The 51071-nt window shown below is 37.2% G+C and overlaps 4 protein-coding genes across 5 annotated transcripts; 1 reads left to right on the plus strand and 3 right to left on the minus strand.

The window, feature by feature from the left end:
* Positions 1-6008: 6008 nt before the first annotated feature.
* LOC114351163 (uncharacterized) lies at positions 6009-16869 on the minus strand. Its single transcript, XM_028302247.1, has 18 exons — positions 16682-16869; positions 16337-16585; positions 15409-15564; positions 15065-15304; positions 14227-14448; positions 13784-13936; positions 13385-13694; positions 13032-13171; positions 12842-12924; positions 12562-12622; positions 11846-12064; positions 11213-11362; positions 10554-10686; positions 9651-9871; positions 9091-9231; positions 8090-8279; positions 7018-7206; positions 6009-6016 (listed from the first exon to the last, which is right to left on the minus strand). The coding sequence occupies exons 1-18, from the start codon at positions 16715-16717 to the stop codon at positions 6009-6011; spliced, it is 2901 nt and encodes a 966-aa protein (XP_028158048.1). The 5' UTR covers positions 16718-16869.
* A 7610-nt stretch (positions 16870-24479) lies between these two features.
* Srp9 (signal recognition particle 9) lies at positions 24480-25499 on the minus strand. The gene is made up of 3 exons (XM_028302229.1): positions 25349-25499; positions 24944-25092; positions 24480-24601 (listed from the first exon to the last, which is right to left on the minus strand). The coding sequence occupies exons 2-3, from the start codon at positions 25082-25084 to the stop codon at positions 24506-24508; spliced, it is 237 nt and encodes a 78-aa protein (XP_028158030.1). The 5' UTR covers positions 25085-25092; positions 25349-25499; the 3' UTR covers positions 24480-24505.
* Positions 25500-25850: 351 nt separating this feature from the next.
* mei-P26 (E3 ubiquitin-protein ligase meiotic P26) lies at positions 25851-40343 on the plus strand. Of its 2 annotated transcripts, none has more exons than XM_028302194.1 (9): positions 25851-26103; positions 30008-30179; positions 30267-30411; positions 30494-31883; positions 32030-32301; positions 32377-32565; positions 32670-32838; positions 33038-33270; positions 33970-40343. In XM_028302194.1, the coding sequence occupies exons 2-9, from the start codon at positions 30067-30069 to the stop codon at positions 34072-34074; spliced, it is 2616 nt and encodes an 871-aa protein (XP_028157995.1). In that variant the 5' UTR covers positions 25851-26103; positions 30008-30066; the 3' UTR covers positions 34075-40343. The 2 variants fall into 2 exon arrangements, with proteins under 2 accessions (XP_028157995.1, XP_028157996.1); XM_028302195.1 differs by lacking the exon at positions 25851-26103 and adding an exon at positions 26592-26747.
* A 2124-nt stretch (positions 40344-42467) lies between these two features.
* LOC114351182 (N-acetylglucosamine-6-phosphate deacetylase) lies at positions 42468-47039 on the minus strand. Its single transcript, XM_028302282.1, has 7 exons — positions 47002-47039; positions 46698-46911; positions 46063-46337; positions 44971-45189; positions 44589-44724; positions 43409-43585; positions 42468-42780 (listed from the first exon to the last, which is right to left on the minus strand). Exons 2-7 carry the CDS (start codon positions 46900-46902, stop codon positions 42587-42589), a joined length of 1206 nt encoding a protein of 401 aa, XP_028158083.1. The 5' UTR covers positions 46903-46911; positions 47002-47039; the 3' UTR covers positions 42468-42586.
* Positions 47040-51071: the final 4032 nt, after the last annotated feature.

Raw genomic sequence — 51071 nt, forward strand, 5'->3', positions numbered from 1 at the left:
AGATCCAGTTTATTCTGTAACCTATTATTAATACCGTTTGATGGAGCTCATGAAGCACTTTCAGGATCAGTAACTAGTTTTTTGATATCTTGTATAGTTTAGAAATAATCGAGTGAGATCACTTATCGTTTCCACCCTGTATATTCAGTTAATAATTTGTTACACTGTGTTAAGATATTTTCTGTTTCTCGTGATTTCTATATTTGGAGAATAATATAAGTAACATTTTAACGGATGCATGCGATACGTACAATGGAACCCCAATTAGCCTTTTCTGTAAAAGTTTTGGACATAAATAAGCTACACCGAAAACCACAAAACATGTCATTGACCCCACAAACCAAAATCCAAATATCCATCAACTATCCCTTACTTGTGATGCTTACAACGCTTTTTCTACATATGATACATATTTACAACTTATCTAAACAGATTCTCGAATCACTATGAAGACATTGTACTTTATTGATTCCAAGAAATATCGTCAGCTCTCAACAACCGATGTGTTTTTAATACTGATTTAGCAATAGCTTGCAGTCAGATTCTATAACGGGAGTTAGTCCAGAAGTCAAATTTAAGTACCAATTTATAAACGAATCACGTTATTTATATTAAATTCGGTCTTTGTGTAATTAAGAGCGCATGCGAAATTAAAATTTTCATAAACCATTAACAATTATATTTACAGACCACATTCCTAACAACAAATAAAAATCTTCACTAGTCATAATATATTGGTATCTCTCAACATCTTTAGTTCACTAAATACGTATAACACTTTAAATTTAGTCACAATTTCATGTCATGATGCGAATACCTCTAATGTCAGCTGAAGTAAAATTAATTTACATGTTGATATTTATAATTTGTGACGTTCAAATAAAATAAAAAAATACATGATTGTGAAACGTATACATAAACAATATAGTTCGTAACATTACATGATTAAAAACAAAACTAAGTTCATTGTAAGAAAATACATATCGTAATCTACTATCAATTTCGGTATTGACCAAAGAATATTTTGTAATCAATGATAAAAAAGTTCAACATACAACGTGGTAGTCTTTACGTGGTTAGTCCTGTAGTCGGTTACAGCGTATTAAATTGTCGTTGCTCCATATACGGTTACTGTAATTGTATTACGCCTACGATAATAATTTACCTATGGTTTATTTACATTATTTCACTAGAGCGGCAGTGAGCTACGGTCAGCGTTCACTATGAACTGTCCGTGTTAGATTTCCGCCTCACCTGGTGCGCGTTCAGCACCTGCGCCTGCGCCTGGGTGATGAATTGCGTCGTACCTGCAACGACAATTTTGTTAACTGTAGAATAATACGTAAAATAAAAAAAAAACGTAAACATACAACAGTTACGGCTTCCACAGACGAAACGCGGGGCAGTAGCAGCGCAGTTTGAATGCGGGCCCGCGCAAGTTGTAATACAAGAAACTATTTGAAGTGTGTCACACCAAATTTTAACTCGGGCCCGCGCTCCTACCGCGCCGCACTGCAACTGCCGAATGACAAACGAGGCGGCGCGGGTGCGGGACAGAAGCGGCGCGAACGCGGGCCCGCGCTGTTGTATTACTATGGCGGCCATATTAGCATGACACACCGGACGCAGGGCGGTAGCAGCGCGTTGAAAGCGGTTAACGAATATTGAATTTTTTGACAACCGCCCGCGTTGCAACTGCTTTGAAACTGCGCTGCTTTCAGTGTGCCTCAGCCGCGCTGCAACTGACCCGCACTGCTTCTGACCTGCGTTTGGTCTGTGGAAGCCTTTAATGACATTAACTCGAATGCTAGTGATGTGGTACATACCGTGACTCACGTTGTTGGCGACAGATCTGGTAACACCGGTGCTAGGCCATGGTCTATGGACTGCAGCCTAGCAACGATGTTAGCCATCTTGTTTTTGCTATATTCTGTTACCTGGCTTTATAAATGTGATCTAGAATATAGTAAATAAATAAATAATAAATATACACTGCGCCGCTAGCCCCAAACTAAGCAAAGCTTGTAGTAATGGGTACTAAACAACGGATATAAACATACTTACACTTTTTTTTTGTAAATATATACCTACATATTATACATAGAAAACACCCAGACCCGTCACAGAAACTAAAATTCATCATTTCAATTTCTGCCCGACCGGGAATCGAACCCGGGACCTCTCGGCATAGTAGTTCGTTCTGAACCACTACACCAAGCGGCCGACATAGTTTTATTTAAAGTCGTCGCATTTTCCATTTCTGTAGCTAACACACGTGCTAGTTTGCGCGAACCTAGAGTCGAAGTACTAGGGACACTGTTGTTACGTCCAAAACAGGACACAATAGTCGCAAGTGAACAACTTTTCGCACGCACGTAACTCACGCGTAACGCGTGATAATAACGCGTAGATAAGATTTAACGTTAAGTAGGTAGGTATTGGCGGGTTGTAGCGAGGCGAGCGCAAGCTAGTTGCGGGAACCTATAGTCGAATTACTAGGGACACCGTTATTGCGTCCGGTATGAGAAAAAGTTGTCGACATGATCAGTAGGCTTAGGATACGCATCACGATAAACTTTTATCGCGCCATTTTATCGATTTTACACGATAACCCTATACATTTGTCATCCAAAAACATCGATAAAATTTTATTTCGCATGCTAGCCTGGCTGGACCAGCTAATCTGTGGTAGTCTATGACAGTGTTCCGCAACGTGTGTACATCGGCACACTTGTGTACATTGGTCATTAGATGATGTCCCTCGGAAAAGTGAGATTATTTTATAAACGTATTTTTAGTAAGTGGAGGCCTTTGTCCAGCAGTGGACGTCTTTCGGTTGAAACGAACGAACGAACGAAGGGTAAGATTAATAAAGGTTACTTAAACACTGATTTCTGGTTTATGGTGTATCGCCAAAAAAAATTGTTCTCTTAGATCATTGGTTCCCAAATTGGGGGGCGCGCCCTCCAGGGGAGGCGTAAAGACCTTTAAAGGGGGGCGCGGGCCATCTGTGTACTTAAGTATAAATGCAAGAATGCATTCTAGACTGCTCGATACGACCAATAAATAATCTTGACTGGAAGAGGGGGGGCGCGGAATTTTGGAATTTTTTGTATGGTCGAAAGGGGGCGCGTCTCAAATATGTTTGGGAACCAATGTCCTAGATGTACCTTGAACTCAAAAAGTTTGCGGAACATTGGTCTATGGTACGTAAATACAAATGAGTAGGTCATCTTCATAGAAACGCACCGAGTGCGGTTTGTATGTGAACGCGCCAATACGTATGCGGCGCGCACGCACACACTGACAAAATTCGGCGCAACTCCCCGCTAATCCACGCTAAATTTTGTCAGTGTGTGCGTGCTAGAGATGAGACGTATTTACTAGAACAGATCCACACACTAGGTATTTTACAGTACTAGGCGGCACCTATTCCAATTTTTGAAATACTTGATCCACCTAGTATTTTATAAATTCCACGATTTCCGACCCTACCTTCAAAGTAATAGAGGTTATTATTGCGTAATCCGTAGTCGTGTATTACACGCACCTAGTATTTCTCGCTAAGCTTATGTGCGAACGTAGAGATTCACTCCGTCTCTGTCTGACCAAACTAATTTGAGCGCGACGAAGCAAATGCACACAAACGTAGTCAAACCATATTCATGTAAATAAGAAAAAATATGTAAATATTTTTATGAAATTGATACTTTTAAATACGCCAACTTTTAAGTTGACAGTCCTAAGCCCGTTGAAGTATGAAGGGAGGAATTATTATTCAATTTCAAATTGCATTATTCATACTACGGTTGTATCTTTTAAAAAAAAATGTATTTTAAAGTCATATTACGTGGATTAGTCCACACTAGTCGCGTCAAGTATGCTAAATTACTACGTACTAGGTGGAATAGGTATTTGGATCGAGTATTAATAAATACTAGGAATAGGTACACCTAGTATAAATAATTTGAATTTAGTATCAAATTTACCTAGTATAACCCATCTCTAGTGCGTGCGCGCCGCATACGTATTGGCGCGCTCACATACAAACCGCGCTCGGTGCGTTTCTACACAAAATATAACAGAAGGTAAACTCATGTATGTACCTCGCTTCGCATACCTCGTTCGCTCGCACGCTCGGCCGTCGCGCTAGGGTTGTCTTGTCATGTGTTGCGTTTATTTCGTTATGATAGAAAAATGTAACTCTTAATACTATGGAAGAAAGATAATAACAGATATCCACTTATAATTATGTAGTTATGTTTAGTACGTTATTATAGTAATAGTTTGCAAACAAATACATGAGAAGGTAGTAGTATGTGGTTGAGTGGTTGACACTATTATCCAATAATTCCTAAAACCTCATAAATAAAATTCGATTTGTCAACGTTAAACGAACTATTGAAATACAAATAAATATGTACCTTACTTACCTCCCGGAATCAACTGGTAGTTTAAAAAACGAAAATTTAGTTTTTAATGTTGAGTGTAAACAACCGTCTACTTAACAAATGTTATAATTTGAAAATTATAAATAACTTGAAAAATCGAACTGCCTAAGGCGGGAGTTAGTTAGTTTTCAAGTTATTTATAATTTTCAAATTAGTTTGAGATGCGACTCTTAACGCTAAAAAATTAAATAACTATGTAAATGTTATAATACCCCTTTTTTGTTGTTCACTCATTTTTGCACAAACAAAATAATTTTACAAACGCGTAAGCACCGTCACTCAAGCGAACGCAGTCGCGCCTCGCATTCGTCCAAGACAGTCTTGCTTGATAACGCGTTTATGTGTGCGTGGCTCGAGCGCGCTTAGTATGGAGTTTACCTTCTGTTATATTTTGTGGTTTCTATGAAGATGACCTACTCATTTGTATTTACTCTGATGGTACTTACCGGCGGGCTGCGCATGCGGCGCGTGGTGCGCGTGCGGCGCGGCGGGCTGCAGCGGCGCGAGCGCGTGCGGACGCGCGGCGGGCGCCACGCCCGCCAGCCGCGCCACCGGCCGTGGCGCGCGCGTGCCACGCACCACCTGCACGGACCCGCCGCGGACCGCGCCCTTGACGCCGCCCGACATCAGCTGGGCTGAAATGACAAGTGAACGTCAATCAAAAAGAACCGTGACTTTAAGGGTGACTTCAAACTCAACTTACTCTGTCTTCACAAAATAGTGCACTCATCTATTGATGCTCCAGACTTGCTGTCTTCACTAAATTTCAACATCAGGTTTAGATNTAGCGGGAACCTAGAGTCGAAGTACTAGGGACACTGTTGTTACGTCCAGAACGGGACATAATAGTCGCAAGTGAACAACTTTTCGCACGCACGTAATTCACGCGTATAACGCGTGATAAATAACGCGTAGATAAGATTTAACGTTAAGTAGGTAGGTATTGGCGGGTTGTAGCGACGCGAGCGCATGCTAATTGCGGGAACCTAGAGTCGAACTACTAGGGACACCGTTATTGCCTCCGGTACGAGAAAAAGTTGTCGACATGATCAGTAGGCTTAGGATACGCACCTCGATAAGCTTTCATCGCGCCATTTTATCGATTTTACGCGATAACCCTATACATTTGTCGTCTAAAAAAACATCTATAAGATTTTATCACGGCATACATCCTAGTTTGGCTGGACAAGCTAATCTGTGGTAGTCTTACGAAGGGTAAGATTAAACTCGACGCAGACCCGTGGCAGTAGGCGGGGTCATAAGTAATTTTTGAAACAGAGATGCACTTGCACACTCGCCAAAATTTTATTAATTATTACGTATTATGAACAACGCTATGCCTGCCTCTGTGTGACGTCACCCATAACCAGTGTGTGCAAGAGCAAACGTGATATGCACTGTTTTATTATGACATCGCCTGCCACGAGTCTTTGCGCCGAGTATATTAAAGCCAATAACTTAAAAACTGATTTCAATTTGTGGTGTACCTCCAAAAGAATTAGTTTTGACCACATTGAACACAAAAAGTTTGCGGAACACTGGTCTATCTTTGTCAGGTTACTCACCTGCCATGTAGCACGTAACGTAGCATGTAACGTAACCAACCTTCAAGTGAGTACGGTTCGTCCACGGTCATCGCGTATCTGGCTGTGCATCGACCGCCTTTGTGCTCGCAGTGATACCGCCACTCGGCGGGTCGCTGCGATCTCCCTGCGAACCACGCGCGAGCAGCTCGCAGCGGGCTCGTGCCTTAGTACTCACTTGATACAGTATCTGATACATTACATGCTACACGGCTAAATGAGTACCCTGTTTTACGTGAATAATGCCCGTTTTCACCATCAATCCTTAATTTTTAAGTGTCCCCTATGGTAACATATAACAGAATAATGGCAATGCCAGATTTTGTATGGAAGGTGGCGTCTTTTTTTTTGGCGCGGCCATCGACCAAACTTTGTTTTTTGATTACAAAATAGTGTAATAAACCAAACTTACTATGGCATGTATACCTTTAAACTCAGCCTGAACTGAGTTACGAGCATTAGAAGTTTGATGATTTTCATACTAGATTTGCTTTTTGCGCGCAAGTTTTGTAAGAAATTGCAACAAAATATTGCACTATTTTTTTATTGCGCTGATTCTGCTGCATACTGATGTCTGGAGCCTTTAATGGATGGTATTGTTTGTTTACACATACAATGTCTTATGTCACTATTTTGTTGCATTTTCTTACAAAACTTGCGCGCAAAAAGCAAATCTAGTATGAAAATCATCAAACTTCTAATGCTCGTAACTCAGTTCAGACTGAGTTTAGAGGTATACATGTCATAGTAAGTTTGGTTTATTACACTATTTTGTAATCAAAAAACAAGGTTTGGTCGATGGCCGCGCGAAAAAAAGAAGACGCCACTTTCCATACAAAATCTGGCATTGCCATTTACCTAGTATAACCCATCTCTAGTGCGTGCGCGCCGCATACGTATTGGCGCGCTCACATACAAACCGCGCTCGGTGCGTTTCTATGAAGATGACCTACTGAATTTGTATTTACTCTGATGGTACTTACCGGCGGGCTGCGCATGCGGCGCGTGGTGCGCGTGCGGCGCGGCTGGCTGTAGCGGCGCGAGCGCGTGCGGGCGCGCGGCCGGCGCCACGCCCGCCAGCCGCGCCACCGGCCGTGGCGCGCGCGTGCCACGCACCACCTGCACGGACCCGCCGCGGACCGCGCCCTTGACGCCGCCCGACATCAGCTGGGCTGAAATGACAAGTGAACGTCAATCAAAAAGAACCGTGACTTTAAGGGTGACTTCAAACTAAAGTCTGGTCGCCGAGCACGTCGATCGATCCTGGCTTCTTCGGCTTGTTAGGCCGGTGCGGGTCTCGAGCTTCACGCTCATTACCCGGGCTTCTTCTCGGGCAGATTCTTCCGTCCGGTGGCTGCGCGACTGTGCGACGGGCGGCAGCAGTGATTGTGCGAGCGCAACAGCAATATAATTACGCTCGAGCGATAAGGATGGGTAGCTTGGGGTCATTGGACAAAGTTCTACGTACTCGGAGACCGGGCTATAGTCGCAGCGCCACTGCCATGACAATGAAAACAGAGTGGCGCCACAGCAACGCTTCCTCTTGCGCCTCTAATTTGAAGGCTAACACCACCCAATATGAACTATGCTGTACACACGGCCACACTGTTAACTATCCATTTCCGTTTTTGCTCTCACTCTCATCAAATGGTGATTCTTTGCGATAGAACGAGACGACATGACAGGCAATGGATAGTTAACATTGTTGTTACAATGAATTACAAATGAATGTAAATCGTTTGATCGACCCAGCCCCTCTCGACATGATCTAATGTGAAATGAAATGAAATAATAATAAATTTCCGTCACACCGCCTGATATCGACTGAACTAACTGAATTACAAATCTATACGTATTTTTTCTGAACTGACTGAAATTGTAAGTTCTTTATACCTCATTGGAAGATAGCAGGCGAGACAAAGAAACAGATGTTCCATGAGACCAACGAAGGTTATTTCACAAAAATGAAGCTTATGTCAAATAATATCTACTCTTAGTACCATATGCCGTGGATGTATAAAATACTAATTATAGCTGTTATAAATTGAGTCTTACCGATAGGCAGCGACAGCACAGAAGGCTGGTTAGCCAGCACAACAGACGTGGTAGGCGGCACCGACACCAACAATCCACTGGGAGCGCCCGATACGTTTAGTGATAAAGATATAGGCGCCGAGAACCCGGGGATTTGAACTTGCACGTTCTGCAGACCTTGCAGCCCTTGTAGCGATGCTAAGCTTAAGCCCTGGAAATAAGGTGTAGTTTAGGTGAGGTTTTTTGATAGCGTCGCACTCTATTAATGCCTAAAGTATCGAATAACCGATAAGATCGATATCGTTTACAAGGAAAATAACATTTTTTAAAGTAAATTTGTCCAAAAGCTAGAAATGTGGAAGATATATATTAAAATGGCCTGTTTTAAGTTCAACTATAAAACCATCTAACACCAAATAAGGAGTCAAAAAAATTACAGATGCTGTTCTAATACCAAAGTCGAAACCTTGAGAGTTATGGACATAATAGTATGCACCACTATGTGCACTGTGATTCGCACACACCCTATTAATAATGTTACAATTAATTTTAAATCATTACGTCCTGTATTATTCAAATAAAAATCCTAAAAAAGACTTCAAAAGTTATATTCGTAGAACCGTAATAACTTTACATAGGCACACATAGCATGGAAAATCTTAATAATAACTTTACATTATAGGTAATACAATAGGGATGATGACTGGGTAATGAAATCGAAATTCTATTTAGTCCGTCAGACAGATAATGAAAAAATTTAAGACACATATTTTTAAATTTTTTTCATAATCATTATAGTATTATGTTGAGTTGAAATGTCTCGTGACGTCACTTTTGAGTAAAAAATCTACTGAAGCATGACGTAACGCGCCGTTTCAATTTGATGTAGCACTGTTATTATTTAATTATAAAAGAAAATAAAAAATATGAGTCTAATATTTTCTAATTATCTCTTTGACGGACAAATAATTGAAATTTTATCTAGCTTATTGCTAGGCTATTTTGAACTGTAATTAGTTTACCTGTAAGTGGCAAACAGGTTGTGGCTGCGAGCCAGACGGCTCGTTCCCTATGAGCCGTTCGAGCAACGCGCTCTCGCTAGACGACACGTTTGTCTGGTCGTTGTCGCGCGTGAACCCGCTCATTACTTGGACACCGACTCCCTGTAACACAGGTGGCTTTGTTTAGTCTTTATATCCATACATAATAAGTTTGTTAGGGTGTTGTAAAATGCTTGATAGCTAATCTATTGCGTGTAATCTTCATAATGTATGTAATTTGATTCATGTACACAAAAATATAATGACGTTAAGCTACTGTTAGCTTTCATTATTCCAGACGCTCGTAATCTATACTTTACGAGATAATAGGTCGGTAGGTTGGCATTGCAGCCATGCTGCCAACATAAGAATAACAGATGTCTATCTATGACAACAGCTAAGGTGTGATGGAAACTTTGAATGGCTACTATTAAGTGCCAGATAAAATCCAATATTTTCTATAAAATCACATAGAATATTGTTTTAAATCGCGCTGATTTATATGACGTCATAAGCCAGTGTACCTGGTATTTAAGTCTTACCTGCTGAGTATAAGTGGGTAGGGTATGCGAAGCCGTAGTTGCTGCTATAAGCCGGGCCCCAGCTATTGACACTCGGCCCAGCAACTTGTGGGCGTCGATAGTGTTGTCCGCCGATGACGTAGCATGTGTCATCGCCGCCGGCGCACTGTTCAGAAGGTTCAATATCGTGGCGTTGTTGCCGCCTGCTGTGGTTACTGATGTCTTTGCTGCGTTCGCGTTTGCTGTAAAATATTGGTTTTTAGAAGCACATCCGTAGAACAAGTTTTTGTTTGGCACTAGATGGCGCTAAATAGACAAATAAAAATGCGGTAATTATTGCGGTATTTGCGTAGAAGATAAGTGTCCTGAGAAAGACCTACATAAAAGGAATATTAATTTGAGATATTTTCATGCAAAGTATAATGGTGATAATATCACCAAAGAAAGATCCATATGGATCTTTGGTGCTTATATTCATAAGTACCTAATAATTACTGTAGTTGTAACAAGTGTGATTTATCTCATGTACCGTCAACCATACTGTAAATAGCTTCCTACTGAAAATCTGATAAGCATCCAACATGTATTGCTCTTGTTCGCGCAGTGCGCTTACAACCTTTTTTCACCCCGCGCCGGACGTCACTATCGCCAATGCCTCCAAACAGGAAGTAAAGGACATCACTAGCGCGTCGTCCGGCCATCTTTACCTTTGGATCGAATCCTCGAGCGAGTAGCTCGTATTTTTCTACATTTTACCATTGTAAACGCAGCACATATGAAGATTAAACTAATCCTTATGTAAAAAAGGACTCTTATTTGAAATCCTGAACAGCTCTATCAATAGAAAAAACTATGATATGGACCGAAGCTTCGCGAAGGTAGTGTTCTATATAATTGACATAGGGTATATTTTCCTACGCTTACCTTGCTGAAACTGTTGTGCTGAATTCATAAGGCTGGTGACGAGCGCGCTTATAGCGGGATTCGTCGTCCGTGGCTTTGTGATTGTCGCCTTTTGTTGGCCCGTTGTACTGCTTGTGTACTGGATATTTTGTACCTGCAATGTTCAAAAATATTACTCAACTTACCCATGTGATATGGCTTAGAATACATACATAATCTAAGCAATTGCTTTAGTTTTTATTAGGACTGGAATGTAAATAAAACTAATTGAGGCAGTATTCAATAAATTCACCAATAATTAAACATAATTACAACTTCAATTACGTTAAACTGTTCTGACTTAGTACAGATCTGTTGAAACTGACCTAGCGACTAATCCTAAATCTTCACTATCTTTTGAAATTAAATAAAGTTATTTTCTGTATTTATTCATGTATAAGTTAAGGCGTGTCCGAGGAAAATCCATGATTCTGTGCTTCAGAGGTCACGTTAAGCTGTCAGAGGCCATATAAGACCTTAAAGGCGACCCATAAAGTCCATATTACTTACTACTTACAAGATACAATACTATCGCACAGGCCGCTTCCAATCGATCAACATGGAAATCATTGGGGGAGGCCTATGTTCAGCAGTGGACGTCCTATGGCTGAAATGATGATGATGATGATACAATACTATACCTGTGAGGTGCCAGCGGTGGATATGAGTGGATGCTGAATATGTATGATAGCTGACTGCATCTTCTGTGGATTCAGCGGCTGCGGTGGGTTCGTTAACTGTTGCGCGAGCAGCTGGTTTGTCGACGCCTGCGACGAATGCATGTCGTGAACCTGGGAAGAAGTAAACCCTTTACAAAACCGGGACTATAGTTAGGATGTACAATTTGAGATTTATTGAAACCAAACTAACAAAGGATGAGTGATTGATTAGATATAGGTAATCATAATTTATAAAAGATAAAAAAATAGACCAATAATGTCACTGTTACTGCTGAAGAATGGTTATGAAGTTTTGAAAAACCTTAGCACATAATCCTACCAAAGCTATTTGCGGCTAAGCTATACTCCGGCCTACATTTATTGACATTTGTTGGTCGATAATAATGAATGTGTTAGCGGAGTTCTTCAACCTATCTTGTACATACTTCAAGGACTAGGCAGATAACCAATGATGAAATAACTAACGTTTTAGCTACACCCTACAATATGTAGGCAAGGGCAGTCTTTTGATAATGAAGTCAGTAGATTCCCTTGAAATAAAAGTAATACCCACCAGTGTAGTAGACATAATGCTAAGAGTCCCATTATAATTACCTGCGGCGACAAACGCGGCGTGCTCGGCGACGGTTGCTGCTTCAGTGCAGACTCGGCGGAAACGCTGCCAATGCTGCCCACGCTTCCCACGCTGCCCACACTGCCCACACTGCCAACGCTGGCCACGTTGGCCACGGTGCCCACAGCACCCACACTGCCCACTACATTCCCGACTGCAGTCACGGTGCCTATGCTGCCAACTTGCTGAAGTTGTGCCTGCTGGAATAAGCGATCGTTAGATTTATGATCTTACCGTGGTGGTGCTTACCACCGATTGTTTGAATACAGGGTGTCCTAAAAAGATTGTGACCGAAGAAAACTGTGCCAAACATAATGAGAAGATAGTGTAAGGAATGACCAAGTATGTAGAAAGTTGTTTTTGAAAAATAAAAAAACCAATCCAAATAACTCGAAAATTCGCGGTCCGCCCCGGGTGCTAAGCATCAGGGAGTGACACAAGTCGCGCAGATTAGTACTCACTGGCGCCCCGGGTGCCAACCCATGCTACGCCGCCGCTGGTGATAATGACGCTTTTTAGGGCACCAAATGTTTTTCAGAAAACAATTAGCCAGTTGATTAAGCATTTAGCTCGTTCAAAGAACGGGTATTTCGTTGCTACCATATGTTGAACTTTATTAAGATAAAATAAGGTTCAAATTCTTTAAAAATATGTTTTTGTTGTTAATCAGACAAAGAGAAATTGTTTGTATACTAACCAGGATAGGTAACTGACGCGCATTGGTATGAGTATTCGGAGTTGCCGCTATTGCCGATGTCCTGTGGACAAACATTTAATTTTATTGCTAACTTATTAAAGAAAATATTGTAGGTTATGTGATACTTAATCTAAGCACCGTGTTCATTTGTGTGTATGTTATGTGAGCATAGCCAAGTTATATTTTATTTCAGAAAGATTTAAATCAGGTAATAAATTTTTGTGACTTATGTATTACAATTTCCGTAGATTTGGTTTCTGGAAACAAATATTGTACTCACACGATCGGCACAGTTGTGGCGTGCGTTTGAACTGTCGCACTTGTGGCGGTTGAAGATCTTTGCTGCAGCAATAATTGCTGACCCTGTATATTACATTAGTTTTTAAACATCACCGTAATTCTACCGATCGCTAAATGCGACCTTAACACCCAGGAATACATCATATATTCTCTTGTAAATTGTTACTTACCAATTCTCTCATGCCACCAGTGAAAGAGACTCTTGGCAACTGTCCTGGCACAATATGCTTTATCCTAACTGACTTACGACCTTCTTCTGTAAATATCTCCGTGAACTGTTGTATGTACTTGTTTGCTTGAACTCTTGATCCTGTAAAGTTGATAAATAAAATGTTTCAACTGTCATCTCATATTTTTTATAGATGCAATAAAAAATATTATTTCATAGCGCACAAAACTGATAAATAGAAAGAAAGATAAAATCGAAGTGGTACATTTTAAGCGGTCTTATGGTTAGGAAGCGATCTCTTCCAGACAACTCAAGGAGAGGATAGTTATATGAACGCCCTAAATCTTTACAAACCTAAGGTAAACCGACACGCGGCGCCATTTCTTTCGCCCTCAACGTGATCTCTGTCCACATACAACTCTCCCAGGAACTCTTGATCGGACGGTCTCTGCAGTATTGAGAGCTTTATGTGGAAGAAGCCCGCGCCAGCGTGTGGTGACGTTTTCTCAGTTTCTAGAATGTACTCTTCAACTAATTGGGGCTGGCAGTCAGGAGTTGGTCGCGGGCGCTCATAGGCCCGCGCCAATCGTATTGGACCAGTGAGCTCGGAAGGCATAGCTAGCGATAGAGAATCCATTTTCGGTGGCTCTATTGGCTTGAATACCTGCGGAATTCGTAGTGTTTTAACACAGAAATAAACGTTAAATTATTTGAAATATTTATACTTTGTTCTAAAATGCAAAATATGTGTACCTCTGGTGGTTTCTTCGGGTATTTAGATGTGAGTCTAGTGTGAGGTACTGATTGCCGGCTATTTTTCGCTCTTTGCCTGTGAATTAGCTCGAGCAACTCTAATCCGTGATAGTGAGTGAATTGATCCAATTTTCTCTTCCTGTTCACAGCAACCTTGAAACAATATTTTTTTTAAACACTCCAGGCAACATAAATTTAACAACCATAAAAAGTTCCTAATGTTTATACAAAAAAAAATCTGATAAGACCCAATCGAGCTAACAGCGCACGAGCAACGCGTTTGCCCCGTCCGTACCATAGCGTCGATGTGACGTCACGGCTGTCAGGTGCGTAGTTAACTCGACCGGGTTATACTTATCATGCGTTACTTTACCTGTTACTTTTACTTGTTACAAAATAGCGCCTTCTTAACACCTGTGTTATCATCTCTATTTGAAACCAACCTGCGAGAATTTTTTCGCTTGCCGCCTTATTCTTGGCGTGTTGAATAGACGAGGGGCGGCGTGCAAGCGAGCCGCTAGAAGGCCTACTGCAGGCCTAGGATCGAGGCATAGCGGGGGCGCCGCAGCGTGAACCAACGCCGCTTCGACTGCCTCGAGGGCGCTGCGATCCTCGCCCGCCCAACCGCACCGCCCGCCGATACACATCGCGTCTGTTAATATACTCTGCGGCAGAATGACGTAAGTTAGACAAGGCTACGTGACGTGACGTCAGAATTTGCAGCGTGCGAAAATTCAGTGAAAGAGACCACATAATTTCTGTATTAATAAAGGCCAATGGCGTTTATACAGGGTGTTAGGTAAATGGGTATATGAGCAGACACTAGCCCATGTTAACATGGTCATATAAATGGTATGGTGAAGTCAGAAAATTGATATCTTCATTTTAATTATTTTAATTTTCATACAAATCGGATTTTATAAAATTTATTTTGTATGAAAATTAAAAAAATCAAAATGATGATATCAAATTTCTGACTTCACCATACCATTTATATGACCATGTTAACATCGTCTAGTGTCGGCTCATATACCCATTTACCTAACACCCTGTAGAAGACATATTCAGGCTAAGTAATTTTAAGGCCATGTCACAATGGTTACCTTCCTCTAAGATAGTATGATTGATGATTTCATTGACATGACTAGTTCAAATAATTGTCTACTCTAATTCTTTAATTTATGATAAAGAAGATAATAATTTGAATTGCTATGATTTAGATTTTACTATTATTATGTTACAAATGTGTATCAATTAGTCATATTCTGATTGCCTTTTTACCTGATTGGTGGGTCTTAACAAGACATGATGTGTATCACATAAGAAACTAGGGTAGGCTTGTCTATAGTCTCGCACTTGTGCTATTATGCACCCGGAGTAAAACAGGCAGGAGTGTTCAGACTCCAATAAGTCTAGCAACACCACTGGCAACTCTTCATTGTCAATGTAGCTCAATAGTTCTTCTTCTTCGTAAGGCCACCGAGGAGTTTCTATTAACGTTTCGTCCTGGCTTCCTGACGTCTGGAAAGATATTGTATATTATATTCAATTTTAACCAGTATTTTGGAACTAGTAAGTAGTTCGTTAAAAATAATGATAATATCTTTTTAAGTGATTATACTTACATTAGCATCAGGTGGGTGGAGATACTGTGTATTGCCATTCACTTTAAGTGACAGAGAATATCCTTTATTGCCAGGGTATAAATTAATTATCAGAGTATTGAGATTATAAGTGGCTAACAATTTTTCCAGTAGATTTGATGTAGTCTTTAACCCTTGCTGCAATAGTAAACAAGTCATATAACATCCAATGATCTTAGACAATACTTAACACTAATTACATCATTAATTTAATCAGAGGAATATAAAATAAAAATTTGATTTTTTTTTTACACATTATTATTAAATAATAATATACCTGTTCACAACCTGCTCAGTCAATTATAAATAGCAATTTTGTTTTAAATGTTACATTTGGACTTTCAATTTTAATTTTAATTTCACAAACAACTTGACAAGACAAAACTTGATGATTATTATTTGCAAAAAATACTTCAAGTTCTGTTCTGGGAGTGGTCTATCTTATCATCCTTGTAAGATAACATAAAATTATTCTTAGAAACAACAAATATTTTAAATTAAAAAGTTAATTACTTTACTATTACAAGTAGAACCTTGTGAGACCATATCTTATAACAAACATAAAATGGGCTGTATTACAAAATACATGCAACTGACTTTTTAAGAATTTATTTGGATGTGTATAAGCAAAAAGAGGATTATTTCATAGGAATATTTCTATTTCATCCTCATTTTCAGTTATTAAGATACTTATCATATTTTTTTACAATTCTATGTAAACTTTGAAATTATAATTTTATACATTCACTGAACTTTTATTTTTATATTACTATTACACTGCTGTGCAAAATAAATAAAAATATCAAGACCAAACAATATGGTTAAAATAAGGTTGAGGTTCTTATTCCAGTAATATACAAATTAAGAACTGATTGAAAAGCTAATAAATAGCATTAATTATTGCACTTACAAAGTTGGACAGAGACGTTTCATCTCTACTCAACTCGGTGTACAGTTCATGTAGTTTCTTAAACAAATCGAACTTTTCCACTTTAGAAGCACTGGAGCCAACAGAGTTTCTTTGAAATTTCATTCTAGATTCATCAACAGACTCAGCCAGATGCATCTTATCATGAGTCCAAGTCATTTTATGGTCTGGGACACCACTGTCAAATTGTGACGAGTTAGTATTCACATGTTTCGCTCGATTAAGTATTAACTGAAACAAAAGGTTTAATAACACAATTACATGCACTGATCAAATGTTTTCTACGCAAAATAAATGTAATTAAAAATTAAGAAAGTAGTGAAATACCTCTGCCTCCAATGCCGCGTGAATTAAACCATCCATAATGTCATTAATTAAAACAAATATTTAATGGATGGTTGTATTTTCAAATCTAATATTTCATATTATTCGTTTAGGCCTCAGTATTAAGTCATGATTTTTGTAAAAACTATTTAGCTTTATTTATGTTTCACACTGCATGACAGTAAAATAACATGTCCAATGTCCGTCAACATTTTTGACAACTGGATTTTATTTTTAGATTAAATTGTCTATACTCAGTAGCAAAGGAATCAATAATTATACAGTTAAAAAATGAAACATATTTTTTTGAAATGGATTAATAAATGCTAGTGCTTTTGTTCTTACTTTTACAAATCGGTTATTAAGCAGTTTCACCAATAGGCTATCATTCATTATATAAAATAAGGATTTGCCTTGTGCTGGTGGTACTGGGGATGAAAAATACTTAATTACCTTACCTCTAGAAAGCTAAGTACGACATTCAACTCTAGAAAATACACCAAATCCACAAGCTTCGAATTTTTATTCATTATTTCAACTACGGAGTGTATTAAAATTTTATAAACATAAAAACGCCAGAGCAAACATGCTTTGGAGAGCCCGGGCCCGGGCCCACAGAACACCGGGTCAGATAAGTCCACGCTTACCTTAAGATTTGCAATTTATTGTTTTCAGAACCATGTGGAGTGTCGTGTCGCTTCATGCACAGAGCACGTAATTATTACTTATTATATGTATTATACTCACATCGTTAAAAAACATATTAAAAAAAACCTGAATGTCTCCAACTTCCTCATTGGCCCTAGAGCAATTCCAAGTATACCATCAATAAAAGCCTAATTAGAGTCATCAAACCCATGAAGCTAAAGATAAAACTAAAGATAAAAATGGAGGGCAAACTTGGAACAAAAACTTGAGTCAAATACCTACTTATATCTATCTCGCTCTCTGTGGCCCTACCTCTCTTTTTAGTGTGAACTGTAGTATTGCTATCTCCTGATTTAAATCTCCTAGTAAATTCTTCGAAATAGCCAATTCACTAACCAAATCATAAGTTAAACAAATAAATAATTAAATATTTGAACTACGATTACCTAGTTGAATTAAAAATCACAAAATTGTCGGCCGTTTAGGTTTAATGTGTTGGCGAATCAGGGAATTACAATCCCAATTCCTGGGGAATTGGTACCATGTGGCAACATCGGCCCAATCCAGCCCATCATGGCGGTTGTTAACTATTTTGTTTATTATGCAGTTAATTTCGTTTGAGATTGTTTACAGGAAATAATCATTGTTTTATCACAAGAAATGATGCAAAATTTTGTAGTGCGTGGTTGCGGTAGTACGTGGTGTCCTGGAAGTGACATAAGATTCCACGCGTAAGTGTTTATTTCGTGATTTCCGACATTGGATTATTGTAAACATTTTTCACATTTTTTACAGTCTTAACGTTTTACCAGTATTTAAACTTATCATTTTTAATGATACCTATGTCAAGAAATAAAGATTTTCTATTGAGTTTCATTGAATTTAAGCAAATTTATATTTTTTGTTTATTTAGAAAGAGAGAGTCTGCCCACAGAGAGCGAGATAGTGATACATAGTTTGTGCTTCAAGTAGGTATTCGGAGTGTAGCTTCCATTTTTATCTGTAGCTTCATGATCAAACCTCTCAGTCATTAACGGGTTTCATTGCCTTGAGCCCTGTTTTTTAAAACGTGTCAAAACTGACCTTTTAGGCCACGTGACCTTGGTTAACCTCAGGTAAAGGAGGATAGTTGTGTTATGCCCGTTTTCACCATCAATCCCTAATTTTTAAGTGACCCCTATGGTAAAACATAACGCACCTTTCGGTAGAACAAGGGCACAATTTGTCAAAAATAGCAAAAATGAGTTATAGATGACCCACGCTGAACTGTCCCACCAAACTCAATGACAGGGGGGCGCTACCATCGTTCAACTTATGGTTTGGGTAAATNTATGTGGAGTGTCGTGTCGCTTCATGCACAGAGCACGTAATTATTACTTATTATATGTACTCACATCGTTAAAAAACATATTAAAAAAGACCTGTGGGTCTAGACAAAGTGCAATAATAATCGCAAACCAGTCGAAAAGTGGTCGAAAAGCCCCTTTTTTGTATGGAATTTGACGGATTCGATTTTCGATTCGATCAAAAAGTGCGTTTTGTCTAGGGGGGCTGAATGTCTCCAACTTCCTCATTGGCCCTAGAGCAATTCCAAGTATACCATCAATAAAAGCCTAATTAGAGTCATCAAACCTCTCAGTCATTCAATTAGAGCCATTAGAACTTCATAACTATGAGTTGTTTTCTGTGTGTAAGCTGAGGACACGTGTCCCCAGCTGATACATCTGTATCTTCGTAAATATTTATGCTACGATAATGTATTATACCTCAAAAATTACAGTCAAATCCAAATAGTAGGCTTTCCAATTTTCAAGACTTTAGCTCAAATACTGTTAAAACCACGATCAAAAAACCATGTGCTAGCTGGAGTACCGTGTCTCCAGCTTACACATCTGTATCTTCGTAAATATTTAAGCTACATCAAAGTTTTATATCTCATAAATTAAAGTCGAATAAAAAAACCCGACTTCAAATCTTTCAAAGCTTTATCTCGAACCGTTTTCGAACTACGAACCGATATGTATGTGTAAGCTGGTGACACGTAACACACGGTGGATTATTAAAACCGTATAAGTTAGAGTTGCGTTTTAAAGATCAAATAATTCGTTATAATTAAAGTACACACGAGACATAATTTCAAATCTCTAGGCCTCTTAGTTTCAGAATTAAAAGCCAAAAACTATTTTCCCGCCAAATAATTCAAATAATGTGGGTCGACTGCGACGTTGCCGTTCCGTGCGTCCACTAGAGCAGTCGAATTTGAACCTAAAAACTAGTGACGTTTGATTCATTTTTAACCGACTTCAAAAAAGGAGGACTAATAATATGTTCGACTGTATGTATTTTTTTATTTTTTTTCTATGTATGTTCACCGATTACTCCGTCAATTGTGGACCGATTTTCAAAATTCTTTTTTTGTTCGATAGGGTACACTTCTGAGGTGGTCCCATTGTCACCAAGTCAGGATCTGATGATGGGATCCTAGGGAAATCGAGGGCAACCCTCAAATTTTATAGGCACGTTTCAAACTTTTTCTTAAGTTATTCAAGTATTTGCTCCTGGAAATCATCATTTCATATTGATGAGCTGATGATAGAAGGTAAAACTCCTTAATGCTTAGGAGTTGGAGGATAATTCTTTTAATTTTATAGATAAGTATAGTTTCTAAAGTTATTCAAGTGTTTACATCAGATATTCATCATCTCATCATGATGAATTGGTCATGGTAGGTACAACTTCTTAATGCTTAGGAGTTGGAGGATAATACTTTAAATATTATAAGTACAAATAAAGGTCGCGGGAAGAGCCTGGATGCGGGCAGCGCAGGACCGTTCATTGTGGAAAACCTTGGGGGAGGCCTTTGTCCAGCAGTGGACGTCATTTGGCTGAAACGAACGAACGAACAAATAGACCAACAGTTGTATTCTTTCATGTTTTTAAGGTGGGCTGACGGTTTAAGGTCTTTTAGGTTTCCTATATGGTAACCTGTATTTTGTATGGAATATTATTTACACTAGACATGAAGAATATGGTGTCAATGTACTGCCTACCTTCAGTGGTAACATCAAGGTAATAATTAGTTAACTAAAAAGCAAGAAATAAGCAAAATTTTATAAAAAAAAATAAAACCGACTCCAAAAAACCTACACTACAAAGTAGAAAAATAATTACTAATTTCCTTTTGTTTTTATATAATACTAGCTGACCCGGCGAACTTCGTACCGCCTTAGCGTAGATTTTCTTTATATTTTTTTCCGTAAAAACCTTGTACAGAGTATTAGAAAACTACAAAAAAAAATCAGCCAAATCGGTCAAGCCGTTTTCATGTTATGTCGTGACAACGGAAAACGGGTTTCATTTTTATATACAGTGTGAGTCACGTTAAAGTGTACGTATATGAAAATAGACGAAAATAGACCTATTTTTATCGACAAAAAAGAGGTCAAAACATTTTTGAGATTTTTTTTAAATTTTTTATAGAATTTTTTTTCTTCCAATTACTTATTGTAAAGAAAACGTAATAACTTTTAAACTAAGCGGTATATCCTGATAAAATAAAAACAGTAATAATGCTAAATAACAGGCGATACAAAAAAAATACATAAAATACCCTCAAAATGCCAACAAATAATAAAAAAAGATACTTTTTGAAAAAAATCTGCTTAAAAATTCGTAATTTTTTGGTTATTTGATAAATTTCTCCAAAAAATGCCCCCATAACAGGTAGTTTTTATTACTTTTTATTATTCTCCATCGTATTACTTTTGTAAAACCAAAAATCGCATGTCTCTATCCCTATCACAACATTTGCTATGATCGTTTGAACAAAGCCTCTACGGGCGCGCCATTCAACGCTTTGTTAACAACGAAACTGAAAATGGCTCTAGATTTGTAATTTTGATAAAGACAAGTTAGATTTCAAATAAAAACAAAAGATTTCGAAGTAAAATAAGCATTTTAGTTAAAATTAAAATTGTCTCTACCTGTAGCGGAGAATAATGTTGTGGCAGGCCTTTGTTCAAACGATCATAGCAAATGTTGTGATAGGGATAGAGACATGCGATTTTTGGTTTTACNTGACGGTGGCGCCCCACTGTCAATGTCATGCGTAGGACAGTTCAGTATTTTGGAACTATAAGTAGATATCGCACCTTCGGTAGAACAAGGGCACAATTGCACTTTTTGCAATTTTACAGGAGAGCTATTTTAAGATTTTTATTGGATTTAATATATATAGCTAGCTAGCTAGCTCTGATAATATTGCTGTAAAGTGGTCCACCTTTGCATGACATAAACTATATACTATATACTTTTCACGCGCATTGCTTGCAAGAATAAAAAGCTTTTAGTTTTTTTTATATTAATTTTCTTTTCAAGGAAGGGGTTCATTTATGCCCTTGTTCCACCAATATCTAAATTATTTTGAAAGTATATTGTATAATAGTTTATGTCATGCAAAGGTGGACAACTTTACAGGAATATTATCAGAGGTAGACCTATTGATGTGCCGTTCCCGAGAACGCTCTCTCCACTGAGAATATTCTCGGGAGCGTTCCCGGGAGCGTTCCCGGGAGCGTTCTCCTAAGTGAGAAAGGTTGAGAATCATGTTTATCAAATGGAAATAAACAAACTTTCTTAAGTAAAATAGTATTAAATTAAGTCAACAGATAAGTGTATATTAAACAATACACTCTATTTGCAGTGAAAGGCTATATTCTCAGTGTTCCCGAGAATATTCTCGGGAACTTTCTCGGCAATATTCTTGGCAACTGCACCTTTATTATATTTTATTTTTTTCGTCGTGAAATGTCGTTTTAATGATATGTAAGATGACAGAAATTTCTATTTACACGTAATTAAATAATGTAACTGTCCAATTTTTCGTTTTTAACACGCTCTTATTAGGTCGTCGTGTATGTAACTAACTATGTAATGGAATCTTAGAATCTGAATTACACGCACTTCTAAGTATTGTATCATCATGAAACTTGGCAATTATATGTAGATTAGAAATGACAATACAATATTGTGGTACCAGCTGGTCTGATGATGGGACTGGAAGGTGGCCAAAAGAACTCCTAAACGAAACGGCGGAATCACATCGAGTTTGGGTTCATTGGATGTCTTTTCGAGATCTTTAAGTGCTAGATAATGTCCAGGGTCCTAATGATGGAGTCAGGAGGTAGCCATAGGAACTCCTAAACGAAACGGCGGAAACTCATCGAGTTTGGGTTCGTTGGATTTGTCTTTTCGAGCACTTTAATGCTAGATGATGTCCAGGGTCCTGATGATTTTTGGCTTTTTAGTGCTGTTAGTAATTAAAAGCGTGTTATTAGTTTTTTAAACTATTCTTATTTGACATTAAGGGCATATTTCACAATCGCTTAGTAAGGGCCTGTTTCGCCACTTCTGGATAAGTTGTGGATAGCCTGTCTGACGGATCATTTGACACATTTTTATAGAAAATAAGTGCTAGCTAGATTGATCCGACACTTAGAAGAATGGTAATACTCCTCTTCAAAAAAGGTGACAAAACCTTGTTGAAGAATTATAGACCCATTTCGCTTCTGAGCCATGTCTACAAGCTGTTTTCGATAGTCATTACGAATTGTCACGCTAGCAGGCTCGACAACTTTCAGCCCCCCGAACAAGCCAGTTTCCGAAAAGGCTTTAGTAACTACCATATACCATAATAATATACGCAACGGCAGATTATACGGAAGATCAAGGAGTATAATCAGCCACTTTGCGTTTGTGAACTATGAGAAAGCCTTCGATTCGTTTGAAACATGGGCAGTGCTTCAGTCTCTTCAACTGTGCCAAATTGACTATTGATACATTAAAGAGTTGAAAGGCTTGTACAAACACGCCACAGTGACAGTCCGTTTTAAGATCAGGACCCGAAACCTATCCAGTTGCAGCGAGGGGTGAGACAGGGAGACGTCATCACCACCGCCCTGGAAGATGTTTTCAAGCTTCTGGGCTGGAGCGGATTCAGCATAAATATCAACAGCGAGTACATCACCCAGACATCAGACGATATCATAGTCATGGCTGAGATCATGGAAGATCTAGGCACAATGCTCGATGGCCTCAACAGAGTGTTCATTTTGAAACCCACTTGTTGAGGGGTTTCAAAATGAACATGGACAAGATTTAAAAATCATGTCTAAAGACCGTGTTGCACCCACTCTTCTATAAGCTGGAGACTCTACACTCGAGGTTGTTGATAATAATGTATACCTGGGACAAACAGTCCAGTTAGGTAGGTCCAACTTCGAAAAAAAAGTCAATCATCGGATCCAGCTCAGCTGGGCAGCCTTTGGGAAGCTTTACGATATTTTCACGCGGCTTCTCCGTCGCGTCGCCACTCCGCATTAAATCCACTTTGAATCCGCTATGAATCCGCTTGCAATCCGCCAGGGTGGCAAGGGCCTTAAAACTCAGAGGCACACTGATGTTCAAATACCGTAGCCGAGTCCTAAAGCCGCGGTATGCGTTCGCCACGAAAAGAGTGAGCAAGACAGCAATATCTCACTCACACGTTTCATGCCTTGTTTATAACGACTAGTCTTAACGCCCAGTTAATAAAACATCGAAACATTACAGATAATATCACATATAAACAACAAAATTAAAATTAAAACTAAATGCATTCTGTCGAGAACACTGAGAATATTCCCGGGAGCGTTCTCGGTTCTCGAGAATATTCTCACTGGGAATATTGCCGGGAACGAGAACTTTCTCAGCGGCACATCTCTTGGTAGACCATATTAAATCCAATAAAAATCTTAAAATGATGATTCATCCGACCGATTTCGGCCATGGCGACCACTCCGACTCCTAGCTGTTACACAAAAATCTTAAAATAGCTCTCCTGTAAAATTGCAAAAAGTGCAATGAGGATNAATTGTGCCCTTGTTCTACCGAAGGTGCGAATTAACAGGACATGAATTTCGTTTTCATAGGGGTCCCTTAAAAATTAGGGATTGATGGTGAAAACGGGCATTAGCGTCCCACCAAGTTGCTTGCTATCATGACCTCATCACCCTGGCAGTATTGACTGGTAAAACTATGTTTACAGCTTATTGTCTCTCATTCAGTCAGAGATTGACACTTTTTTGGTAATATAGGGAGGAGAAATTAAAATGACTTTTACAATAAAATTATATGTATTTCTTAGTTATCATTAGATGCCATATGTCTTATTAAATTAGACACAAACTTGTCTATTTTACGCACATCTTGTTGTACCTCAGTTTTGAATTGAAGACACTGAAATAAAAAAAACAATTTTAGACATTATTAAAGTAAAATTATACTTTGCTTCATTTATTGTTCAAGGATTTAATATTTTATTCATTTTTTATTTGGGAATTAATTACTTTGGCAGTTCCTGTAAACACATTTTTAGATTTTACTGTTTACATTGAAATACATTTTTAATTTTCAAGTTGTATCTTCCTGCACATTTATGTACAATTTAATGCTGTTGAAACATTGTTAAACAAATAAAATAAAATACAGCCTACTGAGAGAGACAATTTGAGATTTCAGTCCTTTTGAGTCTTCTAGTCATACATAGGTGTTAGGTGCCCATAGAAGTATATTTCTTACCTTCTTATTATCAGTAATTTTAACTAAAAATACTCCTTTTGTATGACAATATTTTAAACTGTATCGAGTGTTCAATGGATCCCTCAAATACAACATTTCTGCCGACCTCTCAAACTCTTCCCAATTAGGTATGAAAGTCATAGTTTTATCTGAAATAGCAGCAATGGATTTTAGGTTGTTAATTTTGAAATTTGGTAATTTGTGTGGCAGGTCCTGAGTTTGGGGGATTATAATAGTTTTTAACTTAACAAAGTGATAAAATAAAAAGTTACTCATTCATTACAAATTTAACTTAAAGTTGGTTATCGAATGCTTTAATTTTGTCGTCGTGTAACATAAATATTGGTTGGAAAATTAATTAAAACCATGGTGTAAAAGATTTAACTGAACTAGCAATAAATATACCTATAGATTTATTTTACAGGCACTCTAATTAGATAACAAAATCGCACGCCACATTCAAATAATCCAATTTGTGAAATTTAGCCACAATTTGATCAACAAAAAGAAATTTCTTGTAAAATGTCAAATTTAACTTCACTAATTTCATGACTTTATTTTACCGACTGTCGTCTGTCACCTGAATTTTAAAAGTCAAGAGAGTAGGGTTATTGTATAATTTTAAATAAATATTATTTTTGAACAACGAGTGATATACACCTTTTCAGATAAAGTCACTTAAAAGATTTTTATAAAAGATTCAAGAGCAATCACGTCAAACAAGCGTCAAACAAGATGTACATATAAAAACAATAGAAACTTAATTTTCAATGTAATAAAATAATCCACATAAATGTGAAAATAATCAAGTTGTACTGTTTAGCTGTATGATCAACTGGCCATAAAAATGGGCCATAAAAGATTTAATTGGTAGGTTTATTAGTAGATTCTATCTTTTTTTTACTGGTAACTCTGAGTGTCGCAATAACGAACGCAGAAAATCAATACACCGTGAATGTATTCGTCTTTTTAAAATGAGAACGTGACAAAATATTAATTTAATTCATCGAAGAAACCATTTTTATTTAAAAAAAACTGTTGAGACTAGATGCTCATTTTTTATTTATTTACATAGTGATGAATATTGTCATAGTTACGGCGTGGTAGAACATTCTGCGCGAATAATTAGCTGCTTTTTCTGCATATTATAGCTGTTAAAGGTTAGTAAATCATTCTAATTGAAATAATCTTCTCTTAGCTTTAATTTTATGAATAAATATCACACATTTTACGATAAAAAAAAGAAAATGGACTATCGACCTTCGCCATTGTCTGCATGCTGCATTGCGTTTGTTGTACGTAAGTACCTATAATATATTATGTTAACTTTTTGTGTTTAAATTGGTGCCACTTTGATATATTGTTGCGGCAAAACATAAACTGTTATAGAAGCATCCTATTATATCGAATTATATGCATGATTTCTGAAGCTTGTAATGTCGGACGAGACACTTGGTACGTAAGAACAAGTAGGTACCTTACTTTGTATTTTAAACAAAAACCGGTGCGGATAACCTTGATACCATCAAATTCTTATATTTTTTAAAAGTATATTTATGTGTTGTGCGGGTACCGTGAGTGTCCATGGTACATTAAATACTTTTTTGCTGCAACTGAAACGCCGGTGGGTAGGTAAGGTACCTGATTAAAATCTGCTAGTGCATTCCAGTATAATAATCTTTATTAATTAATAGGTGCACCTTGGGAATTTATCCAATATTCCTCAATGTTGAGTTATGTAAATGTCAGACAAATTGTTATATAAAACAGCCCAGCCCTACCTACTGCTGTTTTTGGTTAATAGGTAAGTATGGTACACATAAATCCAATTTATATTTTCCCTAGAATCCAGTCAAACGTTATACCTACTCTTTTATTCCTGTCTAGCCATCCTTTTTTTATTCATTTATTCATTCACATACCTTAATCTTTTCGATCTGATAAGTTTTTCTTATAATGACAAAAAGATTTTGATAATACTTTAAATTTGAAATTTAATTATAGTTTAGCCCTTTTATAACGAATTTAACCATTTTACGTAAAACATGTCGCTCATAGAAACAATCAAATGTTATCCCGTGATATAGGTATGATGACATCAGTTACTTTAGTTTATTCTCAAAATTGAATTTCAATTAGGTACTCAAATAGTTTAGTTGTATGTACGCTGACTGTACCTACTATGAAGTTAAATAAATTAACAGTGCTGTATTTCCGTACAATTTCTAAGATGACACTTATGAAGTCATTTCATTTATTTACAATCTGTTTCACATCTAATAATAATTTGTGCCAATTAAATAACTACTAGCTTTCCGCCCGTGGCTTCCCCGTGTGGAATTTTGTCTGTCACAGAAAAACTATCGCGAGAGTCCCTGTTTCAAAAACCGTGATAAAAACTATCCTATGTAATTTTGAATTGGAAAATGGACTTGGCCATTTTGGGAATTAAACAATGATATTTCTGAACTTCAAAATACAGTCAGTATTGATATTTACTACAAAGGATTTTATTGTTTATCTATCTGTCTATTATTTATAAATAAAAATAAATTGATGTTCGTTAGTCTGATTAAAACTCGAGAACGGCTGAGCCGATTGAGCTGATTTTGGTTTTAAAATGTTTGTCGTAGTCCAGGCTAGGTCTAAACGGTGAGCAAATAAGTTTTTCTGTGACAGACAAAATTCCACGCGGGCGAAGCCGCGGGCGGAAAGCTAGTTATTAATACAATTGAATAACCTCAAGAGGATTTAAGACACTACTAAACAAAGATATTTGACTGTTATTAGTGAATAACAGTCAAATATCTTTGTTTAGTAGATGACTGTTATTAGTGAATAACAGTCAAATATCTTTGTTTAGTGATGTGATTCGTCGGCCGTTTGGTGTAGTGGTTCAGAACGAACTTCTATGCCGAGAGGTCCCGGGTTCGATTCCCGGCCGGGCAGAAATTGAAATGATGAATTTTAATTTCTGTGGGGGGTCTGGGGGGGACTATGTATAATAATTATTGTATTTAAAAAAAAAGTATATAAGTAGTATATCCGTTAAGCTAGCACCCATAACACAAGCATTAAGTTGCTTACTTTGGGGCTAGCTGGCGCTGTGTNTTCCATATTTTTCAAAAATGAGACTTATTTTTATGTATTTAGTCTTAACTTTTAATTGGCAGATTTTCATACATAATTATGGTTACCTACGCCCTTTGTCTTCAATCTCTGTCGTAAATCCGCCTGTTATGAAAGGCTTTAAGCTGTATGCTTTTTACTACGCCTTACAGTTTTTTTAATAAGAATATTTGTAATTTTGCAAATTAAATTTATAGTCCCTTTAACCCCTTGTGACATAGACACCTTGGGCCAGATACCTTTGTCTTAGGGCTCTTTCATTCAATTACAGAGATTCTGAGAAGGACGTCATTCGTCAAAAGGCGAAAGAGCCCTTATTGCGGCTATGGCAATTATGCTTGCATAAAATGGGCGCTGCAACGTTGGCCTCTAGATTTATCCCTTAAAATGAGAACATAGTAAACAAACAGTATCTTTTGAAGTCCCTTAGAATCGCCCAGTTACTCGTTTTTCCACGTAATTTTTTTTCGGTGTCCATTAATGTTTCCGATCGCAGGCTTTTTTTTACTTGGAGCGCGGCTGTCTCGCAGCTGCATTACCACTGCCCGACACTACAAACACAATGTGACATCTGCCATACCTACTATTACAGTGTAATCTCCATTCGCGCGTACTGAATCTAAATTATAAACGTTGTTGTTTGTCCAGTTTGGTTGATGGTTGATGATTTATTAAGAAAAACATTATCGAGCTATTTATTTTCGTCATTTAGCTAAAGTACCGTTGTTTAGCAACGCGGCTTAAGTGCCTAATTGATAAAGTAATAATAATGTCAATCTTTGATTTAAGACCTGGATGTGTTAACATATTGAACGCCCTTGTATAACTTGACCATAGAGTATTAGATAAAAGAGGAAAAGAACACCTTTTAGTGCAGTAAGAGGAAAACCTAATTTTCCCCAAACCTTGTTTAGTTAAATAATATCTAATAAAATAATGCTTTAATTGCCAACGTTACTTGTTACTTTTAGAATTGGTGTATTTACAGGGTTAAATAACTTTTATTACCTACATCTTTCTTTGTAGCAAAACCTCGCGGTGCTTATTCGTACTACCCTTTCATTCTGTCTCATAAAATGGACAAAAGTAACAAAACTGTTACTATAAAACTGTCGCACAACAAGAACAGCCAGGCGTGCACTAAGTGTACAATAAAAACTTGTTTATGAAGTTCTCTTTGTTGTTTATTTTTGCATCTGTGGGTAGGTAGGTACCTAGTACCGCTCACTCATGAGACTACTTGGCCCAACTTTAAATTATTAAACTTCTTGAGGATTCCCTTTTGCCTTTAGTACTTATTCTACCCCCTTGAAATATAAGTATCGCCAAACAGTGGCGGCGTAGCATGGACATAGACCGCAGATTTGCCATGCCGATTCGTCAGTGAGTACTAATCTGCACGACTTGTGTCACCCCCTGATGCTTGGCACCCGGGGCGGACCGCCCCCACCGCCCCCCCCCTTACGCCGCTACTGTCGCCAAATAAGAAATCGCAAACAAATCTGCGATTTTCCTATAGTTTTTTACGTAATTATTATATACGTAAGGGCGTGTATGATGTCGCGGCGCGACGGCGTAATACCTTAGCGTCGCTGTCGCGGTGATTTTGAATGCGCTTATAACATTCGTGGACTTGCCGGTAAACGGGTTTCTGTTTATTCATATGTACCTAATTTTAATACGCTAATATTTTTTTAGTCCTTTCGTCGTACTTAATTAAATCAACAAGTCTAAGAGTCCAGACAAGGTATCTCTTACAATATTATTAAAATTTTCTCGATTGAACTACTTGCTACGCTACAATCCCGCCTTACTGCACCGCTTCTATTAGCGTCCCAATTTGAAGGTGCCCTCGCCCTTACTAAGGTTTTAGTAAGGTTATAGGTCGTGACTTTGCATTGAACTCGGATTACGATCGATATTGTTTTGTTGCAGATTCTTGTTGAATAAGTTCAAGGAATATACATTATACACCAAAATAATTATAAGTCAAAATGGAAGAAATTAACGGGGAGCTTTATGGGGATGGTTTAGTAAGTCTAGGAGATGAAGGTTCCTTGGAGTCCACTGATAATGGCAATAAAGAGCAAAATTGCAAAATCTGCGAGTAAGTTAACTTTTTATTCAGCCATAGGTAAATAAAATAGCTCATTGAATGGAAATAGGAGTTCTCAATAATAAATGATGTTTTCAGTGACAAACTGTGCAGTCCTCGAGTGTTGTCTTGCCTTCATGTGTTCTGTGAAGCCTGCATTGACAAGTTGATGGTGAATGAGGCAGGAGATTCTCTCAAATATGATTTGGCTGTCGAGTGCCCTCTGTGCAAACAAGAAACTAAGGTATCTATGCAATATTATTTCACGCTACATTTATGTACACAATAATTTGACGTCAATATTAAAACAAATAATCGTTTTCTAGATCCCAGGTGGTGGAGCTGTATCTCTTCCTTCTGACTATCTTATCACCAACATCTTGGATGTATCTGCTATGGATCAGTCCGTTGTTTGCACTTGCTGTAAGAGCAAGGAACCTGCTGTTGCCAGATGCACTGATTGCTCTCATTTTCTTTGCTCTAACTGTAATTCGGCACATGAATTTATGAGGTGCTTTGAAAACCACCGAGTTGTTCCATTTGATGCCCTTAGATCATCCAAGGAGAAGACGGCTGTACACAAGCCTATATTTTGCACTCGTCACGTTGGAGAAAGCCTGAAATTCTACTGTTGCGAGTGTGAAGTCGGCGCTTGCACTGAATGTTTGACCGTCGATCACAAAGTGGGCGAGCACCGTTGTGAGCGGATCGTTGATGCCGAACCTAACCTGCGTGCCGAACTCCGCAACTTTATCGTTGAAGCCAACACCCGCGCGGCCGCCGCCGGCAGTGCTTCTGCCAGGCTCGATGATGCCCTTGGAGATTTACAGCGTCAGCGCGATGAAGCCGAGAGCGTTATCAACGAAGCTTTTCATGCTTACAAAGCCGCTTTGGAAAGACGCCGCGAGAAGGCTCTAGAAGAACTCGAGCGCTTGCATAAGGAGAGGGAGCTGAAAGTGATGGATTTGTTCGATCGCGTTGATAAAACTGTTCAGCGTATCGATTGCGCATGCCAATTCGCTGCGAGGCTTTTACGTCGCGGGGATGGCACCGAAATCGTCATGTTGAAGAAAACTGTCGCGTCACAGTTTGCGCGTCTACTCGAAGGAGCGCCCGAGTTCGATGTGGATTATTCTTTGGAGTTCGTCACTAAAGTGGAGAAATTTGATGCCATAACCGAGGAAACGTTCGGCACATTCCGTACTGAGGCAACTCGCGCCGAGGAGCGTAAGCGTGCGAGTGAATCTTCTGCTATTGTCTCTATAGCCTCGAATTCTCACTCGCCGGCTGTGTCCGTTACTAACGCGCCCGTATTCGACGATTTCCCGCTGGCTAACGTTCGCCGCGTCACCGGAGTGACTGGAGTTGGCACCATGGTTGGAGTTCCTGGTGTGGGCGGTGTGCCCGCTATTGGGGTAGCAGGAGTGGGAGCCGTGCCGGGAGTGGGAGCCGTTACTAACCCTAGCGTGATCCCAGGAGTTGTGAATGTCAATAACGTGGCAGGAGTCGGGGGCGTGACCGGCGTGCCCGCTTTGCCGTCTATGGTGGAATATAATCTGCAACAGCTGGCCAGTATCGCCGAAAAAGACGTGCCCCCTCCACCTCATGCGTCGCCTGCTCCGTCTTTCACCCTTGCTGAACTGCTGGCTGGAGATCTAAACTCGCCGCAGGCGTACAACAATCTGCAGGCACTCGCCAAGCTTGGACTTAACACAGGTAATTAGTGATGCTAAATAATATTTATTCAGGCTCGTTATCTATTATGGTAGCAATTAATTATTATATCTTAAGTAGTACTTATTTAATTACTCATTTGCGTACTCATTTAGTAACTTTTTGTACAAACGTGAATATTATTGCAGAAGTGAATGGCTTCGGAGGCGTAGGTGGTATTGGCGGCGTAGGGCCCCGCGGAGTGTCCCCTGGCAGGCCTTTGTTGACCGCCGCCGAAGAGGCTGCCCTTGTGGCCCCCCCAGCGCCCTTAGTCCGCGCCACTAAGGCTACTCCGATGCATATCCGATTCAAGTTCGGGCAACTTGGTGGCGGCAAAGGCCAATTCAACTCTCCCCATGGCTTCTGCTTGGGCAACGATGAGGACATAATCGTTGCTGATACCAACAATCATCGCATCACGGTATGACCTATTTAACGATAACAAATTATTTTGAAAATTCGTTGACAAATTACTTATTTATTTATGTTTTTACAGGTATTTGATAAGTCTGGAAACTACAAATTCAATTTCGGAGTGGCAGGAAAAGAAGAAGGGCAACTGTGGTATCCGCGCAAAGTGGCCGTAGTCCGCGCTACCGGCAAGTTTGTTGTGTGCGATCGCGGCAACGAGAGGTCTCGCATGCAAATATTCACCAAGAATGGGCATTTCCTGAAGAAGATTGCCGTACGTTTCGTTTTTTATTTTATTTTTCTTACTAGCCAGTGAGTCTTTTTTAATTATTTTTACTAGCCAGTGACAAGTCGTGATGTTCATTTATTTTTTTCCAGGTGCGCTTCATTGATATCGTCGCTGGCTTGGCCGTAACCGCCGAAGGTCTAATCGTAGCCGTGGACAGCGTGACTCCAACCGTTTTCATACTGTCCGAGGAAGGAGACCTCATGAGCTGGTTCGATTGTAGCGAGTGCATGAGGGAGCCGTCCGATATCGCTATCAGCGGTATGTTGAAATCGTTTTGTACTTAAACACAGTACTACAATTTCCTGTAGCGTGCTACTAGGAAACAGTTATTACATTGTTGCTGTATCAAATTTGTTATCAACTTAAGTTTGAAACTAATTTTCTTTGTACTGAACAGTGTTGGTTATTAATCGAAGAACAATACATGGAATTTTCCTAAATGAAACCTTTGTTGCAGGCAAGGAATTCTACGTTTGCGATTTCAAGGGACACTGCGTCGTTGTGTTCGACGACGAGGGTCGTTTCCTGCGCCGCATCGGTTGCGAGAACGTGACAAACTTCCCGAACGGTATCGATGTGTCGGACGCGGGCGACGTGCTTATCGGCGACTCACATGGCAACAAGTTTCACGTCGCCGTGTTTTCCCGTGACGGCGTCCTTGTCACCGAATTCGAGTGCCCATATGTGAAGGTCAGGAAACATTTTGATTATTACTGAGGTCACACTGCAAGCTATAGCTCGATTAGTTGCAGCGTATTTTCGTGATAAAATTATTTTCATCAGACTACATGTGTACACGCACAGTCAGCGTCAAATAGTTCGTGACACTCAAAATAGCCAAAAAGTTCTCAACACGTTTTTGTCATAATTGGAATAAAATTGTGTTATCAATATTTTGGCCACTTTGACTCCGACTAATAATGGTGGGACTACGCGAACTGATTTCGCTTCGTACAGCACAGCTGAATTAAAACGAAACTGAGCAGTTAGCTTGCAATGTGGCCCGCACTTAATAACCGCATCAACCGCATTGAGGGAGGTCAATTAATGATACAATAGATGTGTATCACTCAATCATTTTGCTATAGAAATGGTTAGTGACCCGTATACATTACAATACAACTGCTATAACCTAAGTTAGACAATGGAAATATACAAATAAAACGTTATTTTCGCCATAAAAATGCTATCGCGTCATTTAGCTATAATAGGTGTTGGTTTGATCACAAAAAACTATAACATTATAAATGTATTTCCATATTTTTGTGCATATTAGAATATGACTTGTTTATGAACGAGATGAAGGCGTTTCCGATTTCAATCTGTGAAAGGTTTTTAGATAAGGCTTCTTTAGAAAGTTATGAAATAAAATGTTTTGTTTACTTACAGGTATCTCGCTGCTGTGGATTGAAGATAACCTCTGAAGGTTACATCGTCACTCTGGCTAAGAATAATCATCATGTTCTAGTCCTCAACACCCTTTACATTGTCTGAGGAGTAACTCGATGGCTGTAAGTCTGCATACTACAAGATCTCACATTTATTCCCTATATTTTATATTTAATTGCTGTTTTTACAAAGCTTAACATTTTTTGCTAAACCAGTATTTGACTACTTATTTCGTTATTTTATGTTAAATTTCACGTTAGTCTGATTTTAACGATACTTTAACTTTCTGTCCATGTGCAGTGATGAGTTAGTTATCTCAACAATTACTATGCTTCATGTTTTTTGTTTTGTGGCATTTTAGAGTAATCACTGCTTGTGGATAGATCTTATAAGTCATTATTTCCAAAGTACTGAATACTTGTGTATTTTTTGGTTTGTTCATCTTCATTTTATATGGTTGCATTTAGTTATAGTAATGGAAAATCCAAAGTTTAGTGTAATATTATTCAACGTTTGTTTATACATACTAACTGTCCAGCCAATCTCGTCGAAATGATTAATTTGGTTTGTGTGAGTCTTAAAATGTCTAGTCCTGAAATATTATATTTGACATACTCCCAACAGTCGTATATTTGGTGTTTTGGTGGCTTAACCAAAGCGCGTTAAATAAGCTATCGCGTGAGAGTGGCCATTTAAAAGGAGTGCTTAATGTTATACAAATATCGAATACTTAAGACGAAACTCGCATTACCAAAATAAATACACAATAAACCATTGACTGGACTGTTACAATTCATTTCTAAATTAGCAGCTGGTATGGTTCCTAGTTCGAGTGAAGTTAAACATGTCAATTAGGGGACTGCGTGGGAGTGTCGCCTCAAACCAAACATTAGTTTCAAAATATTCACCCAAATACGTACTTTTTAAATTGAACTTAATGATCAGAGATTCGCTTGAACAAATATTAACGCACAATTGAGTTTATAGACAAAATTTTAGTATTATGACCAAAGGAGGCGACACTATTATAACGTGCCATCTAGTTTAGGTTAATCTCGTATACAATATTATATATTGTCCGTTAAAATATATTTACCATTTACAGAATTCTTGTGTCTATACAAAATGTTTTCATGTACTCTTGTTTTGAGAGCCTATTACATATTTGAAAGTTTTTTCATAAGTAGGCGTTATGATATACATATTATTAAAACTTGGTTCATTATAAATTTAACTTGGTGAACCTCAGAGCTGTATTATTGAATAGCCGCTTTAAATTAACTTTGCAATAATTTGTACAATGTAATATTGATAGTTAAAACGAAGTATTTATACTATATATCACACATTTTAGAATACATAGCAAGTGATGTTTTAAGTATGTATGTGAGTGCCGATTGTAAAATTTAATTTTTAGACTAGTTTATGTTGAACATACGTTTTGATTGATTTTAACATAAAACATGTCACAACCCCTGTCACAAAATGCGAACAGGATTGAAAACATTTATTATTTTTGTCTACGAAGTTGCTGGTCTTAAAGAGCTTTAATACAACTATTACGTACCCACCGCCGTCTAAAACGACACACTCCTTTATCTGACAATAAATTGCACATCGCTTCGCTATGTATTAGAAAATGTTATGTTCGCATTTTTTTTTAAATAGTTATGTGGTCGATATTCGTATACAGTTCGCCAAATATATGTATATTTTTATAACTACCCACATTTATAATATATTCAAAATTAAGAATAATAGTTTTTTAGATATAGATACAATTAGAAATTTGCGGTTCACAAAATGCCACATTATATTTAGATTTTCACTTTACCAACAGCTTTGTCCCTCTAATAAAAATTATATCACTTAGAGGGAACTGTGACACTTGGCAAGTAGATACTTTGATAATAATATGGTAATAAATAATAATGTAAAATAATGCACAAGTAATGGTCACATACAATTTCGCCTATACAAAAATTTCGCGAATTCACAGTCTTCCAAGTAATTAGGCTTTTTTGGAAATTATCTAAAGTAAAAGGGGAAGCATCTATTCCGATTAAATATGTATTTTAGTATTCAATTACACCCGTTTCAATGAGTGATTAATTATTACGAGCCAAGAGTGAGCCAACGAAAAGTATTATATTTGTGACATATCGGTTCCTTGCGTTGTAAATGACCATTATGATTTGCATTTAACAATGTTTAGTGTTGGTACTTAACCAAATCACCTAAAATAAGTGTGATATTTTATTAATTAATGCCTTCTTTTAATTTTTACCTATAATTGCTCTCTAATTTTAATGAGTACCTATGGAAATTCATTGGGGGTTCGTAATTATATTCTTTAATAGAAAATTAACATTACAAAAATAATATGAACAGTTTAGATATCTCTATTCAAATATTGATAGTGGTTTGTATTTCGCGAATATAAAAAAAAACTAATATTCTGGCACTCTATTAAATAATATTAATGAACCATATTATTATCATTAAATATAAATATTATTAAAATAGTAATTCAAATGTATGTATAATGTTTGTACTTAATTAGTAATAGGTATTTATTTCATTGTTGGAACCGTTCTACAATATTATTACATTATTAGCAACGTTTGATGTGATATGAGCAATAATAGAGAGACATAATGAACCAACAATTTAAGACTAAACATGACTCAATATTTTGAAAGACACAAGTGGAGTCGCGCGGTGCGATTTGGGGCTAAGGGGATGTTGGTCGAAGCCAGTGATAAGTTGACGTTTGAGTCTGAATCCTCTATTAATTAGTGAGTTACTTTTGGGTTTTATTTTTCATATTGTTTTTAAGTTATTTGTTTCAGGATTTTTGTCCCGATAGCATTAGGGAATTTTATTTTCTTTATTTTAACTAGGTTTAAAATAACGAGTCTACATGCCCCTCGCTTATGAGTAGGTGTGATTAATACTCTGATTTTGTCATTTTACTGTTTTGTTTAATTATATGTTCCGGGCCTATATTTGAATAGTATTTTGGCCAGTGTGTTTAGGCCTTTAGAGTTACGAATTTTACTGCCAAATTATTTTCTTACGATATTTGTGCATGCACATAGTAATTATTTTATTGTATGATATTTGTAAAAATTAGTTACTAATTGTTGCCAATTTTTTTGTTTTATTATTAATATTCAGGGTTTTAATATTATAATGTTCAATTTTAATTTGTTGTCATTGATCAAAATTATTGTGTGTTAGTGAAGTAAAATTAACCGAAATAGAACTTATTATTATTGCCCCAAAGGGAGCGTTTGACGCTATTAATAAATATTGCTTTAGGGTTGCATAAAAATATTAAAAAGTGGTGTGATAAGTTTTGGATAATTTTACAAATTATACTATTTTATGTGTGAATTCCAATATTAATAAATTCGAAGTTGAAATGTCATATAATATAGTATGTGTAATTTCCAAATATTTACAATGACATTGATATTCAGTCTATATTTTAAAAGTATTATTATTATTATTATAATTTATATATTCCCCTGCATCAATTGGTGATATCTCATCGACAATGTTTCCTTTGTTCTTGCCATGTATCTTATGTAGTTGTTGGCGTAGTAGTTTTTTTTGTAGTGATTAGAGTTTTCAATTGATATACACTACATACAGTATCACAAGTTTGCCTATATGGTGATGTTGTTTAGAGATGTTTATTAGCGGTTGGTGCGGGCCGCGGCGGGTATTCGCCGCGACTGTTGGCTGTATATTCTTGCCGTAGCAAGTAAGCACTTTGTCATGGGATAATGGCAGGTCAAATGGTATCTATTGTCCATTGACATTACTCGATAATAATTGTATCATTAGAGTACATTACAGTAGCCTTTCTCGAAAATCTTAAAAGTTACCTATATACACTTTAAAGCAATTTTTTGGTAAATATATTTCTCTTGAATCTATATTCCCTTATGTATCCAGCAATAAATTACTTCAGTAGTTGTGTAGGATCACCTTATTTGGCGCCGATAGTTGCGATGTCCTTGGCCCGATATAACTTCGTTCTGTGTTAGGACGTTTGAAGAGCCAGATTGTTATTGCGAATGTCAGGATGTGTGCAGATTCGGTGCCAGGTAACGTGATAATCGTAGGGTTCGCAGCGCACAAGGTGAGCTCTAATGTTACCCTCCCTATTGGAGGTGGGCGTATTGCCTATGTTGTGGCACCAAGCACAGCTAGATGGTTCCGGTCGTGTTGTGGCATAAAAGATTCGAGTCTTAATTACTACGGCCCGTATACTTGACTGTGGGTGGGGATTAACAACACTTGCTCGTCTGTTTCTCCCGAATATGTATTACTGTTATAAAAGTTAACTACAGCATGCTCAAATGACTGAACATAACTCGATTTATTGAAACCCACCTCACCAGTTTAGTCTCCGCTGTTCTAAAACAACATAAATAATTAAAGGTTGTGAGCTCTATTCTCATTGAAATTTTTAAGCCACATGTGTGCTTGTGCAATAAATATCACAGTTTGGATCTAGGCTTTTAAATTATTATAGATTATATACATTGTTGAGCTGATATAAAAATTTAATATATTATTATACCTTTTAATATTGTTAAAGAATTCTAATTGCATTCCACATCTAGAGTGAACGAATTTGAGATGACCGTTTTCAGTCTACATTATACAAGTTATTTTTTTTACAATTGTAGGATTATTAGCAGTTGCCAATGTTTTTTCCTTTAGTCAGTAAAAGTACAAATATTTTAATATACAATTCTTGGTATTTACGTATTGTAGTGATCTTATTTTTTAATTGATTCTATAACTGTAAGCATAATTTTTTTCACATGAACGGCCATTTAGATACTTCTCATCTCATAAATTACTCAGTAATAACAACAAAACATATCATGCCGAATCCATTTAGTTTTCATAGAAATTGTCAGCAACTCCCGTATTTTTCTGAAAGGTTAAGTATATGTTTAGAAAATGGCTTACTTTTGTTTTCAAATTAGATTTAAGTATATCTTAAGTTACACTATTAAGTTTTTTCGTCATTTTTTACGTTGAAGGAAAATGAAAATTTATTGTATTGTATTGTAATTTTTTTGTGTGAGAGGTGCATGATCCAAATGCATATTTTAATTATTCTGATCCAAAGATTTCATTTATTCATTATTATTATTTCTCATTATACGAAAATGACATTTGTGGAGTGTGCATTGGTATTTGATATTAGGATTAACATGAATTTTTCCGTAGAGTTGGTGCAGCCGAGCAAATCTCTACTATATTCTCTTAAGAATATATTGCTCAATAATTTAATTCTGTTAAAGTATTTTAACTTAGTAAGTAGTCCACATGGATGTTTTTAGTGTGACTGTGGACTTCACGAAATTATATCTAACAGACAATACCCTCCGTAAAGATTTGAAGACATTGTAAAGGTTGAAGTTTATTAGATGTAGTTGTTTGCCTTCGGCGCGTGCCGCAAGCGCATGCAGGGGCCAGCAGCACCCACACACGGAGTACCAGTGGCCGTTCTATTCTGCTCACACCGCACCCCTCCGAATCGGTCCTCTTCTCCCCACATATCGTATAACGCATGTTCGGTAATCATCAGCAGTCTAGTAGCGTCTTCAGTATACCTTGTGTGGTGGTGTTGACTGAACGAGTCTGTTCTTTGTTGCCCCACAGTCAACGAAAATTGTTATGTAATCCATACAGGAGTCTCTGCTGCATTGTGCCTAGATCTTAGAAGTTAATGGTATCGAGGTAGAGTTAATCTCAATATTTTGGCTCTTTGAATATTCCATGATATTATTTTGTTTTTCATGAAAATGTATTTACATTATATACATACATACACTTAGTAATATTATTGTATACATGAATATACATTGCGTGGTTTGTAACTTGATGTTTAATTTTATTGTAAAATTAAGATGCCCAACTGGTTAGGTCTGTCCACGATTCGGAAGCTGTGGAGGAATTGAGTTTATTAATATTAGAGTCATGTTATAATCCATCGTAACCGGATAATAGTTTCTATATTTACTTGTGGACAGAAGTAGATTTTTTATTTTAACTAGTTGCACATCTTACTTTGACCAAATTCATTCACCGCTGAAGTTACTTGGGAATTAGGACATTGTCTTGTTGCACTCTTTCGATTGTTTTACGAGTGCAGGTTTTCACGTGACCTTAGCGGTCTCTTAATAATTATAAGTTTATTATCGTGAACTGTGGCCAGGATAACAACAGCACAGAGCAGTGTAACTCAGAGCCTGCCTAAAATATATTTTTGTCATGATTTTATTTAGGTATATACATGTTATTATTCACATATTACAGTTTTCTCAATATTAGCTTGTATTTTAATTAAGAAATAATCATATTTAACATTGCCAGGTGATCAGCAACCTGCACTTTAATATTTTTGGAAACTATTGAACTTAAATTGTACTGACTTTATAAATATATTTACTTCAATAAAGATTTTCCATGCCACTAACAATATTCTTTTATTTATTTTCCACGATAATATCCTTCCTTAGAATAAAATTATACTTGTAGGTTTCTGGACAAGGAGATTGATAAGAATTTTAAAAGCAGGTCTGTAGGTTTTAGATAGTACCTAAACTCAAAATGTTGTGGGCTCATAGTAGAATACATAGGTACTCGAGAGTAGCATTTACGTCATAATTGCATGAGGTACAGGCATAGCGCATAACAGCAGTAGGTTCCTGTAGGAAGGGTGCGTTTTTGTGATACGTCAACCGCGATTTAATTATGACTTCAGACGTGTACACTCAGCCTTAGATCACTTAGGCCCGGTTTTTTGATTCATAGTTAAAATAACTATTTGTTAGATTTTGCGACTAATGGTTAAATGTTAACAAAATGTTAACCAATAGTTTAAAATGTAAACTCAAGTTATAGTCCAGTCAATAAATGCCTTAACGACGGTGTAGAGAGAAATCCGTGGAACACAATTTCTGACCTCGGGACTTTATTCAGCCTAGTTAGGTGGTGAACATAACAAAAGTCCCCGCCCTTAGCCCTTGAGCCGGCGGGGAGAGGGGGGTTTAAAGGTACCACTTTTCGGTTTTTCGCTTAATCCTCGGAAACTATGCGTCCTAGTGACATGACTACTATGAACCAAAAAAAGCTTATTCAATTTGCTACAGGTGAGACCGTCAAGTTTTTCTATATCTTGTATAGTTTTTGCGGCATCTGCTCTAGAAGGTCTGTAAAATTTGAAAATTTATTGTTGTCTTACNTGAATTTCAAAAAGCAGTTCTGTGTAGGGTTTAGATAGGAAACAAAATATTTTTTGTAGGTTCATACTCGAGAGAGTAGCATTTACGTCATAATTGCACGAGGTACAGGGCATAGCACTCCTGTTATGCGGTATGCCTGTAGGTTCCTTTAGGAAGGGTGCGTTTTTGTTACGTCAACCGCGATTTAATTTTGACTTCAGACGTGTACACTCGGCCTTAGATGCACGTGTACCGTGACAGCTCTGATACGTAAAACTTATCACCCCTCCCACTTTTGTAGAAACCCATTCTGATGAGCTATGCCTAGACGTGGCCTAGACCCATACGAACAGGACCTAGAGTACCTACCTGGAGTCTAGGTACTATTAGACTAAGAGCTAGTGAACGCCAGACCTACGTCATTTTATAAAAGCTGAAAGTTTGTCAGCGTATGCTCCCAATATAGATAAAATGTTGGTGAATTATGAAGTTTGGGTCATGGTGGCTTTGGGAGCTACCCTAAAAAAACTGGCAAGGAGTTGGAACTGTCAAAACTGTCTGGCTGTTGGGGAAAATACTTCTAATTATTGCCCAAATGTTACATAAAAATCAGATTTTATGGTATAGCGTTAGTCTAACTTTTACGGTGGCTTTTTCTGTTTATTCAATAGACTGTAATTCTACTAACGTTATACCACTAAGGCCTGATTTTTCAATCGTCGGATAACTTTTATCTGAAGAATAACTTTGGCACATTGACAGTTTCAGTATGGGAAATATGTCAAATTGACAAACTTATTCTTCGGTTAAAAGTTATCTGACGATTGAAAAATCGGCCCTAAATCTGAGTTTTATGTATAATATTTGGACAATGATTAGAAGTATTTTCCCCAACAGCCAGACAGTTTTTTTACGGCGTTCACTAGCTCTTAGTCTATATATAGCATATACGGCTTATTGCAATATCAGAAGCGGTCGTGTACTTTTGTCACGTCTTAATTGATTTAAAAAATACATGAACTGCATCATTATGTGTGCCTATGGCTATCGATGGATAACTAATGGTTTATATTATGGTTAATAACTATGGTTAAACGAATAAAAAGAACGCTAACTTTGAATAGGTATAACGTTTTATTTTAGACACATTTTATTTACATACATAATATCACATTTAATTTGTATAAATTATGTCAAAATGCATAAAATTATAAAGCATAGTAGTGTAGATACCTCCTATTTAAAACCCGTCAGTTGTGAAGTTCAATGACTGAAAAGTTATTTAACATGTACACAAACTGTAAATAAAATACATTTTCATAGTCTGGTAATATCATATTATACATATTTACCTGCAATCATTGTTCTGAATCTGGTCGTTCAAAAACACATTCCCCCGCGATCCAAGTGGAGAGAACCTTCAAAGATTTGGGGTGTAAGATGACAAAATCCGCGTCATAACCAAAGTCTAGTTTGCCTTTTCGGTCATCAATACCTAAAGCTCTTGCTGGATGTAAGGAAGCAGCTTCTAACGCATATTCCAAGGTACAATCTGAAAGTAAAAGACCGTTGTCAGGTTATAGATCGTTTCATCGACGAAGACGCGCCCTACCAATTTTTGGTCAAGGGAAGCGCGTGGTGCGGGGAGTTTGATCCGAAAAATCCGAGCGTCATTATTGTAGTGTGCGTGCACTTCATGGATAATTTAGCCGATAACACTCAAACATTAGCGGATAAATGGTGGGGCGCGTCTTCGTGGATGAATGGTGGAACATCTTCATTATCTCTCATTTTACCTGAAATCTTTCCTCTAAAGGACCAGGCAGCCGGGCAGATGGAAAGTTTTGTGTAGACTCCCACAATTAAATGGTTTTAAAAGTCAAACAGTCCAATTCAGAAAAATTATAAAATCCAAATACTTAGGAGTCAAAAAAAAAATTATTGATTCTTAATACACCTGCTTGGCGCAATTTACTAGGAAGAGAATCGAATTGCCAGTTTCAATAGTTTATTCCCATACCTATAGACTGTCACTGATCACACATTCGTCCAGTCTACTGGTGCTGCCGCTGAGTTTTGATGCTCGTCACATAGGCCCGGCTGCCTTGAACCTTGGCTTGTGACCTGATCCGATAGTACTTAAAATAGGCTACTATGAGCGAATATATTTTAATCCATACCTATAGACTGTTTGAAGATGATCACGCATTCGTCGAGTCCACTGGTGCTGCCGCAAAGAGTCTTAGTGCCCGTCACGTACGCCCGGCCGCCTTCCACTGTAACGGCTTGCGGCCCGATACGGTAGTTGCCGTCTGCCAAGCCTTGAGCTGCTACTGCGTCGCTTACTAGTACCAGACCTGGAATTTGTGAAGGTGAAGTTACCAATTAGGATCGAAACCATAAAATAAAGGAATAAAAAAAAAAAAAATTTGAAAGTAGGCGTGGCTTCATTTGTCAATAGTTTTGGAGGCTTATCACGGTTTCACTTTGCCCATAATAATATGCAGTGTCTTCAGATCTGCGTAATTTAGGAATACTTCGAAGGTTTATAGGCGTCTTCAAATTAGGGGCGTGAGAAAGCGTTGCAGTGGTGCCACTACTAGGTAGTTGTCATACAATTTTCTAGAATCGCCATGCACGTCGCATTTGTTACGGTTAGTAGCACTGCGTACGCTTCTAATTTGAAGGCGCCCTAATGTGTTAAGAGCGTTTACGCGAAGCGCGGCGTTTCAAGGGGCATCATTGGAAATGATTCGCGCGCGGCGTTTTTTAATAGTTTTCAAATGTTTATAGCCAAACAATAACAATGAATTATATATCGTTTCAAAGTAAATATTTTAAAGAAGATGTTATTTTATTATATTACGCTATTTTTATGTTGAATTAAAGAAGAATAATGGTGTAAAAATCACTTTGATTTTTGGGTATTTCGCGTTCTTTGAATTTGTGATTTCTTATTGTAAAATGCTTAAATTTAAGAATTTTCTCAACTAACTATTTGCCTAAGGACCTATGCTATAGGATATAAATGTTTGTTATATCGTTTTCACAGTATTTTTATAAAAATTTCAGCTTGTAAACTGACGCTAAAGTGGAAATTTGAAAACCTGTGTGGACTTATCTTGATAGAATTCTTAAATACTACACTAATCGAAATATTTTCTCAACTAACTATTTAGACGACGAAATTGCCTAATTATTTATGCCTATAACATATTTGTAATATAACTGGTTAATGATTGTAACGAGTTGAAAAAGTACTGTTTTTGCGCCAAACGGCGTAAACGCTCTTAACTTTTTTATTCAATCCAGGTCCTCATTAGTCTCATTACTCTATTTTTGAATATCACACTTATTTACCTTCAGGATTCGTTCTGCATGCTATTCTAAGGGCCGCAGGATGCGTGTGAATGCCGTCAGCTATGATACCGTAGTACACTTGTTTCTCTGTCGTTGAAGCTAGTAGTCCTACTAGGCCAGGGTCACGATGGTGGAACTGAAATTATGAAGCCAACAACTTATATTCATTTTATAAATGTTACGCCTAACCAATAAAAATTTAGTAACAAATTGAAAAGTAAGAACACAAAGTATGAAACTGTGTGTACTGTGATGGGGAACGTATTTTGAGAAACGTTTTTATGAGTCAAACATAATAGGTAACTACATTCTACCTACACTAACAGAATTATATTGAAAAACAGTTAAAAATAATTAAGAAACTTATTATAATTATACTTACAGGTAACATTGCATTGAACAAGTGAGTGATCAAATTAGCACCGTTTTTAACTGCTTCTTCACCTTGTGCTAGACTGGCAGTGGAATGACCTAACGCTACCTTGATGCCGAGGCCGGTCAAGCCTTTTATAGCCTCAGTTGCTCCAGGCAGTTCTGGGGCTAACGTGACCATGATAACATTATCCAAAGATCCGTAAACTTCACGGATTGACTCTAATCCCTGAAAAAAGTGATATAATTTATGTTTCTTATTACATTTATAATTTTACATATTTTTTAAGAAATTAGCAACCCTGTATAAGTTTGCAAGATCTTTTGTAAGTTGCAATATTGGATTCTGAAAATATTCCACAACTTTGTTAATTAATAAAATAAAAATTCAATAAAGCATTTTCAAGTGCATATTGTTAACAGTTTCTGTATACATTATAGTAAATATCTATTATAAAGTGATACCTCAATCAAAGTAGTACAACATAAATATTTGATAAAGCAATACAGTTGTTGTAAGCAGTTGATAACAAGTTCAGTAACCGCACTGATGTTTTCATTGAATTAAAAGTGGGTTATTGATAAAAGTCTCAGATATATTGCAACAGAGTTCAATCAGTTGTTTATTTTGCGATAATGATTTAAAATAATGTAGTTGTTCACACAAAAGCCATTGGTTTTTTTTAATTCACCTAAATAATTCACAAATAAATGTTTTGACCCATTTGTATTACAAAATGTAAAATAATTTACTCTCTAAAACTAAACTTAATAATTTTTTGTTTACCTGTTAAGCTAAATTGAATATTAAGCTTTTCATTGACATGTCATTGTTAATAACTAAGATATTTTCCTTATGAGTTGGTCTCAGTATTATTATACTAGAATAGTTACATGTAAGGTTCTGAAGTGGAGGCCATGTGCCAGAAATCGCAGTGTGGGACTTCCACCCACAAGGCGGACTGACAATCTGATAAAGGTAGCAGGAAGGCGCTGGATGCAGGCCGCTACCAACTGTGCAATGTGGAAGTCATTGGGGGAAGCCAATGTTCAGCAGTGGACGTCCTGTAGCTGAAATGATGATGTTAATGAGTTATGTTACCTTTTCTGGGGTTCTGATGTAGTCATCCATATGGGCTCCTTTTTTTTCTAGGCTGATAAATGGACCCTCAAGGTGTACCCCCAGTACTGTAGCACCATCCTTACCGCCTTGGGCTTTGGTGATCTTGGGCAAGATTTTACTATACTTTTCTGTGTCTGACGTCACCATGGTAGGACAGAATGAAGTCACACCATGAGCCAGGAGCTCTTTTGCCACTTTACTGACACCATTTTCTACATTTTTGCAGTCGTATGAGAAGTCAATACCCCAACCACCTAAAAAAATAATAATAAATAAATAATGTCATGTTTTATGAAGAAATTAATTAAAATTGATTAAGAAGTTTCTACTGTTGGAAATAAAGGCAAGGATAATGTTTTATTTTCATATTAAACTTGATAAAATGAAAAATATTATAAAATAGACAACAAGGGCCATTATTTAAATATTTATTTAATTTCTATTCAAAACATACTCATATTTATTAAATAAGTTTTAATTAAGTAAAGTTGTGTTTTCCCATTTATTGTTGTTTAATAAAGACCCTAATACCTATTTACTATTAAAATAAATTGGAATAAGTTTTAAAACTTTGTAACAAGTATTTTTGTACAAATGCAAACGAAAGTGCATACCATTTATTTGGATGTCAATGAACCCTGGTGCAATCAGTACATTGTCACAATTTACAGTTACGTCTGCTTCGAGCTGTTCCACATAAAAAACTTGTTCTGGATTTTCAATTTTACCATCGCGTATCCACAGATCTTCTTTAATTATTTTATTATCACGCAATATGTAACAATTGTGAAACCGGGTGAGGACTGATTTAGGTTTCATATTGACTTGCTGAAAAAATGAAACTGTAGAAAAGTAAAAACAGCACAGTACAAGTCACCAAGTAAAATTAAATTTAAAACTAAAAGTTTCGTCGCTCACAGTTCGTATTTTTTTACACGGAGATGACGGAGAGATCTGTCAGTACTGTCACTGTCATTTTGATAGTTTTATTTTAACGACTGTCACAATTTTTATACGGTACACCAAAAGTTTTTTCCTTTTTATATTATACTGTTGGCACCATTGGTGGTTACCCTACTGTAAAGTGGCGCCATGGGTGCAAAATAAGTTGTAATAAAATAGTCCTCCTACCGACTTCAGCGCTCTACTCCAGCTCGCACTTATACAGGGTGGAAACGATAAGTGATCTCACTCGATAATTTCTAAACCATACAAGATATCGAAAAACTGGTTACTGACCCTGAAAGTGCTTTACGAACTCTTTCAAACGGTACCAATAACAGGTTACAGAATAAACTGGAAGTATCTGAAAATTCAATGTTTCCAGCTTCAGTAGCAGGACCTTATTTTACAGTGGCGCCAAATGGTGAGCTCTAAAATAGGTAGCCCATACTTTCTAAGTGAGGGCATTTTTAAAAATATTTATAACTAGCTTTCCGCCCGCGGCTTCACCCGCGTGGAATTTTGTCTGTCACAGAAAAACTTTATCGCGCGCGCCCCTGTTTCAAAAACCGGGATAAAAACTACCCTATGTTCTTTCCCGGGACTCAAACTATCTCTATGCCAAATTTCATCAAAATCGGTTGCGAGGTTTAAGCGGGAAAGCGTAACAGACAGACAGACAGACAGACAGAGTTACTTTCGCATTTATAATATTAGTTGGGAAGTTGGGATGGCGATTCATTAGAAATATTTTAAAAATGAATGAAAATCACGTATTTTTATTTCTGTTAGATTGCTGGATTTTTTTAAAAATAAGTCGGTAGCAGTGATGCTTCATAAGCTATTCCTAGAAAACCAGCAACCCATAAACTTTCACAACTGTACACTGGCCACGGTTTCCTGAACACTTCCGGTCTTTTTCAAGGCGAAAGCATACAAAACTTGTAAGTGATAATAATGATAAGATATGAATAAAGCTTACTAGGCCAGTCAAATTAGATTTTTTAAGATTTGTTTTTATTTTTATAATGCGAATAAAAAAAAAGAACTAAATCTGCCGCACCTTAAAATTTGCCGCCCTACTAGGCTTCAGCCTACTCAGTCTGCTGGTAAGTCTACCACTGACTGACTGCATCTCACTTAAACATTAGTTAGGAGCTATTGCGGTCAAATACCTGTTTGTAAAAAAATAATAGAGAAGAGACCATAATTAAATATTTACACGAGTATTATTAGTAAACTAGCGGCCGCCCGCGACTTCGTACGCGTGGATCCCGTTTTACCCCCTTCATCTATCTTACACGGTTTAGATTTTTTCATACAAATGTTTTTTCCCGCTAACTCCCGTTCCCGTGGGAATTTTGCAATATACTGTTGTAACTAAGCTTTAAGTTTACTAAGGATCTGCATGCCAAATTTCAAGCGTCTAATTTAAGCGGTTTAGATTTTTCATACAAAAGGATTTTCCTAAGTATACAGGGTGTTAGGTAAATGGGTATATGAGCCGACACTAGCCCATGTTAACATGGTCATATAAATGGTATTAGTAGGGAATTTAGTGCAAGAACCCCTCCACTTTGGTATAGAAGGCTCATTTTTGCAACAGTGGTTCTTTGGGTGCTCCTGAGTGGATTTCCGTCGGTAGACATCGGGAGCCCCCCCTGTGGTAGCAGGGGGAGGGGGGGCAAGTTTCCTTCCGCCGCGAGTGATCTCCAAAACCCATTCTATTATTATATACGATTCGGCTTCGATATCTATAATACAATAGGAGTTTATTTCATGTGTCAGATGACAAGGGTGGAAACAACCTACGATTCATGTTGTTTATTTACGTGCAATATGTGGGCATATTATAAAAGTGGAATGCCGAGTTGTATTTCTAAAACTTGTTCTATTATTTTATACTATTTGGCTGCGACTCGGCGTGACGACAATACAAAACATTTTTCGCGAATCGGTGTTCATACATTCACACAATACATTAGACGCCATGTTGTCATAAACGACATATTATAAAATCGCTGTGATTTAATATTCTTAATCATTAATTTTATGGCAAGTGTCCATCAGGAATCATTGTTCTTACACACAGAATCGTATTATTTCGCTTTCGGGTAGTAATATGTCAAAATTGTTGGTTCTTAGGCGAACAATGTATGGAGAACGAACATTGTCCTTTGATATCATCATTTAATTTTTTTTAATTTTCATACAAAATAAATTTTATAAAATCCGATTTGTATGAAAATTAAAATAATTAAAATGCAGATATCAATTTTCTGACTTCACCATGTTAACATGGGCTAGTGTCGGCTCATATACCCATTTACCTAACACCCTGTATAACCTGCCCAGGAGTATGAAGAATAATTGTACCAAGTTTCGTTAAAATCCGTCGAGTAGTTTTTGTTTCTATAAGGAACATACAGACAGATAGACAGACAGACAAAAATTTTACTGATTGTATTTTTGGCATCAGTATCGATCACTAATCACGCCCTGATAGTTATTTTGAGAATATATTTCATGTAGGTACAGGATAATTGACCTCTCTACAGATTTATTATAAGTACTTATAGATATGTAATAATGTAGGTATTATTGCAAAATTACTTAGATAACTTATAATAAGCGATTACGTACAAGCACAGAATAATAATAAGTACTACATAGGTACAGAAGTTTTACTTCGCGAAGGTATTTAAAAAAATGTATGCTCAATGTCATTAACAATATGGTGTATATGTTATAGCCAAACCTCGAAGTTCCGGCACTCCTAGGTTTGACTAGTCAATCCTCAGGTCTGACTAGAAGTCTTAGTCAAAGCCCAAACATTTCGGCCTTTGACTAAATAATGTTAGTCAAACCTAGGAGTAACTAATTTGGTCAGGCAAAGGTCGAAACTCAATTTAATGAAATCGGGGTTTGACTAGTCAAACCTCAATTAAGACTTTAAACTAAACTACTTATACTTAATTCTGATCTCGAACTTATTGCATAGGCGTTACGACGGTAGGTTTTCACGCGCACGCGCAGCTATCTCTTTAGGTGAAGGTACGAGTAACTAAACTTATACAATACTGAGGTTGGTTGTGAGTGTTTCTAGATTGATCTTGATTAATTACTAATTTTTAGGGTTCTGTTACCTTAAAGGATAAAGAGTTTAGACCCTATTATTATGACTTCGCTAAATGTTGTCTGTCACCAGGCTCGTATCTCATGAATCATTCACTTTAAAAATAAATAATTCAATAAAATACTTAAATATTTAAGGGGGGCTACCATACAGCAAACGTGACTTGTTGCAGTTTTTTACTTGATATTAATTAAAACGTAAACAGGTGAACCCTTGAAATATTCACATAATTTTAGTTGCATTTTAAAAATAAATCATAAAATTAAAATAAAATAAATATTTAACCTCGTAAGCCCGGATGTGCATCAGAAGGAACTAAAACTTTGTAGTCAGTAACGCCGAGACATTTTCGGAGGTGATTTCGAAGTATCGCCGGATGTGCCTTCAGAGGAACTAAAACTTTAGCGATAAATTTAAGTTCAAAAATACGCGCCTATCGAAAAAAAATAGTGATGGCTTAAAGTATTCAAAATCAGGTATCCAAACTTATTAATATAAAAAAAACAAAACGTCACTGTCAAATTATCATTTTCCTTGGACAAGGTGGTTCGTCCGAGAAGACGTGATGTGCGATTATTTTTTTTCTTCGCGTTAACGTAGTTTAATTGCAAAACTGATCAGTATAATTTAAGTTAAAATACTGCTAAACAAGCAAAAAAATTATTTTTCCCAATTTGAAGTAGTTTTGTAAGTTTTTTTTCGTTTGAAAATAATAGTTCTTTGCAAGGAACATTCGGTCTTGATAGTGAAAGTTTTATTTTTGTATATTTTTTCTATTGAGATGGAATTGAGTATTGGACTTTTAAAATTATGATATGATTGAGAAAATTTACCATGAGAACGTTCTGATTTTTAGTTTAGTAAATATTATAATTAACATGAATTTTCACTTTACTTCTTATACATTCTA

Source organism: Ostrinia furnacalis, unplaced genomic scaffold (genome assembly GCF_004193835.3).
Source record: "Ostrinia furnacalis isolate ACB-3 unplaced genomic scaffold, ASM419383v2 OfSCF1098, whole genome shotgun sequence".
Classification (NCBI taxonomy): domain Eukaryota; kingdom Metazoa; phylum Arthropoda; class Insecta; order Lepidoptera; family Crambidae; genus Ostrinia; species Ostrinia furnacalis.

Coding starts and splice junctions, on each gene's coding strand:
- LOC114351163 (XM_028302247.1), bottom strand. CDS start 16,717: ATGGATGGTTTAATTCACGCGGCATTGGAGGCAGAG. Junction 12,065..12,561: donor CGCGTCAGTTACCTATCCTG/GTTAGTATACAA, acceptor CGCTTATTCCAG/CAGGCACAACTTCAGCAAGT. Junction 9,232..9,650: donor TACCCACTTATACTCAGCAG/GTAAGACTTAAA, acceptor CCTGTGTTACAG/GGAGTCGGTGTCCAAGTAAT.
- Srp9 (XM_028302229.1), bottom strand. CDS start 25,084: ATGACTTTCATACCTAATTGGGAAGAGTTTGAGAGGTCGGCAGAAATG. Junction 24,602..24,943: donor AAATTACTGATAATAAGAAG/GTAAGAAATATA, acceptor TTTTTATTTCAG/TGTCTTCAATTCAAAACTGA.
- mei-P26 (XM_028302194.1), top strand. CDS start 30,067: ATGGAAGAAATTAACGGGGAGCTTTATGGGGATGGTTTAGTAAGTCTA. Junction 31,884..32,029: donor CAAGCTTGGACTTAACACAG/GTAATTAGTGAT, acceptor ATATTATTGCAG/AAGTGAATGGCTTCGGAGGC. Junction 32,566..32,669: donor ATTTCCTGAAGAAGATTGCC/GTACGTTTCGTT, acceptor ATTTTTTTCCAG/GTGCGCTTCATTGATATCGT.
- LOC114351182 (XM_028302282.1), bottom strand. CDS start 46,902: ATGAAACCTAAATCAGTCCTCACCCGGTTTCACAATTGTTACATATTG. Junction 46,338..46,697: donor CATTGACATCCAAATAAATG/GTATGCACTTTC, acceptor TTATTTTTTTAG/GTGGTTGGGGTATTGACTTC. Junction 43,586..44,588: donor ATGCAGAACGAATCCTGAAG/GTAAATAAGTGT, acceptor CACAAATTCCAG/GTCTGGTACTAGTAAGCGAC.